This window comes from Dromiciops gliroides, chromosome 1, assembly GCF_019393635.1.
Source record: "Dromiciops gliroides isolate mDroGli1 chromosome 1, mDroGli1.pri, whole genome shotgun sequence".
Classification (NCBI taxonomy): Eukaryota; Metazoa; Chordata; class Mammalia; order Microbiotheria; family Microbiotheriidae; genus Dromiciops; species Dromiciops gliroides.
The window spans coordinates 725,467,891-725,539,979 of record NC_057861.1 but is presented as its reverse complement, the minus strand read 5'-3'; the positions used below and the strand labels follow the sequence as shown (position 1 = coordinate 725,539,979).

General features: G+C 41.9%; 1 non-coding gene across 1 annotated transcript; it reads left to right on the top strand.

The window, feature by feature from the left end:
* The first annotated feature begins 60,115 nt into the window (after positions 1 to 60,115).
* LOC122737456 lies at positions 60,116 to 60,222 on the top strand. Its single transcript, XR_006354290.1, has one exon. It is a non-coding gene; the product is annotated as a U6 spliceosomal RNA (small nuclear RNA).
* Positions 60,223 to 72,089: the final 11,867 nt, after the last annotated feature.

Genomic DNA, 72,089 nt, shown 5'->3' with positions numbered 1-72,089 from the left:
AACAAAAACAAAACTATATATATATATATATATATATATAAAAGCAATTTTGATCCTTTGTCAGGGTGAGTATTTTTCATTCATTTTATAGCAGAGGTGAATTGAGGCTCACAGAGGTGTATGGGACTTCAGAGGCCATTCTAGAACAAAACATTACATGATCCTCTTCAAGAATGAAGAACAGAAAAAAAAGGGGGGGGGGGAGAATGAAGAACAAACAATAGCAATATCTGGAGTGGGAATCTCCTTTACAACAGCTGGTCCAAATAACTGGCCCTCCAGCTGCTATGTGAAGACTTCTACTCCTGAGGAGCTTACTGCTTTCAGAGGTAAATTTACTCTGCTGTTGGATAATGATAATTGCTGGGAAGTTTTCCTTCATACGGAGTTTAAATCTGCTTTCTTTGCAACTTCCAGATATTTGTCCTTTGGAGCTAAGCAGGATCTCTAGGTTTAGGGAATAAAATGCCAGGCCTGGAGTTTGGAAGATTCTTCTTCCTGAGTTCAAATCTGGCCTCAGACATTTACTACCCTGTGTGACTCTGGGCAAGTCACTTAACCCTGTTTGCTTGTTTTCTGTAAAATGAGATGGAGAAGGAAATGGCAAACTACCCCAGTATTTTTGCCAAGAAAACCCCAAATGGGCTCATGAAGAGTCTGACATGACTGAAAAAAAAAATGACTGAAAGAGGGAGGCAACTAGGTGGTGCAGTGGATAAATCACTGGCCTTGGATTCAGAAGGACCTGAGTTCAAATCTGGCCTCAGATGCTTAACACTTGCTAGCTGTGTGACCCTGGGCAAGTCACTTAACCCCCATTGCCCCACACACACAAAAAAAAGACTTAAAGAAGCTGAAAGACGAAATCTAATACCTCTTTCACAGGACAGCCTTTCATATATTTGAAGGTATCACATCCTTGCTATCTCTTCATTTTAAATATCTAAATTTACAGGATCATAAGATTTAGAGGCAGAAGGTATCATAAACATCATCTCACCCAGAGATTCCTAACCCATTCTCTGTTCTAGACACCAGGGTGCTGGCAATGTTTAACAACCAGTTTCCCTTTAAAAAATGTATAAACAATAGACTTTTAAGTTTAATATGCATTAATAACACTTTCTCCAGCATTTTCTTGTGTCTAGGCAATTTACAAAACAATAGACCAAATCCTGATTTATAGTTTGACAGTTTCTGGTGTAAATATTGGCACTGAAAATTTAATCATTGGCTTTCCAGTTGGAATGGCTCTAGTTGCCTGTGTCTCTTTGGCAGTCTGGTAAATCTGGGGTGTGCCTAGAACCTCTTCCAGTGCCGTATGTGCCATTCTTGGGCTTCTGGTGATGCATTTGCCCCGGTCTTTCTCATGGGCTACATGTGTCCAGGTCTACTGATCAAGGAATTGGAATTTTGGGAGATGTGAGATGGAGGGCTGTGTGTGCAATATTGAATGGGCCAGTGTGGCTGGATTTTGAAGGATGAGGAGGGGAGTAATGTGTGAAATAACTGGAAAGGCAGAAACGTTCCAGGTTGTAAAGAGATTTAACATTCAGACAGAGGAGTTTATTATGTCTGATCCTGGAGGTAACAGAGAATCTTTTGTTAGGGGTAGTGACATAATGAGATCCACACTTTAGGAAAAATCATTTTGATGGCTGGGAGGAGGATGTATTAGAGGAGAGAAGGTTAACTCAGGGAGACCAATTAGGCTGTTGCAGTTATACAGGTGAGAGGTAATAAGGGCCTGACACAGGTGGCTGTGTGAGCAGAAAGGAGAGGGCTTATCAAAAAGACATTATAGACATAGAGCTGACAAGATGGAGATGGGAAGGATGGTGACACCCTTCACTGCTATAGGGAAGTAAAAAAGAAGGAGTGGTAATGAGTTCTCTTTGGGCTATATTGAGTTTTAAATAACTATACTGTTTTGAAATGTCCAGTAGGTAGCTGGTAAGACAGGAAAGTAAATCAGTTATGTGTGATCCTGGGTGAGTCACTTTCTCAGCCTCAGGCTCCTTATCTGTAAAATGGGGAAAATAATGGCACCTACCTTTTAGGGTTGAGGATCAAATATGGCAATATATGTAAAGTGCTTTACTAACCTTTAAGAGATACGTTGGGGCAGCTAGATGGGTCAGTGGATAAAGCACTGGCCCTGGATTCAGGAGAACCTGAGTTGAAATCTGGCCTCAGACACTTGACACTTAATTACTAGCTGTGTGACCCTGGGCAAGTCACTTAACCCTCATTGGCCTCCCCCCCCCCCAAAAAAAAAGAGCTATGTAAATGGACAAGGTGAAACTTTTCTTGACACATGGTATTGGTTGCAGGGAGGTATGATAACAGTTCATCTTTAGAATCTGGTGGCTCTCACAGTGGTTTTTTTTTGTTCTTTTTTTTTTTTAAGTGAGGCAATTGGGGTTAAGTGACTAGCCCAGGGCCACACAGCTAGTAAGTGTTAAGTGTCTGAGGCCAGATTTGAACTCAGGTACTCCCGACTCCAGGGCCGGTGCTCTATCCACTGCGCCACCTAGCTGCCCCTCCCGTGCCTGGCACAGTACTCTGTTGCAAGCATAGCAGGAGATGCTTCCTCTCTCCTCCTCCTCCCCCCCTACCCCCATCCTCAGAATCATCTTTCCTAAATCTGGCTGACCGGGTTTATGTTTTGGAGGGTCTGACTCTGACCACGTGTGCATCACCACGAAGGCGCTTGTTCTGTGAAGTGACCACAAGTCCACTTGCAACAGGAAGAGCTGAGAGTCAGGGTAGACACAAAGCACCAGCCTGGCTCTCTCCCTTCTCTCTTCCTTTGAAACTATGCATGACCGTTTCAAGATACCTCCAAGAAGGGCAGCTAGGTGGCTAAGTGGATAAAGCACCGGCCCTGGATTCAGGAGGACCTGAGTTCAAATCTGGCCTCAGACACTTGACACTAGCTGTGTGACCCTGGGCAAGTCACTTAACCCTCATTGCCCCACCAAAAACAAAAACAAAAAAACACAAAAAAAACCCCAAAACCAAAACAACCAAAACGAAATAAAACAAACAAACAAAAAAAGATGCCTCCAAGAGGGAGAGTCCCATGGGGGTGGGGTGGGGTGGCTGGCCCTCTTCCCTACCATGCCTTCTGCACGCAGAGAGGCTCTAGATATGAGCCAGGTAAAGTCATACCTGGGATGCTGGAATGAGGGACTTAATGAGATAAAGGGTGTGAGACCAGGGACCTAGACCCCTCTTATTAGAGGGAGGGTCCCCCAGGACAGATCTCAATCAGAGCTCCATGCCTGAGGATAGACTAGGGAGTGGGGGTAGTACCAGCCCCCCACCCCCACCCCCACCCCATCCCCCAGGGCCTGTGATGGGTGACCCAGCAGTGACTCCTCAAGGTTAGATAAAGAAACCCCAGTACACAAAAGGCAGTGGGCCTCCCAGTCCATTGGGCCGGCCTTGGAATTCCTCCGCTTCTCCCTCCCTTCCCCCACTGTCTCAGCCACTACTGGACTCAAGCAGGAAGAGTCTGCAGAGAGAGCAGCTATGGTGACCTTTCAGATGGCAAGCCAAGAGGAGCAGGTTGGGGCTTGGGAGCCTGAGGGCCTGGGGCAAAGCTCACAGCCCAGCCCCACAACCCACCCTCCAGAGCCACTGATATTACAATGTAAGCTTCCTAAAGCAGCTTTCCTTACAGTGACCCTGTGAGATAGGTGGGCCAAGCTGTACAAAACCCTTTTCAATGGGGAATATATACATGCCGGCTCCAGCTGCCAGACCCCAGTAGGCTGCCTAGCCTTCAAGGTGCCTGAGGATTGGGGTGGGGTGGGGTGGGGGAGACTCTTTTCTCTCTGACACTGGCTTGAACCTTCACTGCATGTATCCCTCTCCACTGCTGTTAGGGGCCTGTAACTGACCATCAGCTCAGTTCTATTTAACCCTGTAAGATCTGGATGTTGTTTTTGGTTTTGTTTTTGGATTTTGCAGGGCTATGGGGGTTAAGTGACTTGCCCAGGGTCACACAGCTAGTATGTATCAAGTGTCTGAGGCCGGATTTGAACTCAGGTACTCCTGAATCTAGGGCTGGTGCTCTATCCACTGCACCACCTAGCTGCCCCCAAGATCTGGATGTTTTTCCAAGCAACAGTCACTTCAAAGATGGAGCAAGAACGAAGGGGCATTTTCACCAACACTTCCAGGGTCTAGTCTTTCCTATACCATCTTGGTCTCTGGGGAAAGGGAAGGAAATAAACATTTTTATTAAGCACCCACTGACTTCCCTTTAAGTCTCAATTAAAATATCATCATTTATTCTCTATCCTTTTTTCTAGTGTCTTCCCCCTGTTATTTCTCATTTACCCAGTATATACTTTGTTTATATCACATATTATCTCTCCCATTAGACTACAAGCTTCTTGGGGGCAGGGGCTGTCTTTTGTCTCTTTTTATATCCCTGGTACTAAGCACAGTAACCTGACACAGAGTAGGTGCTTAATAAATGCTTATTGATTGATTACTATGTGCCAGGCACTGTGCTAAGTTCTGTAAGAAAATGATCTCATTTGGGGGCAGCTAGGTGGCACAGTGGATAAAGCACTGGTCCTGGAGTCAGGAGTACCTGAGTTCAAATCTGGCCTCGGACACTCAACACTTAATTACTAGCTTTGTGACCCTGGGCAAGTCACTTAACCCCCATTGCCCCGCAAAAAAAAAAAAAAAAAAAAAAAATCTCATTTGATCCTCACCACAGCCCTGAGAGGTAGATGCTATCCCCATTTTACAATTAAAGAAACCAAGGCAAGCAGAGGTTAAGTGACTTGCCCAGGTTCATCTAGCTAGATATCTGAGGTTGGATATGAGCTCAGATCTCCCAGACTCCAAGTCCAGTGCTCTACCCCAAAGCTTCTTAAACTGTGGGTCGAATAACTGAATGTGGGGGGTCACACAAAAAAAATGGCAACAGTAAAAGGTTATGCATATCTATTTTACATACGATGTCCCCGGGTGGTGTAAAAATGTCTCTGGTGGGGCAGCTAGGTGGCGCAGTGGATAGAGCACCAGCCCTGGAGTCAAGAGTACCTGAGTTCAAATTCGGCCTCAGACACTTAACACTTACTAGCTATGTGACCCTGGGCAAGTCACTTAACTCCAATTGCCTCACTAAAAAAACAAAAATGTCTCTGGTAAAAAAGAGTAGTGAATGGAAAAAGCTGAAGAAGCCCCGCTCTACCCAATGCATCACCTAGCTTGTCTCAAAAGGGAGGAGGCTCAAAATTTAGGTTAGTTCCTATGCAGTACTGTTCCAGATGCACAGTGACTACCCATGAGTCTTTCTGCTGGGCTGAGGGCCCAGAGGTCACCCCCAAAGATAGCTCTCCTTGGTCCTAGGCATATTAATGATGCTGTCTGTAAAACCCAGCCTGGACTCTGGTTCCTGGATTCCTGCGGCTCACTCTCCCCACCAAGGTCTGAGACTCTACTTCCTGAACCTAAAATAGGAAAGAATGAACAAAAAGCCATCGGACAGAGGCCAGTTCAAGGGCCATATGGCTTTAGAGAGAAAGAAGGCCCTGAGGCCTTTCTCTTTATAGCATATGTGTGCTAAGTGAAAGAGAGGCCCAGTTCCCTTGGTTGAATGGACAGCCAAAGCTGACTTGGGCCTTCTGGAGACTTGGACAGTTCTGGCTTCTCCCAGTCATGTGCCTGGCCAGAGTAGCCCAGTTACAGGAAAGCAACACATGGACCACACTCTCCCTAAGTCTTTGGACATCATCATGATTCTCCCAGAAGCCAGAATCTCCCCAGTATCTCCACCTGGTGAAATGCCAACTGAGCAAGCCAATGAGATCTCATTCATTAATAACTCAGATTACCATACAAGCCCAGTAAAAGCTGAATAGAATGAAAGAGAATTAGGGCAGCTGGGAGGCACAGTCGATAGAGTGCAGGGCCTGGAGTTAGGAAGACCTGAGTTCAAATTCAGACTCAGATACTTACTATAGCCATGTGACCCTGGGCAAGTCACTTAACTCTGTTTGCCTCAGTTTCCTCATCTATAAAATGAGCTGGAGAAGGAAATGACAAACCACTCCACTATCTTTGCCAAGGAAAACCCTAAACAGGGTCACAAGGAGTCAGGCTCGACTGAACAACAACAAAAAGAAACGTAAGAGGAAACTGAGACTCCGAAAAATTAAGTGAAGTAGGGTAGACTTCAGAGTCGGAGGCCCTGAATTCAAAGCTTTATTCTTATGTTTCTTACTCCATATGGCTGTGGGCAGGTCCATTAACCAGTTTCCTCCATTATAAAAGGAGAGGGTTGAACCAGGGGTATACTAGTAAAAGTTTAACAATGAGCTCTCTGGGGAAGAATTTTACCCCTGTGCATACTTTAAAGTTTAATCTGCAGGAACACTTTCTCCATCACTTTCTTAAGTCTCGACAATCAACAAAACAATTAATCAAGCCCTGATTGCAGCATTTGCTAGTTTCCCATAAATGCTGGCACTGAAATTTACCCAGTTCTCCCAAGCCAATTTGAGTTGGCTCCAACACAAGCTCACTGGGAACTAAATCATCTCCCAGGCTCCCTCTAGCTCTGAACCCACAATTCAAATACACTTAGCAAGGATCAGAGTTAAGATTCAAACCCAGATCTGCCTCTTCCCGTTTGTCGGGAAAAGGAGCAGTATTAGAGATGCCGGAGGCATGTTTGAATTTGCTTTTCACCATGAATAACAATCCATCTCCCACCTCCATGGTTTTGCACAAACTGTCTCTGATGCCCGGAAGGCCCTCTCTCTCTCTCTCTCTCTCTCTCTCTCTCTTTTTTTTTTTTTAGTGAGGCAATTGGGGTTAAGTGACTTGCCCAAGGTCACACAGCTAGTAAGTGTTAAGTGTCTGAGGTCGGATTTGAACTCAGGTACTCCTGATTCCAGGGCTGGTGCTCTATCCCCTTCGACACCTAGCTGCCCCAGGCCCTCTCTCTTAATCATTGCCTCTAGGAACTTGTAGCTTACTTCACTTGTTAGTGATTTCTCCTGTGTATTTATAGTTAATTATTGTATTTTAATTTAATATATTATATGTATTTATATTTAATATATAGTGTATTAGATATAGTATATTCTATATAAATACATACATATGTGTGTATATACATACATTTAATATATTTAAATGATTTTTATATATTGACTTTATTGTATATATACATATGTATACATATATAAGGACATTCTATATAAATACAGGTATGGAAATTCTCTCTCTATATATACATATACATATACATATACATATACATATACATATACATATACATATACATATACATATACATATACATATACATATACATATACATATACATACATACAGAGAATTTCCTTACATCTATCTACCTACCTATTATCTATCAATAGAGATAATATTTCATTACCTGTATATATGTTATTATTGCCCCCTTCCCCCCAATATAAGCTACTTAAAGGCAGGAACTGGGTTTTGTATGTTTTGGGGTTTTTTATCTTTTTGCACCTAGCACCTAATAGGTACTTGATAAATGTGTATAGTATGGAACAGAATAGAATAGGTCTCTTAGATCTGTCATTTACTATCTGTTTGACCTTGGGCAAGTCACAGCTGCATTTTCAGAGGCGCTCATTCTGGTTTTCCACACTGGGGTGTGTGTGTGTGTGTGTGTGTGTGTGTGTGAAGGGTTAGAGGGGAACCAGGGCTGCCCCCTTGATTCAGCACCATGAAGCTTTCCTCACACTCATAGGCTGTACTAATGAGAGCAGTGTCTCAGAGAACAGAGCCCCAAACTATATTACATGGGTGCCTTCTGCCGCTGTTGTTACCATGGCAAATTCTGCTCATCAAAGGAATCCAAAATAGGAAAATTCACATGAAGTGAATTCATAGAGACCTGATCTTGAAAGCAAATATTCCCGTTTCTGGAGACAGCTTCAGGTATTGGGGAGCAGGCAGGATCCAGCCTCCTGAGGGACCACTGCATTCCTCTAAGCGCTGGTTCTGACATTCGTTTGTGAGGTGACCTTGAGCTAGTTTCACCTTCCTGGGGATCCAGTCCCTTCATCTGCAAAATGGGGCAGTTGGACTAGAAGCATCCTTAACCCCCCTCTAGTTTAGGTCCCTTTTCCCATGGATATTATCAAGTCATTCTAATGTAAACCTCTCAGGTCAAATGACTGCTCAGTGAATATACAGCACACAGCCACTCTGCTGGGTCTAGTGATTAGCTCTCGGTGATTTCCCTGTTGAATTGCCCTTTTAATTTTTTTTTTTATGACCAAAAAAAAAAAAAAAGGTCTCTTGGCCTGAGAAAGGAGCATTCTGCAGCTCTGATGGGAATAACAGCACCGTGCCAAATTAGGAACTCAATATAAATCCAGGGTCTTTGTATTGTGCAGGGGGAAAAGCCCCAACTAGCCAAGCACTAGAATCTAGGCAAGAGTGAGGTGAACACAGGCCTTTGTTTCCCCACAATTCTTTGAAATGTGAAAGGTGGCATTCTAAGCCCCTCCGTACCTTGCTGGCAAGAACACAGATTAATTAATCCTGTTCTTTGGCTCTTTGGCCACCTCTAACCTATTTTCCCCACTCCCACTTTAAACAGAAGGAATGCATTCCATTGCAATCCATTAATTCAGCAGATCCTTGTGCAGAGAGCTCAGGACTAGGCTCCGTACAGGTTGCAAAACTAGGGGAAAACATGATTCTAGCCTTTGAGAAGCTTTCAATCTTACAAGAAAACAATGTATCATTTTGTAATGGGGGGGGCAAATCTCACCTTGCTGTGGAAACAGCAACCCAACATGCAATTAGTATTTCAAATTATAGGATATCAGAGCTAGAAGAGACCTTAAAGATCATCTAATTCTACTCCCCACCTTTTTTTTTTTTACAGGTAAAGAAACTGAGGCTCAGAAGAGTAAATAACCAACCCAAGATTGCAGAGCAAGTTCATAACACTTGGTTGTTCACAATTAGAATGTAAGTTACAGGAGGCAGTTAGGTGGCACAGTGGATTCAGTAGGACCTGAGTTCAAATCTGGCCTAAGATACTTAACACTTACTAGCTGTGTGACCCTGGGCAAGTCACTTAACCCCAACTGCCTCACTAAAAAAAAAAAATGTAAGTTACAATTAGAAATCATTTCTCTACAGTTATAATGTAAAAGGATTAATTCATTCTTTGTAGTTATGTCCTTATTTTTTATGGAGAACTCACAGAAGGCAAGCACTCCCATGATGATCAGAAGAAGAAACAGAAAGACACTCAAGGTCTCTCTGAAGAACTTTGGAATTGATTGCATGACATGGGAGAGGTTGGCAAAGGACAGCTCAGCACGGCCAACTGCATCAAAGAAGGTGCTGTGCTCTATAGGCAAAGCAGAATTGTAGTAGCTCAAAAAACCATGAGATGCGCAATTTCAGAGGATCTACCACAAATGTTCATGTGGAATGTTTGTGCCCTTCCTGTTGTAGGGCCTTCCAAGTTCATATTGGTCTGATCAGCCATAGTTAGACACACTTCACCTTGATCCCCAACATAGTGATATCATTTTGGTCCTCTTAAAAAACAAAGGACATGGGGGACAGCTAGGTGGCGCAGTGAATAAAGCACCGGCCCTGGATTCAGGAGTACCTGAGTTCAAATCCAGCCTCAGACACTTGACACTTACTAGCTGTGTGACCCTGGGCAAGTCGCTTAACCCCCATTGCCCCACAAAAAAACAAAAAACAAAACAAAGGACAACAACCAACCCCTGTGCCTAACAGTTCATAACACATAGAAGACACTTAATAAGTGCTTCTTGATTGGCTGAATGCTTGAGCTTAGGTCTCTAGACTGCCAATCCAGGGCTCTTTCTATTACATCATGCCCAAGATCAGCATTCAGTTAGCCAAGAAGGGACAACCCACCCAGAGCACAAAAGCTGAGCAGTTTCCCTAAGAGAAGAGGAGGCTTTCCTGACCAGTTCTCAGTGAAGTCACTTGACATGAATATTCCTGTTTCAGGTTACTCAATGAGTAGGATTTGCCATGGTAACAACAGCAGGAACCTGGGCCAGAATTTGGGGCTCCCCACCTCAGAGACACTGTTCTTATTATTGCTGCTGGGCTTTGTAAACAGAAGAGTGGCTAGCCAATGGGGCATCTTACCCTGAGCATTATGGGTCCCCTCCAAATTGCCACTGTTTGACTTCTGGCAACCAGACCACATGCTGCCTAAAATTGTGCCCCTCTATTACTCTGCCTGAGTGAAACCACTTTTTTTTTTATCACATTCATCAAATCTGTCTCAACTCCCACATAAACGCCCAAATGAATTATTTGAGTGCAATTCATTATTTAACCAAGGCAGCCATTGCTGCTCCTGGCTCGTCAGTGCAGTGTTTAATTTGAGCATCAAAATAGATGAATATTCAGTCACAGAGGATCTGTCAAGAAACAAAGATGGAGATGAATGTATGACTGTATGGTACCTACACTAAACATTTCAAGGTGCTCCATTCTGGCTGTTTTCTTTAGAGGAAAAAAGCAGACCATATATACAGCATGTATGTGTATATGTGTGTGTGCATGTGTGCACATGTGTGTGTGTGAATGACTATACTATACATTTACTCTAAGAAAATTCAATTCAACAAAATAGGCATTTCTTTTCTTTCTTTTTTTTTTTTGGTTGTCTCTTTTAACAGATGCAAACTGTAGCAGGTCCTACCAGTAAGAAAAAGCTCACTGTGGAAGGCTGGTGGTGACCTGTGTCTATCATCCAAGGACCAGCCATGATAAGTTTGGAAAGCCAGGTCCCCAGGGTTGACCAATGTGCAATGAAATTGTCCATCCCCCACTCTCAAATTTCAGTTCTTTTTTTTTTTTGCAAGACAATGGGGGTTAAGTGACTTGCCCAGGGTGACAAAGCTAGTGTCAAGTGTCTTAGGCCGGTTTAGAACTCAGGTCCTCCTGAATCCAGGGCCAGTGCTCTATCCACTGTGCCACCTGGCTGCCCCACCCCCACTCTCAAATAATGAAGGCTGACTTAAAGATCAGAAGGGCTTGGGGTTCCATCTGTGTTGAAAAAGAGAGAATGAAGGGAGGAAGTGTCTATGAGGCCATTTGTTGACTCTTAGTGACCCTATACTTTTGTAGTGAAGGACAGGAGGAAGGGAGAGATATGCTCTCAAATGACAAGGCAGCTTGGAAAATGCTTCTCCCACAATTCACTCTTTTTTTTTTTTTTTTTGCAGGGCAGTTGGGGTTAAGTGACTTGCTCAGGGTCACACAGCTAGCTTCTCCCACAACTGCATCTAGGAGCCAAAGGACCCAAACAAGATGTCATACACTCTCCCAAACTGTTAAGCCCTTCTCTGGAGATCCAGTCAGGTATAAGGACCATCTCTACATCCAGACTTACCAAGACAGACAAATGGATACCTATCAAACACATCCCCGAAGGGGCTGTGCAAATCCTGAGGGAAGGGAGACATAACTTTCTGATTTATTCCTTGGCTTTCTGAGAATCTGGGTTCCATTACAGAAATATTCCTGAATTAACCTCCCTGCACTCTCAAGAAGAGAACGTGAGAATTTTTTCTGTTGTTTTCTCCTGGTTAAAATGTCATGTGGGTCTGAAATGAGGTTACAGTTTCCACTTTAGAAAGAGAAGTGAAGTAGTTGTTCTCTCTCAACTGACTTTTCAGTTGGAGTTTCCATCTGTAAGCTATCACTGGCTTTGCTATCTAGAACTAAATATTAATAGGATCATAGAGTCAGAGCTGGATGCGACTACTTTGGAAATCATCTAATCCCACCCCTTAATTTAATTTTAAAGATATTTTATTAATGTCTTTGGTGTTTACATTACAGACATTTCTGGATATACTCCCCTCCCCTCAATCAGCCCTTTCTTGTAACAAAGAAAAACACTTAGCAAAACCAAGAGAAGAATGACTCAATCTGAAAGTACAGTATATTCAATATTTTGCACACAGAGTCAACCACTTCTCTACCAAAAGAAGGGAGCCATGCTTCATCATCTCTTCCCTGAGACCAGGATTGGACATTATGTGGCACTTGTCCAACTCCTCTCTTGCATGGGGATCCCTGTAAAAGCTACCACCACCCCACCCCCCAGCCCAGGTTCAAGGTATTCTGTGGGATTACATCCACTCACAAAGATAGTTCATGAAAACTCACCAGTGCATTTAATTTGGCTAGTCTGCCTGAGGATAAAATGATTTCAAAGCAAAGGTACTTAATGAAACATCATGGTTTTTAAAAGTAGCAATGGGGAAATTCCTCCATAAAATAGGGGCATACCATCCAACAAATGTACCTAGTCACAAAGAGGGATCATTTATGGGGTGAAACACAGAGGGACCACTGAGGGCACAAGTGGAAGAGGACCTACCTCCAATGCCACAGGGCCACCAAAGTCTTGTCACGTGGATCCTGCACCCTGGTGTCATTTTTTCATCTCTGCTTCTCTTTCAAGGTTAGTCAGTCAATTAACTACCATTTATTAAGTGCTTACTGCTTTCCAGGCTTTGTGCTAAGTGTTGAGGATACAAAAAAAGGCAAAGCCAGACCTTCCCCTCAGGGAGCTCACATTCTAATGGGGCAAATAGCATGTCAGTAATTAGGTACATGAAAGATAGATACAGAGGAGGGTACATGGAAAATAATCTCAGAAGGTACCAGCAGCCTGTGAAAGGTGGGATCTAAGCTGAGTCAAAGGAAAGCAAGGGAACTAAAAGGTAGAAGAAGGGGTATTTGGAGCATGGGAGACAACCATTGCAAAGGCATGGAATTGGAAGACAGGTCATCCAGTTTAGCTGAATCAGAGAGTGCATGGGGGATAGTCAAGTGAGAAGGGGCCAAGTTCTCTTTTTTTTTTTTTTAGTTAGAACAAGGTGATAGTTTATTTAGGAGCAAGGGAAGGGAAGGGTGGGGGGAGGGAAACCATGAAAGAAATCCTTGGACTTTTCATGGGGAGATTTGGCATAAAGCACATGGCTCAGAGGTACCAAATCTCCAGGGGCCAAGTTCTAATGCATTTTATTTTATTATTTTTTTTTAGTGAGGCAATTGGGGTTAAGTGACTTGCCCAGGGTCACACAGCTAGTAAGTGTTAAGTGTCTGAGGCCAAATTTGAACTCAGGTCCTCCTGACTTCAGGGCTGGTGCTCTATCCACTGCACCACCTAGCTGCCCCCGTTGTTTTAATGCATTTTAAATGCCAATCAGAGGACTTGTGGCTAGAGGGACACTGATTCCTCATTGTCTTGACTTGTTAAGATAAAGGTCCTACCTAGCTGAGGGCAATGATCATGTAGTATCTTCCAATATTCAGAAACTCTTCCTTCAGCCTCTGGCTCCAGAGCCATACCAGGAAGAACCTGTTATTGTGAAAGTTGAGGATTTAAAGTAACAAGTTAGAAAGGATGTAAGACTCGGGTCCATAGGAATGAACTAAAGCAACCACACAGACTTGAGTATCATTGGGGGACAAGCAAAGGATTTGGACAGTCAGAAAGAATCAGGCAAGAAAGAGCTGGTAAGAGACCCCTCCCAGGAGTCTTGTCTTCATTCTCATAGTGAATCAGATAACCAAGAGAATAGAGAGGAGTAGATTTTTTTTTTTTAAACTCAGGTCCTCCTGACTCAGGAGCCAATGTTCTATCCACTGTGCCAACTAGCTGCTCCAAGAGTAGATTATTGATGGGCAGCTAGTGGGCACAGTACATAGAGGACCGGGCCTAGAGTCAGAAGGACTCATCTACATGAGTTAAAATCCAGCCTCAGACACTTATTAGCTGTGTGACCCTGGGCTAGTCACTTAACCCTGTTTGCCTCAATTTCCTCATCTGTAAAATGAGCTGTAGAAGGAAATGGCAAACCACTCTAGTATCTTTGGCAAGAAAACCCCAAGTGGGACACAGGTGAACAACAAAGACTACTGAATTGATAGGGGTATAAATTTCTTTTTAATTGAACTTAATTACTAGACCCAGACATTTCATAGGCAAGAAGAAAGCCAGACAAATTAAACAAATGCTTGGTTATTGGTTGATTTGAATCTTATCTAAGGAGAATTTCTTGGTACAAAAGGGCAATGTCTTAAACTAATACACACCTTCTAAATAAATATACCTCATACCTATTTGTGCCTTTTTTTTTTTTGAGCGGGGCAATGAGGGTTAAGTGACTTGCCCAGGGTCACACAGCTAGTAAGTGTTAAGTGTCTGAGGCCAGATTTGAACTCAGGTACTCCTGAATCCAGGGCCGGTGCTCTATCCACTGCGCCATCTAGCTGCCCCACCTTATTTTTTTTTTAATGATGCATTTTGATTTGACAATTTCCCCATTTCTTGACAAGTTTTGGGGGTTTCCCAAGTTCCATCTTATTGTACTTAGAATTCTTAGAATCCTACCTACCTGCCTTCAGAAGGCTTTTATCTACCAGGTCAGTGATCCACCTCCTTCCCATCCCCTCCCCCATCTTCATCTCTAAGATCACCCACACCACTGTGAGGAAGTCTCTCCTATCTCAAATATCTGTGGGTGAACCTCTTTTAAGCACTTATATTACAAGGCTAGTGCCTTCCCTCTGACCTTCCATATTATCTATCTACATATAAACATAAATATGCATATGTATATGTGTACATATGTAAGCACACATCTTTTATGGACTTAGCTATGTGTCTCTCCTATTCAAATGTGGGGGTGGTTATGTGCTGTTTTTCCCATGTAGGTCCACATATATCTGTTCACATACGTTTGTCTAGATATGACTCAAAGGAAGACAAATAGATATCTTTAGAGTCACTCTTGTCCCTTCTCTAAGGGAGACTTTGATTTCTGCCCAGGAGGGAAGGTAGATTAGCACTAGATGCTATATCTAGTCTGCTCTCCTCTGGAAAAGGTCCTGGTCTGAAATTATTTCTATTTGCACCCCCCACCCCCCAATCAAAACTGTTAATCTGGAGGAGATAATTTTTAGATTCATACTGAGCTACTGATCCCTTAATGAAGAAGGAGTGTCCCAAGCTATATATCCAAGTCTTGACTCCCTTCCTATCAAATGCTAGTTCCCTAAATCCATTTATCCAACCAGATAATCAACAGATATCCAAGAAAGTATGCAGATAAGAACATGTCGGACAATAGGTAGAGTGAATTAGCTCTTCCATGAAGAGGCTGATATCTCAGTTCAACCAAAAGGGAGAATTCCAGATCTCACCCAAGAAGAAATTCCCAGAAGTCTCTAGTGTGGTAAGCTAGGTCGAGGGACAAGATCCAAGTGATAGCTGCTCTACATATTGGCTTCTTCCCAGAATTTTTCTCTCTTCCAGGATCTGAAGAGAATCTGGACATTTGTCTTCTTTCTTGAAACTGAGAGCCAGAAGACCATAGTTTTCCTTTCTTCTCCCAGATTCTTGCCATGCTACTCCTGATGTAGGACAGGATCAGAGTGATTAAAAAAAAAGAAAAAAAGTCACATGCAAATAGGCTTTGAGCCCTGAGGGCTCATTGGGGGCAAGGACAATGTTTTCACAATTCTTTGTATCCCTAGCACTTAGCATAGTGCCTGTCACATTCAAGGAGTATAATAAGTGCTTGGTGACTATTACTTGACTTACTCTCTTTCCTATCATAATTTTTGTCTTTGTCTTATAATTGTGGCAAGTAAAACTATATGTGGTCACCCTATTTCTGTCCCAAGTGTAGGGAAAATTAGCTAGGGTTTATCACATATTTTTATTATTATTATTTTTTTTTTTAAGTGAGGCAATTGGGGTTAAGTGACTTGCCCAGGGTCACACAGCTAGTGTCAAGTGTCTGAGGCCGGATTTGAACTCAGGTACTCCTGACTCCAGGGCCAGTGCTCTATCCACTGCGCCACCTAGCTGCCCCTATCATATATTTGTTACTTAGAAATTAGAGGCTACTAGGGGCAGCTAGGTGGTGCAGTGGATAGAGCACTGGCCCTGGAGTCAGGAGTACCTGAGTTCAAATCCGGCCTCAGACACTTGACACTAGCTGTGTGACCCTGTGTTAACCCCCATTGCCCCACCAAAAAAAAAAAAAAAAGAAATTAGAGGCTACTGTACCAGTTTGGGGGCATTAAGCATTTATTAAAGCATATTAAATATTAGCAAAGAGAGTGTGCATGGCTCTGAAAGATAGGAAATAAAAGAGATAGAAGAAAGAAAATGGGGAAGCCTAGAAGGCTACATCTGCTCTCACTAAGTTATGGGGCCAGGAAATAAAAGAGATAGAAGAAAGAAAATGGGGAAGCCTAGAAGGCTACATCTGCTCTCACTAAGTTATGGGGCCAGAAAGAGAGCGAGTATCTATACAAGCTTGCTGTGGGCAGGAGCAGAGCCCACCCATGCACATTGTTCAAAAGTCATTAGCTAACATCACTCAAATCTATTGGTTTACTGGATTTTGAGGGTGGTTCGGTGTAGTCGTGCTGAGGTCAGAACCCAGAGAACAGATCCTCTGGCAGGAACAAGGCTTTCAGGTAGGTGTGGTTTTGAATGAGGTAACTTCCTGACTCTGGGCTGACCTTAAGAAAGGTGAAGCCCGGCTCTCTCAGCAGGGGCCCCCAGGAGTCTCAAAACCCCTATTATTAATAATTTTCTCACATAGTAATAACCTTAACTCACACTTACATAGCACTTGAAGGTTTCCAGTGCTATTTATATGCTATCGCATTTGATCCTCACAACAACCCTGGGAGGTTGGTTCTATTTTTATCCTCATTTTGCAGGTGAGGAAACTGAGGCTGAGAGGTTCAGTGACTTTTCCAGGGTCATAGTTAGTTCAGGGCCAATCATGGTTCATTGCACATTGTAAGTATGGGTTGAATTAAATTAAACTGAATGCTAGAGTTGGAAGACTAGTCCATGGGGGCAGCTAGGTGGTGGAGTGGATAAAGCACTGGCCCTGGATTCAGGAAGACCTGAGTTCAAATCCAGCCTCAGACACTTGACACTTACTATCTGTGTGACCCCAGGCAAGTCACTTAACCCTCATTGCCCTGCCAAAAAAAAGACTAGTCCAAGCCCCTCACTTTACAGATTGTGGAAACTGAGGCCAAGGGAGGCAAAGTGCCTCTGTCAATGGCCATTTGCCTAATTGGTGGAAGAGCAGACTCCTTAGTCTTGTGACTCTCAACCTTGTTGACTAGTCAACAAGCCTTAACTATGTGGCAGTGAGAGAAAGAAAGATAAGGATAGTCCTTCAAGGAACTCACGTTCTAACAGGGGAACAACATGAAACTAAGAAAAGACATAAACAGAGAGAAGATGGAGGGTAGTCCTAGGGAATTCAAAAAGATGGTATTTGAAGGAAGTCAGGGAAGATGGGAGTCAAAGGGCAAGTGGGGAGAGAGCATTCCTGGCATGGGAGACAGCCAAACCAAAGCCAATACTCTTTCTACTACATAGTTCATCCTGTCTTTGTGTTAAAGTCTTATACTCTGGAAAATAGGGAAACCAAAGCACAGAGAAATTGGGTCATTTATGAAGACCTTCTCACACTGGTCACCCAACCACCCCTACAGCCTCCTAATTGGTGAGTTTCCTCCCAGAACCTCCATTTGGAGAAGTATCCATTTCCCCCATCCTCATTTCAAACCCAGTTCGGCCCATGACTAGATTTCCTTTCCCCAATTAGGATGTCAACTCCTGGATGGCAAGTCCTGTTATTCTTTTCACTTGTATCTGGATTCTTGACTCTTAGCACTTTCCCTGGAACAAAGTGCTTAATAAATATTTCTCTATTTTGTGAAGCTACTTAGGGAAGAAGTCAGAACTTGAATCTAGAATTTTCCATCAGATACCGGACAAGACAAAAGTCAAAGGTGAATGATTGAATTCCATCTTTTTCCCTGAAAAGCATCTTAATCTAATTTAAAAGGGGGAAGGGGGAATCAATCAGTTTATATGGTGACAGAAAAGGACAGTTCAGCATCTAGACCATCCCCCATCTGGATTTAAGGCTTTGTCTACATGCATGCAGAGGACAGAATATGCTCTAGGGGGGTTGGGTTGAGTTGTATTTCTTTTTTTTTCTCCTTGACCCTGGAAGTCTGATCTTTCACTTAACCTCTGATCTCTTCAATTCAAATAACAATCAGACCCAGTTGGCTGAAGGGGGTGAGTGGAAGGGAGGGGTGTTTCTGAACACATTCCCTGGTATGTGGGGCTGGTTCAGCCTCAGTGGAGAGAAAACAAAAGGATAGCTCTGACAGCCTTGGACAAACCACTCCAGAGCTGAGAGATCCACCCTCCAGCACCTCCCACTGACCAGCTCTAATTCACAATGTTAGGAGATCCCAACCCTCTCCATTGTTTTCTCTTTAAACTGCTTTTCTGCTTTGTAATTACATTCTGCTAATTCAATTTAGCATCCTGGTTTATGCTGCCATAAAAAAATTCAATATCAAGACCTTGCTATCACTCTGTTTTCAAAAACCAGCCTGAAATGGGCTCTCAGTGAAATTGTTCAACCTGGAGGTAGATTTCACCTTGGGTCTCATTGATGCTGTGCCCCAAGCTGGAGTTTCAACTCCCTAGCTACGAAGTCACATTTGAGCCACTTGTTTGAAATTGAATCTGCCGTTTTTATTAAACCATATATTTTCATTCTCAGAGAGGGAGCCTGGGTGAAAATATTCAAGCCAACCTATTGTACTTTTCAATGCATCTTCATTTTGAGGGGCCTGAGTTCCAACTCCACCCCCACCCATAGCCCTTCAGCTACATTCAACCCTCTCTAATTACTGGGCTCTAACAATACCTCCATACAAACCTCAGATGGCTGGCTCTAAAGAGGGTCTTGTAACCCTGAGACAATGCATTTCAGACCAAAATAATATATTTCCAAGCAGACCAGTCAAAATGAATGACCTAATTGATTCTCCCTCTCCTCTCTACCCCACCCCACACACACACACAATTTTTGGTGCTACTAGTGAGAGATTCATCTGTGTGGCCCTGCTGACAGTGGCTTTCTGGTGCTTTGCAGTTTAGCAAGTGACCATCTGCACTCACCGATATAGGGCTGGCCCCCTTGCCTGAGATTTTAGGTCTGGGCTGGCAGGAGGTTATCTTTAGACTGAGGCAACCAGAACTCTTAGCCAAACTTCTTATTAGATTGGTGGATTCTCTTCATTCAGGGTAGCAACTAGTACTGGTCAAAATTCACCTCGGAAGACGTGAAACAGACATTTTATTTAGCAAATTTGTGTTAGCCCCTGCTAGGTGGAGGGCATTGTAACAAGCCCTGGTTGAGATAGCAAGATGTGCTCTGAAGGGCCTTAGCAAGAGTGATGAAACAATTACAGTAATACCTATGGTGCAATAGAAGATGAGAAAAGTATGCTGACTTTGGAGTCAGGGATTTAGGCTCAAACCCTCCATTTTGTCACTGACTACCTGTCTCTAAATATACGCTCCTATGACACTAAGAAGCAGTTGTGCTAGTCACCAAGAGGTGTCAAACTCAAGGCCTGAAGCTGGGCAAACAGCCCATAAAACTCTGAAGTACATCCTGAGTCAGATTAAAATGTAATTAGGAAATGTTGAATATGATAAATAAATAATACATTACAAGTTAGATAATGTGGATTTGTGGTTTTCTAAGTCAACATGCAACTGGGATATGTTTCTATTTGAGTTTGACACCACTGTGCTAGTGGATAGAGCTGGCCTCAGAATCAGAAAGACCTGGGTCCATCTCCAACTCTATAAGTGACTTAACCTCTCTGTGTCCCAAGTAATTCTTTAACATCATAAATTACAAAACAGGTGCTTATCTACACTATTGGAAGGCACTGTCATAGGAAAATGCATAGGGAAATAAGGACACAGAGAGAAAAGGAGACTTTATGAGGGGGAATAGAATCTGGGAGGGAAAGTTACTTTCCTCTTGCATTATTCTCATTTCTTTCCCCACTTTTTCCTCCACCTTTCTTATTTGATTTTTTTTTAAGTGAGGCAATTGGGGTTAAGTGACTTGCCCAGGGTCACACAGCTAGTAAGTGTTAAGTGTCTGAGGCCGGATTTGAACTCAGGTACTCCTGACTCCAGGGCCAGTGCTCTATCCACTGCGCCACCTAGCTGCCCCTCTTATTTGATTTTTAAATTTTTTTTGAGCTCTTCTAGGAGTTCTTTTCCAGGGGTTACTGACACAAATTTACATTTTTCTTTGAGGTTTTGCATGTAGACATTTTGTCACTGTTTTCCTCTTCTGAGTTTGTGTTTTGATCTTCCTTACCTCTGTTAAGGGCTAAAATTCTAGCTAAACTGTCTAAAATATCTAATGAGTGGTCGCCAATAAATTATAAGCTTTAGCAAGAGTTAGACTTTTAAGCATTTATTAAGGAGAATAAGAATTTGGTAAAGAGAGAAGAAAAGGCCTAGATTCCTATCTATTAAAGGGAGAGCACATTTCTAGCTCCACTCTCCACTGGAGTCCTCAGGAAGAGTGCGAGTCAGAGCACCCAGCTCTTCCTTCTTCCTCCCACTAGCAAACGTCACTTCCTGACGCCAAAGAAAAGACTCCTGGTCTTGCCCTCAAAGACCTTCGCTTCATGGGCAGAACTCTTCTACAGTAAGTCTCCAGCAGGTGGCGTCATTCCAATCGTTACAGTTCCCACTTTGTTTCCTCAAGAAAGGGGACATTTCCTTGATGAAACACCACCATAGTAACCTTCTACTGTTAGGTTCTTTTGTCATTGTTTGCTCATTTTTCCAGCCTATTTCTTGACTTTTAATTTTATGTTAAAGTTGGGTTTTGCTCTCAGGATGGAAGGGGCATTGTCCCAAGCTGCAGGTTTTTTGTTCTGTTGTTTTCAGAACTAGTTTTGGGGGTCTTTAAGTTTTTGGTTCTGCCAAGGTGATGTGATCTAAGGAGAGGTGTGGTCACTGCCTTCCTGACCTGTGCTGTGTGAATGACCACAAACACATTTTTTTCTCCTTTGGCACTGTGACCAGGGTACCCCCTCTTTTGTGGCTAAGAGCTCTAATGTGTTAATGCTCCTCCTCTTCTTGGGACTGTGACCCAGAACCATGTATAGGCAATATAACAGAATCAACAAAAGCCGGCAAAGTATCTCTCATAATCTTCTCCTCAACAGTTGTCCACCCTCTTACCATTTGTGGACTGAGAGCTCCAGAAGTCAGAAGTTGCTGCCAAAGATTCAGTTGTCCCCAAGGCCTGCTTCTGGATTGCTCTGGGCCTATACTGCCTGCCTTGTGCAAGGGCCCGAGGCCTTACTACTGGCTTTCAGGGGCTCAGTACCTCAGTGCTGGCATGCATTGGACTGCATTTTCCTCTTATCCCAATGAGACAAACTTTTCCTACTGACCTTCTAAGTTGTCTAGTCATATCACCCTGTTCTTTTATGGGTTTTGCTGCTCCAGAATTCATTTTGAGGCATTATTTTAAAGTTGTTTGGAGGGAATTGGGGATAGGTCAGGGGAATGACTGCCTTTACTCCACCATCTTGGCTCCATCACCTGAGAGGGAATAATTACAAATAAAACCAACTTTCAGCTTGGGAGGATGGCTGATAAAGAGGAAATTACAAGGAGAGAAAAAAGTTGTGTGCCCTTCCCCATTCTTTGCTTTTAATTTGCTTATTTTTGTTTATGTAAGGGGCTGGATTAGAATATATGACAGAGTGTGAAGTCTATGTCCTGAGCAAGTGTGTGAGAGAAGAAGTTCTAATTAGAGGCCAGGCTCCCCTAAGACTCAGCTCAAATCCCAGCTTCTAAGGAGGCCTCCTCCTTTCCTCCCCCAACTTCTAATGCTTTCCCCTCTAAGATTACCTTCTATCTCCTCCGAATAGATAGATGATAGATAGATAATAGATAGATGATAGATAGATAGGCAATATATAGATAGATAGGTAATAGATGATAGATAGATGATAGATAGATAATAGATGATAGATAGGTGATAGATGATAGATAGATAGGTAATGATAGATAGATAGATAGATAGATAGATAGATAGATAGATAGATAGATAGATAGATGATAGATGATAGATAAATGATAGGTAATAGATGATAGATAGATAGGTGATAGATGATAGATAGATAAATGATAGATAGGTAATAAATGATACATAGATAGATGATAGATAGATAGGTAATAGATAGATGATAGATAATAGATAGATGATAGATAAGATAGGTCATAGATGACAGATAAATGATAGTTAGATAATAGATAGATGATAGATAGATAATAGATAATAAATGATAGACAGATGGATATACAGGTAGATAAATGGATGGATGGATAGATGGATAGATGGATGGATACATACATGTTTGGTTTTTAATTTATTTTATTTTCAATTCACAGAACAAAACAAGTATTGCCATAACACAGTACAATAAAAAAGAGACTTGCACATGAAATTGCAAATCTACCACGTACAACTTGCTATTCCCTCCAAATATACAATTATGTAAATCTTTTTTTCCTTTTTTTTTCTTCCCTCACCTCCCCACCCCCCCCCCATACTAGAGATAGCTACCATTACACACAAATAAGTACATATATGTAAAATTATTCTATACATATTTCTATATGTTTGGACCTTTTACATGTCTCTCCATTCAAATGTGAATTCCTCTTTGTTTCATTGCTTCTCTTTATTATCCCCAATTCTTAGCTGTAAAGAATTAATTGTTATTTGAGGTTTTTATGACCCCATCTTTTGGCTAGAATTATTTTTTTTGTGGGGCAATGGGGATTAAGTGACTTGCCCAGGGTCACACAGCTAGTAAGTGTCAAGTGTCTGAGGCCGGATTTGAACTCAGGTCCTCCTGAATCCAGCGCCAGTACTTTATCCACTGTACCACCTAGCTGCCCCTTTTGGCTAGAATTTTAAAAAACCCAGGTGCACTCACTGGCCTGGGGCTCAGATGTAGTGCCTCCACAAGCAGCATGGTGCTCCACCCACTGGTTGTAGCCATTGCCATGGCGCTAGCACCTCACATCGTCACCACTCACCAACACCTACATGGGTCTGGCAAAATTATAATGATTGGAAGCCCAGTGAGGGCAGTCATGTGACTGTCATTCAGGGCTGCCAGTCAATTGGCTTGGGGCTGTGTGTGGTCAGGCTGGGGTCTGCTGGGAAGAAGGGAGGAGTTTTGCCATTCTAGCTTGAAGCTGGAAAGCGACAGGACGTAGCTGTGTGTTCTCAGCTGATCCCTGGGCAGTGGTGTTATTCAGGTCATATTGTTTCCCTTCCCCCATTTTTTTTCCTTTCCCTTAATTCTACTGATCTTGTTTGTGTTTTTAAGTTTGTTCTTGTTAATAAACCCTGTTCTGTTTTTGAGAGAGACCGTTGGTTTTCCTTGCCCCAATATTTCAGGGAGCTGCCTAGCTAACACTCCCCAGTTAAAATTTGGTCCCTACATAGCACAGCCCCTGGCATCCAGAAAAGCTTTAAAATCCTTGTGGACTGATTATTGGTTGACTTTTTTCCACCCTGGTCATGCCCCTTTCAAGATCTGACTAGCGCCTTTTGGCAGAGGCATTCCCAAAACAAAGTGGACCCACAGGAGGGTAACCAAGTCAATGAGGGGACCCACTGCCGTGCCCTGGGAAGATCAGTGAAAAGAACTGCAAGGGCAGTGCTGTACAGGGGAAAGAGAGCCTTGAATTTGTAGACAGAGGAGCCGATTGCATGCCACCCTGTCTCTCCACCACTTCTGTAACCTAGGGCAAGTCACTTGGTTTTGCAGGATTTCAGTTTCCCCATCTATGAAGTGGGACTGTCAGACTTGGGGCCATTCTAGTTCTGAGTCCTCTCATCCTGCCAATGCACACTTCTTAGGCTGATCTGAGAAAAGGGCACACACAAGATATAGCTGGCTGGAGCGAGGGATCCCTCAAGATAAGGTCTATTTCATTGTTGCCTCAGTGTCTGCAGGGCCCAGCACAGGTCTTGACACACAAGCAGGCACTTAGTTGATGCTTGTTAATTGATTCAAGTCCTTGAAGGGCTGTCCTGTGGAGAAAGGATTAGCCTTCTTTTGCTTGGCCCCAGAGGGAAGGACTACTGCCAAAAGGCTAAAAGTTACCCCCAATCCCCTCTCCTCCCCACTCTCAGCACATTCAAACTTGATATGAAGAGAACCTTCCCAACAATCAGAGCTATTCAACAGTGGAATCAAGTTGTCTCAGGAACCAGTGATCCCCCATCACCTCAGGGGGTTCTGAGCAGAAGCAGTTCTGGCAGAGATTCTTGGAGCATGCAGTAGGCATTTAACCAATGCTCATTGATCTCACCAGGTCACCAGTTACAGAACCTTAGAATTGGGAGGGTCATCAGTGGCCATTTGACCTAACCCACACCCGATTGTGCTTTTCTTCTGGCTATCCCCCACCCCTGGAATGCTCTGAGCTTCTTAGCTCCCCTCAAGATTCAGGCCAAGCCCCACCTTCTGTAGGATGGTTTTCTGTCCCACCTCCTCCAGTGCTTTCCCTTGAAAATTACCTTCCATCTTCTCTTCCATCACCCTGTCTCACATATACATAGTCATTTTCAGGCTGTCTCCCCACTAACATTTGAGCTCTTTAAGGGTAGAGACAGTATTATTGCCTTTCTTTGTATTCCGAGAGCTTGGCACCATGCCTGGCACATAGTAAGAGCTTAATAAATGCTTGTTGTGTCTTGACTGGTACCAGAAAATGAATTCTTCTTTAATAATCGCCCACTATTGTTCCTGCTTCTATGGACGATCTACAGTTTCCCACATCTCTTTATGATAATTTGTACCTGTCTTTAGATTTCCCCTTCACAGGAACAGATCCTTCTTCATGCTTCCTTCAGGCGAATATGCCAACTTGCAGTACGAACATGGCAAATTGGATTTCATACATACCTTATGGCAATCTCGACCTTTATGTGACAAAGCTCTGTCACCAAGAGAAGGTGAACGGCCCGGATAGCAGCTATACACAGTCTTAGAGAGAGGCTGTGTGGAGTAGTAGATAGAGAGCTGACTACAAAGTCAGTAACATGGGGGTGAATCGGAGTCCTCACCTTCTACACAAGGAGGAAAGAGAGTGCGAGCTAGAAAGAGAGAGACAGAATGGCGAGTTTTAGAATGGCCGATCTAAGGAGGATACTCTTCCCTGTGGTAGGAGACACAGAGAGTTTCCACGTTAGGCAATCTGGGCATGCCCGAGAAAGCCAGCAAGCCACAAGGAAAACGCAGACGCAATCCATGTTTCTCACATTTTACATAGAAATCCATATAAGACATGCCCACAACAGGGAATCTTCCAGGAATCAAGTCCAACCAATGTATCCATGCCCAGTTCTAGAGACTTACCTGTTTGCTTGGCAAACAACCGACTATGCCAAAGAGCAATGAGGTTAGCACCAGGCAAATTATCCACTGATGGCCACCACCACCCTTACTCTTTAAATACACAAAGACTCCTGCTAGCTCCCCCCCCCCCCTTGCTAGCTGGGGAATACAATTCAGATTAGCTACTTCCTGTTCTGCTGCCTCCGTAGTCACACTGCTGACAGTTATTCAGATCTGAATGGAAATGTACCAAATGTCTTTTTATTTTGAAATTAACAAGTTCTAAATAAAAGGAGCACTTCTGTATAAACAGTGGAAGAGGGTGGAGCAGGGAAGGATTATGCCCCCAAACTGCAAATCTCCTTTATTGTCCAAAGTTTGCTTTTCTAAGTACTTTCATGTTGGGGGAAAGCACAATAAGTACAAGGGAGCCCTTTAAAGGACACATAGTACAATGGTTAAGAGCACTGGTTGAAGTCAGAGGACTTGGGTTCAAATCTTACCTCTGATGCTTGCTACATTTGTGACCTTGAGCTAAATATTAAACTTCTCTTGGCCTCAGCTTGCCCATGTGTAAAAATGCAGGGGGTGGGGTGAGGGAGAGGGTTGACCAGATGGCCTCAGAAGTCCCTTCTAATTCTAGAACAACAATTTTATGAACACCAGTATAGTATTGTGTGGAGGGGGGAATGAATATTTAGGCATTTGACCACAGGGGCACATGGAGGCATAGTTGAGCTTCTCACCATGCAAAATGGCAGTTCTGAATCATTAATATGCATGTAATCCAGCTCCCATTCAAGCAGGGTGGGGAAGGGGTAGCTTGGTGTTACATGGGGAAGGAGACATGTTTCCTAGTTAGTTGGGAGAACGTAGAGTCCCTTCTCTTGACTGTGAGGCTGATGACTGCCCAACTCTGCCTCACTTAAATCCAATTCACTCCCAAGTCAAGACACCACCCACATGATGTCATTGGTCCTCTTGGAGAAAGAAAGATGAACAACCACCACCCTAGAAGAAACAAGCTTGGGAGAAAGGTCAAGTAAAAGTGGGAGAAAATGTGAAAAATGAGAGAGATTCGAAGCTAGAAGAGAATCTCTGCATTCCCTTTCTTCCTGGGTCCTGGGGGCAGCTGCTGAGAAGGGGTCACCCCCTTCTTGAACCCTCCTCAGGTTTCAATCCCCATCCCTGGGACTGGGGATTTTTTTTTTTAAGAATCTTTTTAATGGAAGTATTTTAGCACATCCAAACTTTAAGATATACTGTCATAGAACAGAGACTTATAGGGAATATAATGTTAAAATATTTCAGATTCATAGACTGATCCAGAAGATATCTTTCAGGATCCCTTCTTTTTACACTCAAGAAAGAAGCTAAGTCCCAGCAAAAGGAAGAGACTTGCCCAAGGTCATATAACTAGGAACTAGAGTAGGAAGCAGAACCCGGGGCTCCTGACCTCTAGCCCATTGCCTCTTCTACACACACCCCTCACCTTTCATAGAGAAGGATTAGAGTGCGTGTGGCTCCAGAAGACAGAGCTGGGGCCAAGTAATGGAAATCACAGGGAGATTATTTAGCTGCCATCCCAATCACTCCACTGCAATAGCTCTCTCCAAGGTCGAAAATAACATCCTTATCATTAATTACCACGACCCTCTTTCTCCCTACTGCTTGCTGCCTCTGTGCCATTAAATAGTGTTAGGTCTCATTGATGCTCTTGTGTCTCTTGGTTTCTCTGCCACTGCACTCTCAAGGTTATTAAGGAACTACTGAGTACCAGGCACCATGTTAAATATTGGGGATACCAAGAGAAGCCACAAAGACCTTGCCCTCGGGAGTCTCCAGATTAATAGGGGGATCGACAAATACATGAGTAACTAGGATGTAGGGAAAAGAAAAAGTAATAAAGGAAAGGACTTGGAAAGTACTATGGGGAATTTGAGAAGGGAGAAATCTCCATCTGGTAGGGCAGGAGGGAGCTGATGGAGAAGACCTTGTAAAGGAGGGAAATTTATTCTGTGTATCCATACACATATTGTGTCCCTTTTAAAATGTAAGCTTTTTAGGGGTAGCAGTTTTTTAGTGTTCCTCTTTCTAATCCTAGCGCCTAGCAGAGTATCTGGTACCTAGTAGGCACTTAAATGTTTGTTGATTGGTTGATAGGGAAAGAGTACATTCTAAATATGAGGGATGGCATGAACAAAGGTAAAGAAATGGAAAAGAGGCAGCATAAGAACAGGAGACAGAAAATAGTTTAGTTTGCTAGTTTCACTTAACCCTTCTCTCTGCCTTAGTCTCCTGATCTGTAAAATGAGGAGAATTAATAACACCCACTTCCCAGGATAGGATCAAATGAGATAAAGTATATAAAGTGCTTTGCAAACTTTTTTTTTTTACATATAAGGTATTTTATTTTTTCTGTTACATGTAAAGATAGTTCTTGACTTTTGTTTATACAAGCTTTACAATTTCAGATTTTTCTCCCTCCCTCCCCTAGACAGCAGGTAATCTGATATAGGTTATATCTATATAGATATAGATATACACACACATATATATATATACACACAATAACATTAATCCTATTTCTGCATTAGTCCTGTTATAAGAGAAAAAATCAGAGCAATGATGAAAAACCTCAAAATAGAAAAAAAAAAACAGCACCCAAAACAAAAGAAATAGTATGGTTCATTCAGCATCTATACTCTACAATTCTTTCTTTCTTTTTTTTTTCCTTGGATTTGGAGATGCTCTTCTATCATGAGTTCCCTGGAACTCTTCTGTACCATTGCATTGGTGAGAAGAATATAGTCCATCACAGTAGGTCAACACTCAATGTTGATGATACTGTGTACAATGTTCTTCTGGTTCTGCTCATCTCACTCATCATCAGCTCACGTAAGACCCTCCAGGTTTCTCTGAACTCCTCCTGCTCATCATTTCTTACAGCACAATAGTATTCCATTGTATTCATATACCACAACTTGTCCAGCCATTCCCCAATTGATGGGCACCCCCTCAACTTCCAATTCCTTCTTTGCAAACTTTTGAGTCTAAATAAATACTAGCTAGTATCATTACAAGGGGGAGATGAGGAAGAAGAGTATTCTTTGTGCCACAGTTATTTGTGCTTCGGTCTCTTTTTCCCTTCAGGCAGGTGTTGAAGTAGCGAGAACACTAGCCTGGAGTCAGGAAAATATGAGTTCAAATCCAGCCTCAGACATTAAATAACCATGTGAACCTGGGTAAGTCACTTAACCCTGTTTGCCTCAGTTTTCTCACCTGTAAAATGAGCTGGAGAAGGAAATGGCAAACCACTTTAATATCTTTACCAAGAAAACCCCAAATGGGGTCACAAAGAGTTAGACAAGACTAGAAGGACTGAACAATATGATTTTTTTTGTCTATACATTTAAATTTTTTTTAAATCTTAATAACATTTTATTTTTCCAGTTACACGTAAAGATAGTTTTCAATATTTGTTTGTTTCGTTTGTTTGGTTTTGGTGAGGCAATTGGGGTTAAGTGACTTGCCCAGGGTCACACAGCTAGTACATTATCAAGTGTCTGAGGTCAGATTTGAACTCAGGTCCTCCTGACTCCAGGGCCAGTGCTCTATCTGCTGCACCACCTAGCTGCCCCTCAATATTTGTTTTTATAAGATTTTGAGTTCCAAATTTTTCTCCCTCCCCCGCTCCCAAGACAGAAATCAATCTGATATAGATTATATATGTACAATCAAATTAAACATATTTCTGCATTAGTCATGTTATAAAAAAAAGAATCAGAACAAAAGGGAAAAACCTCAAAAAAGAAAAATAAAACAACAAAATATTTGAAATAGTATGGTTCAATCTGCATTCAGATTCCACAGTTTTTTTTCTGGATGTGGAAAGCATTTTCTATCATGAGTCCTTTATAATTGTCTTGGAACATTGTATTGCTGAGAAGAACTACATCTATCACAGTTCATTGTGCAATGTTGCTGTGACTGTGTATAATGTTCTCCTGGTTCTGCTCACTTCATTCAGCATCAGTCCACTTTGTCTTTCCAGGTTTTTCTGAAATCTGCCTGCTCATCATTTCTCTTTCTTTCTTTCTTTCTTTCTTTCTTTCTTTCTTTCTTTCTTTCTTTCTTTCTTTCTTTCTTTCTTTCTTTCTTTTTTTGTGGGGAAAGGAGGGTTAAGTGACTTGCCCAGGGTCACACAGCTAGTAAATGTCAAGTGTCTGAGACCACATTTGAACTCAGATCCTCTTGAATCCAGGACCGGTGCTTTATCCACTGCACCACCTAGCTGCCCCGCCCCCATCATTTCTTATAGCACAATAGTATTCCATTACATTCATATATCACAACTTGTTGATGGGTATTCCCTCGATTTCTAATTCTTTGCCACCACAAAGAGAGCTCTATAAATATTTTTGTACGTGTGGGCCCTTTTCACTTTTCTATGATCTCTTTGAGATATAGACCTAGTAGTGGTTTTACTGGGTCAAAGGGTATGCACAGACCCATAGCCCTTTGGGCATGGTTCCAAATTGCTCTCCAGAATGGCCTGATCATGAACGATATCATCTTGAAAGGCTGGGTCAGGTGTCATAATCATATCTATTTTTGCATAGTCATTGTCTAGCACAGAAGGAAAAAGAACATGGTACGGTTGGATAGCTGGTTTGGGTCCAGATTGGGAAATTTATATTTTAGTCAATAAGTAATTGAAAGTCATGGAAAATTTTTTAGTAGGGGACTGAAATTAGTCCAGTGCTATATTAGGAAGATTAAATCAAAGATACTCTCTATACCTTTGTTTTAAATGTCCTCTTTTCTAGGAATTAACACCTCTCCATTTTGATTATGCTGAAGCCCTTCCCTTCCTTCAGCTGCCATTTCCTCCTTATATTTCTTGTGACACGGTGCTTGGATTTCTCCTTGGCGTTTAGTACATTCTGTGATAAGAACCACAGATCACAGAACCTACCTTACTGAATTGTTCTGAGGCAAATGAGATAATATATGGAAAGCCTTTTGAAAAAGTTAAATCGCTACATAAATGCTAGCTATTATTATTATTGCCTCCAATCAATCAATCAAGCTATTGATCTGTTCCTGTATCAAATCCTTTTAACCTCCCTCCCGCCTCCCCCTGCCAACATATCCTTAATTAGTTGCTGAGCTGGCAGAACTACTAACACATGGATTGCCATACCCATTAAAAAGACAAGCTCTCCTCAGTGCAGCCCTCCAGATAACAAGATGGGCTCACAGTGAGGACTAGAAGAAGATGGTACTTCTCTCCCCAGATGTAATGATGGCAGGGGCTGATGCACTAGGGGGACAAAGGACAGCCTGGCTGCCTTTCCTCTTCCTTCATGGTTCCTTCTCTCAGGAGATGACTGAGCAGCAACCTTGGGATGAATATGTCTAGGTGGTGACCTTGTGAATCTTTTTTTTTTTTTGTAGGGCAATGAGGGTTAAGTGACTTGCCCAGGATCACACAGCTAGTAAGTGTTAAGTGTCTGAGGTCGGATTTGAACTCAGGTCCTCCTGAATTCAGGGCTGGTGCTTTATCCACTGTGCCACCTAGCTGCCCCCTGACCTTGTGAATCTTAAAAGGTTGGAAGGTCTTAGAGGGCTTTTGAGCGCTGATAGCTGCAGTGTCCCCAAAGCTGTGGACTGACAGCTGGGTAAGCATCAGAGAAAAGAGGCTACTGGAAAGAAAATGAAGAAGGCTACTTAATCAGACAATATCAGGGAGATACAAACATAATATGGCTAATTAGCAGCCTTGTCCAAACTATTTTATGTCCCAGTAAACTTGAACATCAGCCTCCTAGATGACTATTTCAGGTGGCAATAGTATAACAATATAATAATAATTAGTCACAAGTTATTTACTTATTAATAATAGCAATAATTTGTAAGCTGGGTGACACAGTGGATGGAGTGCTGGGCCTGGACTCAGAAGATCTGAGTTCAAATCCAGCCTCAGACGCTCACTAGTTATGGGATCTCAGACCAGTCACTTAACCCTGTTTGCCTCAATTTCCTGATCCATAAAATGAGTTGGAGAAGGAAATGGCAAACCTCCCAGTATCTTTTTTTTAGAAAACCCCCAATGGAATCACACAGAGTTGGACATGACTGAGCAACAACAATAATTTGTAGTAATAAATGATACTATGGAATTCTGTTCTAATCATTCTGTTGTGCAAGCTAGGATTCTTTGAAGTTTAACATTCCTCTGTGTGTGTGTGTGTGTGTGTGTGTGTGTGTGTGTGTGTGTGTGAATAGGGATAAAACATCCTATATCCAATTCCTATTTGTACATTTAGTCATGTTTTATCTTTCCCCCTTTGGGGGATTTATACCTGTTACTATAATTAGAAAGGGTGGGAGTAATGGACCAATGAATGTGAGAATGGGAAGCCCAGTCTTCTAAGGAAAGGTCAACTGTCCCTTAGCATTGATCCTAGTCCAATGACATCCAGCTGTATACAGATAGGGGAGAGCAGATTGCCAGTCCCTGTGGTCTCAGCCAAGTGGTACCTCTATGCTGTCAGAATTCAACCAATCAACAAACACTCATTAAGTGTCTACTCTGTGCCAGTCACCGTGCCAGATCCTGGGAATGCAAAGACAAAAACACAATAGTGCCTGTCTTCAAGGAGTTACCATTCTCCTGGGAGAGATGATATGGACCCATATAAATATATGCCAAATTAGGCATAAAAAATACATAACCTGTGAGAGAACCTGAGCCCCAGGGTGCTGAATTTAGAGAATGCTAAAAGTCTATTGGGTCCTTCAGCAGTAGAGAAGTGGCAGAACCTAGGCTTTGGTTAGAATTGGTTAAAATAGAAAGCTACATACATATAGGCTGCTTCTTCCTTCTGGGCTCTGTGACCCATGGGAACCCTTCCCCATATTGGCCCAACACTGCTCTGTTCTCCCGGGAGGACTTAGTGATGTCCCAAGGTCCCAGCCAATGGGGCCGGTGTCTCAGCTTAAAAAATTGGTCTGACAAGATGGCGGAGAGGAAGCAGCAAGCTGCCTGAGCTCTCCTTCTGTTCCCTCAAAACGAACATTAAATCAAGCCTCTGGATGGATTCTGAAACTACAGAACCTGCAAAGAGACAGAGAGACACAGTCCTCCAACCAGAGATAATTTAGAAGACTTCAGGAAAAGGTCGGTTCTACCAGCGCCGAGGGGGTCGGGGCAAGTCAGCAGGAGCTGCAGGCCACAGCCGGACAACTGAGGCTCCCAGAACCTGGTTCAAAAATCTGGTGGCCAAGAAGGACAGTGGAAAAACCTACCTGCACTGGCTGGGAGGGAGACGGAACGGGTCAGGCGGCATCAGACGCCGGGGTCTGGCGCCTGGCTGGCCGAGCACAATCAGACAGGAAGTGCAGGGCCGGGGATCTCCACACACCATAAAGGCCTCAGAGTAAAAGCCCGGTCACACAGCACCTATACCCCTGCACAAGAAGCCCAAAACAGGGACCCTGGTGCCCCCAGAGCAGACCTCAACTTAAAGAATAAATAAATAAACTGCAAAAATGAGTAAGAAGCAAAAAAGAGCCCTCTCCATTGAGAGCTTCTGTATCAATAGGGAAGAAGCCAACACAAACTCAGATGAGGACAATAGCCTCAAATTGTCCACATCTGAAGCCTCACAAGGGAAGGTGAATTGGTCGCAAGAACAAAAAGCCTTCCTGGAAGAGCTCAAAAAGGATTTTAAAAATCAATTGCAAGAGGTAGAAGTAAAAATGGGGAGAGAAATGAAAGCAAAACAAGAAAACTATGAAAAAAGAATCAGCAGCTTGGAAAAGGAAGCTGAAGAAAACAAAGCCTTAAAAAATTCATTTGGCCAAATGGAAAAAAAGGTGCATAATCTCACTGAAGAAAACAATGCCTTAAAAATTAAAGTGGGACAGTTGGAAGATAAGGAATCCATGAGACACCAGGAATCAGTCAGGCAGAATAAAAAAAATGAAAAAATAGAAGAAAATGTGAAATACCTCATTGGAAAGACAACTGATCTAGAAAACAGATCGAGGAGAGACAATTTGAGAATCATTGGACTGCCTGAAAGCCATGACCAGAAAAAGAATCTAGACACCATATTCCAGGAAATTATTAAGGAGAACTGCCCTGATATCATAGAATCAGAGGATAAAATCATCATTGAAAGAATCCACCGATCACCTCCTGAAAGAGACCCCAAAAGGAAAACTCCAAGGAATATTGTAGCCAAATTCCAGAATTATCAGGTGAAGGAGAAAATACTCCAAGCAGCCAGAAAGAAGCAATTTAAATATCATGGAGCCACAGTCAGGATTGCTCAGGACCTGGCAGCTTCAACATTAAAGGACCACAAGGCTTGGAATATGATATTCCGGAAGGCAAAGGAGCTTGGATTGCAGCCGAGAATCTATTACTCAGCAAAAATGTGCATTTTCTTTCAGGGGAAAAGATGGACATTTAATGACATTGGGGACTTTCAATCGTTCCTGGTGAAAAGACCAGAACTGAATAGAAAATTTGATCTCAACATACAAGACTCAAGAGAAGTTTAAAAAGGTAAACAGAGGGGAAAAAAAAAAAGTTACCATATTAGGTAAAACTGTTTATATCCCTACACAGGAAGATAATACTCATAACTCTTAAGAATTGTAAATGTATTTGGGCAGAGAGAAGGACTTTATATAGAGGGTATAAATATAAATTGTCTTTGATGTGATGATACAAAAGAATTAAGGGGTTAAAAAGGGAGTCTATGGGGAGGAGAGGAAAGGGGAGGTGGAATGGGATGAATTATATCATATGAAGAGGTGGAAAAAAACCTATTACAATAGAGGGAAAGAAAGGAGGGGGGAACATTGTTTCAACCCTATTCTCATTAGATTTGACTCAAAGAGGGAATAACATATACGTTCATTGGGATAAAGAAACTTAACTCATTCTTTAGGGAAACAAAAGGGGAAGGGAAAGGGGAGGACTGATAGAAGGGAGAACAAAAGCAAGGGAGAAAAGGGTAAAGAAAAGAGAGGGGGTGATAAAAAGGGAGGGCAGATCGGGGGAGGCAGGGGTAAGAAGTAAAACGTCGGTGAGGAGGAATAGGGTGAAAGAAGGGGGGAAAAGTACAAAGGGGGAAAATAGAATGGAGGGGAATAGACAGTCAGTAATAATAACTGTGAATGTGAATGGGATGAACTCTGCTATAAAACGGAAGCGAATTGCAGAGTGGATTAAAAACCAGAACCCTACAATATGCTGTTTACAAGAAACACATTTGAAGCAGAGAGATACACACAGAGTAAAGGTAAAAGGCTGGAGCAGAATATATTATGCCTCAGCTAAAGTAAAAAAGGCAGGGGTAGCAATCCTTATCTCAGACAAAGTACAGGCAAAAATAGATCTTATTAAAAGAGATAAGGAAGGAAATTACATCTTACTTAAAGGTACTATAGATAATGAAGTAATATCAATATTAAATATGTATGCGCCAAGTGGTATAGCATCCAAGTTCTTAGAGGAGAAGTTAAATGAGTTACAAGAGGAATTAGACAGTAATACTATACTAGTGGGGGATCTGAATCTCCCCCTCTCAGAATTAGATAAATCTAGCCAAAAAATAAATAAGAAAGAAGTGAAAGAGGTGAATAGATTGCTAGAAAAGTTAGACATGATAGATGTCTGGAGAAAATTGAATGGGGATAGAAAGGAATATACCTTTTTCTCAGCAGTACATGGCACATTTTCAAAAATTGACCATGTATTAGGGCACAAAAACATCATAGTCAAATGTAGAAAGGCAAAAATAGTAAATGCATCCTTCTCAGACCATGATGCAATAAAAATTACATGTAAGAAAGAGCCAGGGAAAAGTAGAATGAAAATCAATTGGAAACTAAATAATTTCATTCTAAAGAATGAATGGGCCAAACAAGAAATCATAGAAACAATCAATAACTTTATCCAAGAGAATGACAATAATGAGACAACATACCAAAATTTATGGGATGCAGCCAAAGCAGTGCTTAGGGGAAAATTTATAGCTCTAAATGCTTACATGAATAAGAAAGAGAAAGAGGAGATTAATGAATTGGGCATGCAACTTATAAAGCTAGAAAAAGAACAAATTAGAAATCCCCAATTAGACACTAAATTAGAGATCCTGAAAATTAAAGGAGAAATTAATAAGATTGAAAGCAAAAAAACTATAGAATTAATCAATAAAACTAAGAGCTGGTTTTATGAAAAAACCAATAAAATAGATAAAATATTGGTTAATTTGATTAAAAAAAAGAAAGAAGAAAACCAAATTACCAGTATCAAAAATGAAAAGGGTGATGTTACCACCAACGAAGTGCAAATTAAAGCAATAATTAGGAAATATTTTGCCCAACTGTATGCCAATAAATTTGACAATCTAAATGAAATGGATGAATATTTACAAAAATACAAACTGCCCAGGTTAACTGAAGAGGAAATAAAATTCTTAAATAAACCCATATTAGAAAAAGAAATTGAACAAGCTATTAATGAACTCCCTAAGAAAAAATCCCCAGGGCCATATGGGTTTGCGGGTGAATTTTACCAAACATTTAAAGAACAATTAATTCCAATATTATACAAATTATTTGGAAAAATAGGTGAAGAAGGAGTTCTACCAAATTCGTTTTATGACACAAATATGGTGGTGATACCAAAACCAGGCAAAGCAAAAACAGAGAAAGAAAATTATAGACCAATTTCCCTAATGAATATTGATGCTAAAATCTTAAATAAGATATTAGCAAGGAGATTACAGCAAGTGATCACCAGGATAATACACTATGACCAGGTGGGATTTATACCAGGAATGCAGGGCTGGTTCAACATTAGGAAAACTATTAACATAATCAACCACATCAATAAGAAAACCAACCAAAATCATATGATTATCTCAATAGATGCAGAGAAAGCTTTTGACAAAGTACAGCACCCATTCCTAATAAAAACACTAGAGAGTTTAGGAATAGGGGGAGCCTTTCTTAGAATAATAAACAGTATCTACCTAAAGCCATCAGCAAGTATTATATGCAATGGAGATAAATTAGAGGCCTTCCCAATAAGATCAGGGGTGAAACAGGGATGTCCATTATCACCCCTATTATTTAATATTGTCTTAGAAATGTTAGCTTTAGCAATCAGAGAAGAGAAAGGAATTGAAGGAATTAGAATAGGCAAGGAGGAAACAAAACTATCACTCTTTGCAGATGATATGATGGTATACTTAAGGAATCCTCGAGAATCAAGTCAAAAATTACTTGAAACAATTAACAACTTCAGCAAAGTAGCAGGATATAAAATAAATCCACATAAATCATCAGCATTTCTATACATGACCAACAAAGTCCAGCAGCAAGAGATAGAAAGAGAAATTCCATTTAAAGTAACGGCAGATAATATAAAATACTTGGGAGTCTACTTGCCAAGACAAACCCAGGAACTCTATGAACACAACTACCAAACACTCTTCACACAAATCAAATCAGATCTAAATAATTGGAAAGATATCAATTGCTCATGGATAGGCAGAGCTAATATAGTAAAAATGACAATACTGCCTAAATTAATTTACTTATTCAGTGCCATACCAATCAGACTCCCTAAAAATTATTTTATACAGCTAGAAAAAATAATAACAAAATTCATCTGGAAAAACAAAAAATCAAGAATATCCAGGGAAATAATGAAAAAAAATTCACAGGAAGGTGGGTTAGCGGTACCAAACCTGGAGCTTTACTATAAAGCGGCAGTCATCAAAACTATCTGGTACTGGCTAAAAAATAGAGTGGTAGATCAATGGAATAGGCTAGGCTCAGGAAATGCAGTAGTAAATGACACTAGTAATGTAGTGTTTGATAAACCCAAAGACTCCAGCTTCTGGGATAGGAACTCAGTATTTGACAAAAACTGCTGGGAAAACTGGAAGATAGTATGGCAGAAATTAGGCATAGACCAACATCTTACACCTTATACTAAAATAAGGTCAAAATGGATACATGATTTAGACATACGAGGTGATACCATAGGTAAATTAGGAGAGAAAGGAATAGTGTACCTATCAGATCTTTGGAAAGGAGAACAGTTTTTGACCAAACAAGAGATAGAGTATATTATAAAATGCAAAACGGATGATTTTGATTATATTAAATTAAAAATTTTTTGTACAAACAGAAGCAATGCATCCAAAATTGGAAGGGAGGCAGACAACTGGGAAACAATTTTTGAGGCCAGTGCTTCTGATAAAGGCCTCATCTCTAAAATATATAGGGAATTAAATCAAATTTATAAGAACCCAAGTCATTCCCCAATTGAGAAATGGTCAAAGGATATGAACAGGCAGTTTTCTGATGAAGAAACCAAAGCTATCTATTCCCATATGAAAAAATGCTCTAAATCTCTAATGATTAGAGAGATGCAAATTAAAACAACTCTGAGGTACCACCTGACACCTATCAGATTGGCTAAAATGACAAAAAAGGAAGATAATAAATGTTGGAGAGGCTGTGGGAAAATTGGAACACTAATGCATTGTTGGTGGAGCTGTGAGCTGATCCAACCATTCTGGAGAGCAATTTGGAATTATGCCCAAAGGGCGATAAAGCTGTGCATACCCTTTGACCCAGCAATTCCACTTTTAGGTCTTTTGCCCAAAGAAATCATGGAAGGGGGAAAGGGACCCACATGTACAAAAATATTTATAGCTGCTCTTTACGTGGTAGCAAGGAATTGGAAGTTGAGGGGGTGCCCATCAATTGGGGAATGGCTGGACAAGTTGTGGTATATGAATACAATGGAATACTATTGTGCTGTAAGAAATGATGAGCAGGAAGAGTTCAGAGAAACCTGGAGGGTCTTACGTGAGCTGATGATGAGTGAGATGAGCAGAACCAGAAGAACATTGTACACAGTATCATCAACATTGAGTGTTGACCTACTGTGATGGACTATATTCTTCTCACCAATGCAATGGTACAGAAGAGTTCCAGGGAACTCATGATAGAAGAGGATCTCCAAATCCAAGAAAAAAAAAAGAAAGAAAGAACTGTGGAGTATAGATGCTGATTGAACCATATTATTTCTTTTGTTTTGGGTGCTGTTGTTATTTTTTTCTATTTTGAGGTTTTGCATCACTGCTCTGATTAATGCAGAAATAGGATTAATGTTATTATGCGTATATATATGTGTGTGTATATATCTATATCTATATGTATATGTATAGAGATATATAGATATAACCTATATCAGATTACCTGCTGTCTAGGGGAGGGGGGAGGGAGGGGAGGGAGGGAGAAAAATCTGAAATTGTAAAGCTTGTATAAACAAAAGTTGAGAACTATCTTTACATGTAACAGAAAAAATAAAATACCTTATACATTAAAAAAAAAAGAAAAAAAAAGAAACAATGAGCAGGAGTTCAGAGAAACCTGGAGGGTCTTGCATGGACTGATGATGAGTGAGATGAGCAGAACCAGGAGAACAGTGTGCACAGTATCATCACAGTATCATTGTGTGTTGATCAACTGTGATAGACTAGATTCTTCTCACCAATACAATGGTACAAGAAAGTTCCAAAGGACTCATGATGGAAAAGGCTCTCCAAATCCAGGGTAAAAAAAAAGGAACTGTGGAATATGGACGCTGATTGGACCATACTATTTCTTTTGTTTTTGGTGCTGTTTTTCTTTTATGAGGTTTTTCCTTCTTGTATAACATGACTAATGCAGAAATATGTTTAATGTTATATATCAGATTACCTGCTCTCTAGGGGAAGGAGGGGAGGGAGGGAGAAAAATTTGAAATTGGAAATCTTATCTAAACAAAGGTTGAAAACTTAAATAAATAAAAATAATAATAAAACAAAACAAAACAAAACAAAAAAATTGGTCTGAGAGCATGGCTGCTAGTTACTGCTCTGTTCTCCTTCCTGGGATTCTCTTTAGCCTTTCCCTCCCCTCCCCACATCGTGTTTGCTGCAGGGCAGAGTGGCCCCCACCGAGTCCCAGCAGTCCGGCCATGGCTATATCTTACAGAATGGCAAATGGGGCCGTGCTTCCGCTGCTGGCATGTTATGAATTGATCATCCTTGGCTGCTGGAGTGCCTGTGATTGAAGAGATGAACTCTGACGAGGGGCTCTGGTGACATCAAGGCGAACAGCAGCTGCTTGGTATCAGATCAGCTCCCGGGGCTCTTCTAAATCACTGCTTTGCATTCTGAAACACATCCCTCTCTCCCGGCTGCATTGTATACACCGCCTTCCTTAAGTGGGAAGATTATATTTACATTGACTGATGAGATGTTAGGCATTAAACCACAGGGTGGTCGCAAGTTCAATAGTTACCCTAGCATTGTCAATTTCCTTTCCTTTGTTAAAAGGGATTTTAATTAGAGAGAAAGATTGGGGTGGGGGGATGCTTGCATGGAGAATATACGATCTCCCTCCCCCTTTAAGGTCATTGATGGTCTCTGTCACATATTTTTTTAAACATTTTAAATACAAGTTTACTAATTAATTCTATTGTGCTAAGCTTCATGTGTAAAAAGATGCAGAGTCTGTCAGAACTCAGACAAATGCTGAATCATCCACAATCTTACACCCAGCCCAATAATAATAATTCGCATTTATATTGTGCTTTAAACTTTTCTTCATTGAGAAATAATTTAAAATTTAACTTTTAATTTTCCTCACTGTTAAATAATGCTGTGAAATAAGTCCTGTAGATAAAATGAATAGATTAGATATAGATATATGGTTTTAGCTCTAGATTTGTTGTTACCAATGAAATGTAGATCGCCAAATAGGATATAGATAGGTTTCTAGATATAGATACAGATGATGAAATGTAGCTAAATAGATTAGATATATAGGTTTCGATATATATGTGTGTGTATATATACATATCACATACACATGCACACAAATGTACATAGAGAGAGAGATCTAGGTATATTGATAGATATAGATATGGATCTCGATATGATGAGTTAGAGTAGACAAATGGATATGAGTGGCACCTGTGATTTCAATGTCAGCAAATGTTTATGAAGCACTTACAGTATGCGAGATATCTTGCTAAGATTTGGGGATGCAAAAAAAAAAAAAAAGGCCAAAACATGTCATTGGTATAGGGTACTTCTAGGGGAGGAAAGTACCTCTACCAGTGTAGGTCAACCCCTTCTCTGCAATTCATAGTCTTAGAATTGCCTAGAGCCTCAAGAGGTTAAGGGACTTGCCCAAGGTCACACAGCCAACATGAGTCAGAGGCCAGGTTTGAAATTAGGTTTTCCTGGCTTGGAGACCAGCTCTCCCCTTTGCTATGGCACACATTTTACAGCTGAAACTCTCACTCAGAAAGGTTCAGGACTCTAGAATTAGTGCAGAAAAGATTCTGAGAGGCCATTGAGTCCAACCCCACCCCCACCCCCACCATTTTAAAGATGAGTGAACTGAAGACCCAAGAAATTACCTACCCAAGGTCACACAAGTAGCAATTGTCTGAGCAGGACTTTGAACCCAAGCTTTCTGACTCAGGCCAGTTTCTCTGCACCACAAAATTGGTCAGCACACCCACAGTCACCCAGATGGAAAACAGAGGCTCATGCAAAAGCAGGTCTCTCCTAAACCTAAATTCTTTATTCTATCTGCCCCAGCACCTGCATCTCCAACAGCTTGCTTCTCCAGATTGCAGGCCAGGGCTCAAAGGAGCTGTATGCAACCACAAATCATCTCTGTCTGTCTCTCTCTCTCCCTCTCTCTCTGTCTCTGTCTCTCTCTCCCACCTCTGTCCCTTTCCTCTCTCTTTCTCTTTCCCTTGCTCTCTGTCTCTGTCTCTCCCTTGTTCTCTGTCTCTGTCTCTCTGTCTGTCTCTCTCCTCCTTTGGCCACATTATCACTTCGCTGTAACTCACTAAGCTAACAAACCCAGAAGCCAGTCATTCTAAACCCCGATCAAGATGACAGCCATTGAGGACAGCTAGGTGATGCAGTGAACAAAGCACTGGTCCTGGATTCAGGAGGACCTGAGTTCAAATATGGCCTCAGACACTTGACACTTACTAGCTGTGTGAGCCTGGGCAAGTCACTTAACCCCCATTGCCCTGCAGAGAGAGAGAGAGAGAGAGAGAGAGAGAGAGATGATTCCCTGGTAACGTTCTTTTAGAATCTTTTGTGCGTGGGGTGGGGGGGGACAATTGGGGTTAAGACATATGTGTGTATGGATGTGTATATGTGTGTATGTGTATACGTATGTGTGTGTATGCGTGTGTGTGTGTGTGTGTGTGTGTGTGTATACCCACCCAAGTGATCACAGGAGATGTGTAAGGATCTTCCCTTTCTTTCCTCTTTAAGTGTATGGGTAAATAGCTTCAGATATCTTCATAACTCCTCCCAGTTGCCCAGGGGAAAGTTTGGGGGATGGAAGGGTGGTCTGAGGACTGGTAAGCCAGCCCCAGTCACAGAGAAAAATGCTGATACAAACAGGAGAAAATGCTAGAGAAGCCCTAAAGAGAAGGTGCAGATGGTGATAGTCACCATCAGCTTACACAGAGTTGGGGAGAGAGAGCTGCTTCTGAGGCTCTAAGTGGAGCTGCTTTTCACCTCTTGGTTCAAGTCGCCCATTGCACTGGCCTCTAAAGGAAGGACTGCTTAGTGCTGGCTATTGTCCCTTTCTCTAGGTTCTGATCTATGGCCTGTTTCCTTTAGCTTGTAAACAAAACTGTTCTTGTCCAGTTTTGTGGGCACGTGTTCATAAGGGCAGCTGGTGACTACTCAAGGCATAGAGGAAGAGTAAGATTGTCTGAAGTGGACACCAAGTCAGAGAAATGGAAGAACCCAACTGTGTGGCCATATCCCAGCTGTCCCTCCAAAATTTGTTCTTTTAGGTTTTGATCATTTTTCCCAATCTGACCCCTACATTTTAAAGACAAAGGCCAGAAGATTTAATCACTGAACTTTGCTCAATACAACCACCAATTGTGATTCTAGAGGCTTGGTGAGGATGCATGCCACTTACCATCTGGAAGAGAAGTGATGGGCCAAATGCATGATAAATCATAAATGTACATTTTTGGACATCAACAATGCAAGACTTTGGGTGAGGGTTTTTTTTTTTTTACTATGCATATTGTTATAAGGGCTTTTGTTTTTCTTATTCCTCTTCAATTTGATGACGGAAAATAAATGCTTTGTTAACTGGAAAAAAAATTTTAATTATGGGGAAGAGCCCCAAACACAAAGGTTGTATATGTAAATGACTTTGTAAATTTTAAAGTGATAGCTCAATATCAACTGCAGGCCTGCTAGAGGATTCATTAGCACTCCATTAGTGGTCTTTGTTGCTAGGTGACACACAAAATTTAATATGCCAAGGAAAGAAGTTGGTCCCCCACAACTTTAAGAGGAATGTCCTTTGGGTCCCATTCATCTACTAGACAATCTATTGCTACAATTCAAGTCAGTCTCTGTGTCAATATACAGATAACCAGATGTCCTCACACAATAACCAGTAATGGATGGGATGTATCTCTTGGTTCATAGTTAGAAATTCAACCCGATAAACTTTTGTTAAGCCCATGGCACTATGTGAGGTGATAAGGATACAAAAACATAATGAAATAGTCCCACCCTAAAAGTGTTTATTCCCTATTAGAGAGATATAACACAACCTATACACAGAAAATTAGGTACCAGATAATTTGAAAAACCAACAACAACTAGGAAGGAGAAGCAGAAAAGGCTTTGAACAGAAGGTGGCTCCTGACCTGGGCTTTGAAGAAAGAGATTCTAACAGGTAGAGATGAAGTAAAACTTCATTCCAGGCATTTGGGATGGCTTATGAAAATGCTTAGGTGTCAGAGATGAGATGTCCAGTTTGGGGCACACTTTGTAGGACTGCCTAGAAAATAGCTTGAAATAAAGTAGGGAGAAAGAAGTCTGGAAAGGTATGGTAAAACCAGGTTGTGAAGAACTTCAAAATCAAGACTTAGGAATTTGTAATTTATCCTAAAGGCAACAGAAAAACATTGAAGATTTTTGAGCAAAAGAGTGACAAAATCAGACCTATGTGACTTAGGAAATGTAATGTAGCAACTGGGTGGGGTGGGGTGTATGAATTAGAGATAGGACAGAGTGGAAGCAAGAAGACCAGTTAGGAGGCTGTAAACAACAGCTGGGTGAGAGATGATGGGTGTCTGACACAGGGGAGAAGATGTGTGAGTCTACAGAAGGGGATGGATGGGAGAGATGGAGAGGACATAGAAAAAGCAAGGATTGGCAACTGATTTGTCACAGGAAGGTGGGAAAGACCAAAGAGTCAAGGATGACTGTAGGCTATAGAAGTGTATAACTGGGAGCTGACAGTGAAAATTCCTCTGCCAGCAGCCACCCTCCAGGGTGATTAACTGATAATCATTGTCAGCTGCAACAGGGTAGTGGTTAGCAGCCAGGTAAAGAGCTGTGAGAGTAAGTATGAACTTGCTTACCTGGGTAGAAAACTGATTGCACCATCCATGTGATAGTTACCTTTTCTGTGTCTCTCTCCTTCTGGGTCTTGATCTTTGAGGTGAGGATTAGCTAATCTGATAGATCAATCTGGCCTAAGGTGTGAAGACCTGATAAGGGTTCCTGTGTGAGTTAACTAAGAAACATGTTTGCCCTTCACCTTTGGGGCCCGACACTCAGGCAGTGGCTTTAATGATAGCAATTTCAAGTTAGATAGAAGGTTGATCCAAGATATTGGGGGTAGGGATGAGCTGGAAATATCTCTTAAATCACTGCACAAAGGTGACTGCTCAAAAACAGAGCCAGCTTTAAAGCCTTCCAGGCTCAAATTCTGCCCTTCTACAACAATGGAAAAAAAAAATTTGCGTTACATTAAATTATGCAAAACTTAAAGTCTCATGACCTTTGTTAAAGTGAACTCAGGGCTGGGTGTTTTAATTCAATTCATTAAGTGTTGTCAGAGATGTTAGGGATAGATTCATAAAAAGAAACATTGTCTACCCTCAGGAAGCTGATATTCTATCTAGAGACAGATACAATATGGATACAGATGAGTAAATACAAAAGGTCTACTAAGTGATACAATGTAATTTACAGAGGGAGAAGATCCTAATGACTGGGATAATCTTCATGTAGGATGTGTCACCAGAGCTGGGTTTTGAAGGAAAGTAGGTATTCTAAAAGACAGAGATAAGGGGAGAGTGCATTACAGACATGGGGACCACTATGTATAGACCCAGATGGGAAATGGGATGCTTGGAAGGGGAACAGCCGGCATTAAAATTTGGCTGAAATGAAAAGCATGTGAAAGGTAGTAATATGAAATTGGGTTGTTAAAGGAGGTGGGAGCCATATTGTGGAGGGTTTGAAAAACCAGTCTGAAGGGTTTTTATGTTATTCTACAATGGTGGTTCTTGATCTTTTCATATTATAGACCTTTTTGGCATTCTGCTGAAGCCTGTGGACCTGTGTTTGGAATCATGTTTCTAAATAATTGAAGGAAATGCAAAATTTCAGTTACAAGTTAGTGAAAATAAAGGTTCATTTTTCCCCCCATCCAAGTCACAGATTCCCCTCCTCAAAACAAATAATCTATCCACAGACCCCTTGGAGGTACATGGACCCCAGGTTAAGAATTATTACTGGCAACGATGGACTAATACAGTACACAAAGAGCTGGACTTGCAGTCAGGAAGACCAGACGCTTATTAGCTTTATGATCCCAGGCAAGTCACCTAACTGCTGTTTGCCTCAGTTTCCTCATCTATAAAATGGTGATAATAATAACACCTACTCCCAGGGGTGTTGTGAGCATCAAATGAGATAACATATGTAAAGTGCTTTGCAAACCTTAGAGTGGTATATAAATAATAGCTGTTATTACTACAGAGGTAATGGTAAATTACTAAAGATTTGAGTAGTGGGCCATCCACCAATCAACAAATTCTATTGGGGCAGCTAGGTGGTGCAGTGGATAAAGCACCAGTCCTGGATTCAGGAGGACCTGAGTTCAAATCCAACCTCAGACACTTGACACTAGCTGTGTGACCCTGGGTAAGTCATTTAACCCTCACTGCCCCACAACAAAAAAAAAAAAGACAAATTCTATTAAGCACCTACTGTATACCAGGCATTGTGTTAAGTAAAACAGTTTCTGCCTTCAAAGAGCTTATACTCTAATGAGGGAGACAAACAGGTACATATGTAAATATGTATGGAGCAGCACCTCTAGGGCTACATCACTAATTCCTCCAGAGGGAGGCTATACTTCTCCATAAAGTGCTGGACTCAGTAGGCACCATCGAATGGGCCACCATATATCAACCAGCTGACATATGTTTGCTTTTACAAAAGGAACATTTGCTGAAAAGATATAATGAGGAACATAGATACAACCTCCCCAAACTTCCCCACCTTGCACACACAAGCTTCTGGGGAGAACAGGCTCAAACTTAGAGACCACATGGTATCAAAGAGCAAATTCAAAACTTTTGTTCCCAGAAGTCCTCTTCACCCTTTTGTAGCTCTGTTGGGCTCTCTGTTGGCCTTGAAGGGACCTAAAGCTGTCTTTCCTTGGTGTGTCTGTCTAGTGTATTCTTGCTGTATCTCTCAACTCCCAATGCAGATGCTTCCATCAGTGACTGCTTGATTGCTGATGGGAAATTTTGACCTTTCAGAATTTGGTAGGTAAAGGTGGGAGGGAAGGAGGCATGAGAGAAATTTCATCTTATTTCCCCTCCCCATCCCCTTGACCACCACCAGGCTGATTTATCTATAGCTCCACAGGGGTATGGCTAATTCTTTTCAACTCATCACAAAATATTTTCTGTGCACAGCTTATCTGCTCCCATATAGCAATCAAAGCATTTCACTTCTGCCATATTGAATAAAGATGTGTTCACACCTAATTTACACCTTTGATTGACTTAATAAAGACTTCTAGGGCCAGCTACTTGGGCAGTGGATAGAGCACCGGCCCTGGATTCAGGAGAACCTGAATTCAAATCCGGCCTCAGACACTTAACACTTACTAGCTGTGTGACCCTGGGCAAGTCACTTAACCCCAATTGCCACACCAAAAAAAAAAAAAAGACTTCTAGGCTTTCTGTGTTTACATTAATGGGGGAGGATCATACAAAATGAATATAAAGGTAGTTTTTTATAACTAGCAGATGGGAGATCAGAAAAAGTAAACTTCATGGAGGTGGTGGCACCTGAGCTTACTCTTAAGGATGCCATGAATTCCAAGAGGTGGTGGTAAAGAGGGTCGACATCCCAGGCATGGGGGAAAGCTAGTTCAAAGGCATGGAGACTGGAAATAGAGTATTGTGACTAGACTAGTATGGCTGAGGGGAAATAATGTGTAAGAAGATTGAAAAGGGTGAGAAGGGGACAGGTTATGAAGGTATTTAAATGTTAAATGGAGTTTACATTTGACCCTAGAGGCAATAGGGAGACACTTAATTTATTGAGTAGGAATGAATATAGTCAGGAAAGTCACTTTGGTAACCATGTAGAAGATGGATTAGAATAGGAAGACATGGTTAAAATGGTGCTTCAGGAATATCACTTTGGCAGCTCTGTAAGGATAGATTGAAAAGGAGGAGACTGGAAGCAGGGAGTCTAATTAGGAGGTTGTTGGAATGGCCCAGGGAAGAGATGATGAAGGCCTGAACCAAGGGTCATGTGAATCAAGAGGAGGAGGGCAGAGGAGAGAGACATAGCAGAGGTAGATCCACAAATTGGTTTGACATCAGGGAGAAGTAGGGAACACGGAAGAACCAAGGATGACTCCTGGTTGTGGATGTGAATGACTAGAAGCTGATGGGTAAAGTTCTGCCAGCTCCAACTGGGCTTCATGAAAGCATCCAGCTGAAGACAGTTGAGTGAGTGTGAATCTCCCTGGCTGAGTACAGCCCAGGAACAAGCTCTTGTGACGACAGTTACCTGCCTTGCATCTCTTTTCCTCAGCCTTGATCCCTGAAATAAGCATTAGTTCATTCAACTATTCAATTTGGGCTGAAGTGTGAAGGGCTGATAAAAGGTTAGTATTTGTTGACCAGTCTAAGAAACATATCTTCACTTTACTGGGGGCCTAAGGCACAGAGGGTAGGTGGCTCTAATGATGAGAATTTCAAGCTCTGGGTGGTAGAATGGTAAGAAAATCCATTCCCTTCCTTCCCCCTTCCCCCTACAGAACCATTCACTTTCCCATATCCCTTAATTTAGTCTACATAGGGAGAGGGGCCTATGGGTAGAACCAACCCTACAGGTTATGATCTAAATCTCTCTAGATGCCAATTTTTTTCCCCCTCTATAATTCCACAATAGCTTTCTGAATTAGATTGCATTAAGACCTTATGGAATTTCAAGATCTTTTGATAAAGTGGACCTCTGATGAGCAGATGAAGGAAAGAGAGACAATCTAGATGTTTTCCAAGCCTCATTTCAAAGACAGTGTGGGGGCAACTAGATGGCACAGTGGATAGAGCACTGGCCCTGGATTCAGGAGGACCTGAGTTCAAATCTGGCCTCAGACACTTGACACTTGCTGGCTGTGTGACCTTGGGCAAGTCACTTGACCCTCATTGCCCTGCCAAAAAAGAAAAGAAAACATCGTGAGCAAGGAGAGTGTGGACCCTGAGGGTGTTTTCTCAAATACTTTGGGGGCAGTTTGGAAACCGAGAATCCCACAGAGAAGTAAATACCCTAAAGTTTAGAGAGGAGGGTCGGTTATAGGATGAGAAGTCTGGCTATAAGGAACCTCAAAGACCATGAAGTCCAACCCTCTCATTTTACACCTGAGGAAAAGGAGGCTTAAAGAAGTGACTTGCCCAGGTACACACAGCTCTTAAGTGTCTGAGAGACTGAGATTTGAACTCACATCTTCCTGACGGCAAATCAAGTGCTCTATTTACCACAGTAGTCTGCTATGCTCCAGATACCTGGAGCCATGATGCTGCTGGTAAGAGTGACATTAGAGAACACCTCTGACTTTACCTTTTCTCCTAATTCTTCTCTTCAAAGAGAACCTTTCTAAACAGCCCTGAATTCCCCTTCCCTATCTACCTTCTCCTCTTTTTTTCTCGGCCTCTATCTTTTCTACTTTTCTCTTTCTCCTCCTTTCTCTTCATGCTTTTCCCTCTCTGATCAATCAGCAAATATTTATTAAGCTCCTGCTATATGTCAGGCACAGTGCTGGGTACCAGAATTATTGGTACAAAGAATGAAATACTTCCCACTTGCAAGTGCACAAATAAATACACACAAAATAGTTAACTAGGAGGTGGTTTTGAAGGTGGGGCCTTAGCAGTTGACAGGAAGGGATCAGGAAAGGCTTCTTGTAGAAGAAGGTGCTTGATGTGTGTCTTAAAGTAAGTGAAGGACTCTGAGGCAGAAGCCAGGAGAGAATGAATTCCATGCATGGAAGACAGCCAGTGCAAAGGAATGGATGAGAGATGATATGTTGTGTGTGAGGAATAAAGGGAAGGCTGGTTTGGATGGATGATAGAATGCAAAGGGACAGTAATGCCAAAGAGGCTGAAAAGGTAGGTCAAAGTCAGCTCAGTCAGGGTTTATAAGCTAAACTGAGAAGTTTATATCCTAACCTAAAGGCAAGAGAAAGCCACTGGAGTGGACTGAGTGGTCCTATGGTCACCTTGGCAAATAAGGGGAAATTCCTTCTGCAATGGGTGTGGAAGATGGACTGGAATGGTAAGAGATGTGAGGCAGGGAGGCAAACTAGGAGGTGGTGGCAGTCATTAGGTGAGAGGTGAGGAGGGCCAGAGATAAGGTGGTAGCTATATGGTTGGAGAGAAGGGCTCAAGGATGAGATGTTATGAAGGTAGAAATAGCAAGATTTGGCAACTGATTAGATGAGCAAGATCTCTCTCTCTCTTTATCCCATCTCTCTCCTCTCTCTTCCCTCTCTCTTTCCATGTCTCTGTGTGTATTCTCTCTCTCTCTCTCTCTCTCTCTCTCTCTCTCTCTCTCTCTCTCTCTCTCTCTTTCTCTCTCTCTCTCCCTCCCTCCTCTCTCTTTCTGTATCTGTCTCTTTTCTCTTTCTTTTCTCTCTTCCTCTCTCTCTGTCTCTCTCCTCTCTCTTTCTTCTCTTTTTGTCTCTGTCTCTCTTCTCTCTTTTTCTCCTCTTCTCTCCTTTCCTCTTCCCCTCTCTGTCTGTCTCTCTCTCCTTCCCTCTCTCTTTCCTTCTCTCCCTCTCTCCCTCTCTCTCTTTCTCTCTCCTCTCTCTGTCGATTCCCTCTTCCTTCTCTCTCTTTCTTTCCCTGACTCTCTCTCTCTCTTCTCTCCTCTCTGTCTCTTCCCTCTCTCTTCTCAGAGAGAGGAAACCAACATAATGTCAAATCTCCTTTGATAGAAATGGGGAAGTTGTTAAGAAACAAAATGAGGCCAATTTTGGATTTGTTGAGTTTAAGCTGAACCTTGGACATCTAGTTTGCAATGACCCATGGGAAATCATTAATGCAGAACTCTTCTGTTGCTTTCTTGTCTTTTTCTTCCCAGGCCTCCTTCTAGAGCCACAGCTGGGCTCCCATTCCCACCTGAAAAACCTGAGGTGCAGGCAGAGAGAAGAGCTGAGGTCCCCTCCACAATCTTTCATTTGGAGAGGGAAGGACCACACCTGCAATTTCCCTGGTACAGAGAACGAACTCTACATGAGGAACCTTTCTGGAAGCAGCAGCTGTTCTGTAATTTATAGTCCCAGAGCATAGCCTGGGCCCCCTGGAGGTTCAGCCCTTTTGCTAAAGGTCACAAACCCATCTATGTCCATGGCAGGACGTGAACTAGATGATCTAGATTCCTAGTCTGCCATGCGCTGTCACCTTTAATAGGTGATGTTTCTATAGGCCAAGTACTTTGCAGACATCATCTCATCCCATCCTCATAGCCCTGAGACCTCCCTCTGTTCTTTACAGAAGTGGGGGACTATGGGTATGAAACCCTGCATGGTCAGGAACTATGCGTTATCATTCTCATTGATGTGTTTGTTGGTTAGTTGTGCTGAAATGCTTTTTTCCCTCTTTCTTTTTTATAAGAGATGGGGAGGGGAAAAGACTTGTACATATCTATCTATCAATCTATCATCTACCTACCCATATTTTTCAGAAATGAAGATAATGTAAAAACAAAAGATATAAATTAAAATGTAAAAAACCCCAAACAAACCCTAAAACCCTCTTCTTTATTTTATTTTATTTTTTTATTTTTGAAGCAATTGGGGTTAAGTGACTTGCCCAGGGTCATACAGCTAGTTAAGTGTTAAGTGTCTGAGGCTGGATTTGAACTCAGGTCCTCCTGAATCCAGGGCCGGTGCTCTAGTCACTGCACCACCTAGCTGCCCCCTAAAACCCTCTTCTAAGAACTATTATCCCCATTTTACAAGAAAGGAAGTAGAGGCTCAGAATGGTTAGGGGACTTAGCCACAGTCTCACAACCAGAGCAACCAAAGAAGTTTCTGAGACTCAAGGGAGTTGCTATTATCTCTTCTATAGAAATAAAAAAGGGGCAACTCCTGCCGGTGCCGGATTCTATAATAAGAGTGAGGAGATGAAAGAGATTTGTCTTTTGGAGATGATATCAGCCCATTCATCTCTCCCATGCCTGGCTGTGGTCGCCATCAGCAGCCCCCCATCTGACACTGCCTTTGAAATATGCTGCAGAATTTGCCAACTCAGGGCTCAGGCTGTGAGGAACATTTGAACAAGTGGACAGAAAAGAGCCTCCTCCTAACTTCAGTGACTCTTTGGAGTTGGCCGCAGCTAAGAGAGGCAAGTCATTTGCAAACAAAATGAGACTTCCCTTCATCTGCCAAGTCACCTGATCCTGCTTTGGGCCCTAAGTAATCAGAACTACCAGGGCTCAGTTCCATGCAAAGAGGCACAGTTTCTCAAGCTTCCTCCTGTACAATTCCACAGTACAGGCACAGGCTCGCTCAGGGTTGTCTCAGGGAGAGAAGAATTGACTGACTAGTTGATAATTGGTCTACCCAGGAACAAGAAGGACTGACAGATGGCAAGAAGGCTATGGACTGTGTGTCCATGTGGAGAGAGCGAGAGACACAGACACAGACAGAGATAGACTAAGAGAGACAGATGCAGAGACACTGAGAGAGAGAGATGGGCCCTGAGACACAGAGACAAAAAGATAAAGAGATAGAGGGAGAGACAGAGAGACTCATAGAGAGACACACAGAAAATGAAATGGAAGAGACAAGGACAGAGACAGAGATAGAGACACAGACACAGAAAGATAAAGAGATAGAGGGAGACCCAGAGAGACTCAGAGAGACACAAAGAAAATGAAATGATATACAGAGAGACAGGGACAAAGACAGAGACACTGATAGAGACAGATAAAGACAGAGGCAGATCTAGAGACATAGACACACATAGAGAGGCAGAGATAAAGAGATAGAGGGACAGACCAAGAGACACACAGAAAATGAAATGGGAGAGACAGAGACAGGGACAAAGACAGAGACAGAGACAAAGATGGAAGCAAGATGAAGAGGTAAACACAAACACAGACACCAGGAAAGAGGGGCTTCAGGTGAGAAGGGTCAATAGAAATCAAGATGAAGAAGTAAATATGTCTAGGTTTCCCAGGAGATGATAGACAACCCCCGCCTCCTCTCTCTCTCTCTCTCTCTCTCTCTCTCTCTCTCTCACACACACACACACACACACACACACACACACACCTGCACTCTGTGCTGCTCATATCCCATCTGCAGGACTGTGTTCTAGTCTCAGTGCCACATGTTTGGAAGGCCCTGGATCAGCTGTTCAGAGAAAAGCAACTATTTCCCTAAAGGATCAGAAACATATATTTGGAGCTGAAAGGGAGCTCAGATCTCATCAAGTTCAAACATTTCATTTGACGGGAATTGAGGCCCAAAGTAGTCACATAGGTGCAAGTCATGACATCACCCCAATGTCATGGTCCTCTTTGAGAATGAAGGACAGAATGGCAGCTAGGTGGTGCAGTGGATAGAGCACCGGCCCTGGAGTCAGGAGGACTTGAGTTCAAATCTGGATTCAGACACTTAACACTTACTAGCTGTGTGACCCTGGGCAAGTCACTTAACCCCAATTGCCTCACCAAAAAAAAAAAAAACCCAAAACGAAACAAAACAAAAAAACAAAAGAGAGAGAATGAAGGACAAACAACAACAAAGTGACATGGGTAATAAGTAATAGTGTCAGGATGTGAATACAAGTCCTCCCACTTCCAATTCAACACTTCTCCCACTGCCCACTGTTCCAGTTTATGTCCTATCAGGATTGTTTGAAAGAACTAGGGATATTTAACTTAAAGAAGAGAAGACCATGGGGTTGGGGATGGGAGGGTATGGTAACTGCCCTCCAGTATTGGAAGGTATAGACTTTTCTGTTTGGCCCATGAGGACAGAATTACAAGTGACAGGTGGGAGTTATTGGGAGGTGGACTTAGATTTGTCAGGAAGAGCTCCATAATATTTAGAACTTGCCCAAAATGGAATGGGCTGCCTTGTAAGGTAGTGAGTCCACCATTGTTAGAAGTCTTTTTTTTCCCCCTTTTTTTCTCTTAAAATTTTTTTTGTTTTTTCTTTCTTTTCTTCCTTCCTTCCTTCCTTCCTTCCTTCCTTCCTTTCTTTCTTTCTTTCTTTCTTTCTTTTTTTGTTGGAAGTTTTCAAAGGAAGACCATGTTTTAGAGGGGATAGTGTAGAGGTGTGCTTTGGGTGGAAGGCCTCTGACCTCCCTTCCAATGCTGAAGCACTGAGAGCTTATGACTCCTTCTAAAACAATTCTAATCACTTCTCTTCTCATCCAGTTGGTGCCCACTGATGCATTAGGTAAGGGCAGAGGGCAAAGGAAAATGGAGAGAAGAGAGGAGAAGGGGGAAGGGAAAATGGGACCAAAGGTATCCCAGAAAAATTCCTGGGGCCCTTCCTTGTCCTGAAGTATCTCTAGCCCCAAGAAGTGAAGGGCTATGGGGCTTTGAAGAGGTCTCTGACCTAGAGGAGTGTGGGAAACTGAAGATGAACCTCATATAGTCTAAATGGTCCCTTGCCAATTCACCCATTTATGGTTCTTCAGATCCTGAAAAAATATTTTCCTATCCTTCCCACTCTGGTCAATACCCTAATGAAAACATGTATGATAATAGTGACCACTTTGCCACCAAAGCTGGGAGTGGCACTTTTTTTTTTAACTGAAAGAGACAACATGACATAGGGAAAAGGAGAGTAGATTTTAAAGTCAGCAGGACTGGGGTCAAGCCTGCCTTTGATGAATACTGGCCACATGACTCTGAGGTAGTCATTTAACTTTGTAGTGGCTTAGGCCAATCTTTAATTTGCCAAGAAGATGCTGACTTGGTTTTGGGGAAGTTTGGTCCCCAGAGTTCCTGATATTGACGGGAAAAAAAGGGTGGGGGGGTGGAAGCTAGGTAGTACAGTGGCTAGAGCACCAGACATGGAGTAAGGAGGACCTGAGTTCAAATCTGGTCTCAGACATTTATTTACTAGCTATGTGACCCTGTGCAAATCACTTAACCCCAATTGCCTCAAAAGGAAGGAAGGAAGAAAGAAAGAAGGAAAGAAAGTAGGAAGGAAAGAAAGAAAGAAAGAAAGAAAGAAAGAAAGAAAGAAAGAAAGAAAGAAAGAAAGAAAGAAAGAAAGAAAGAAAGAAAGAAAGAAAGAAGGAAGGAAGGAAGGAAGGAAGGAAAGAAAGAAAGAAAGAAAGAGAAAGAAAAGAAATCTGGTATATTCATAATAATACCACACATTTCTATAGACCTTTTAGGATGTCAAAGCACCTTCCTCACAAAGACCCTGTAGTCTTAGCCATAAGTACTATTTTTAGTGTAGTACTATTAGTATATGGTACTACAAGTACTCTTATTCCCCATTTTGTAGATGAGAAAACTAAGTCTCAGGGATGGTCCTTGGCTTGTCCTCAGTGAAGCAGCCAACAAAGAATGCCAGAACTAGGATCCGATCCAAAGTTTTCCAACTCCAGATCCATTACACCAGCCTATCTCTTTCTGCCATCACAGCCCTGAAGATGAGGAAGATCCCACTCAGGTTATTAACTCGTTTTTTTTTTGTGCATTTTTCCATGTAAGGACTGAATGATGAACTCTGGATAAAACACTTTAGGGCTATAAAGGGTTCTGGTTGGGTCCTGACACATAGCAGTCATGAGGCAGTCTGCCATAGTAGAAAGTGATTTGGCTCTGTAGTTAGAGGACCTGGATTCAAATCTCACTTCTGATGATAACTACCAATATGAATTTGGGCAAGTCACAACCTCTGTGGGCTTCAGTTTCCTTGTTTGTAAAATGAAGGGTTTGGACTAAGTAGCATTTGTGTTTTCTTCTTGTACTAACTCTGAATGTGCTATGCATAAGTATTATTGAATGGAATCATAGTGTTGTAGTTGATTTTTTCAAAAGTCCTTATAACATTATCTCTTTCAGGAATGGCCTACTTTCTTTCAAAGGCAACTGGGTGACACAGTGGATACAGTGCTGGTCCTGGAGTCAGGAGGACCCGAGTTCAAATCCAACCTTAGATATTAGCTGTGAGACCCTGGGCAAGTCACCTTACCCTGTTTGCCCCAGTTCCTCATCTGTAAAATGAACTAGAGAAGAAAATGGCAAACTACTTCAGTATCTTTGCCAAGAAGATCCCAAATGGGATCACAGAGTCTGACACGGCAAACAACTCAAGAACAATGACACTTTCCTTCATCATGTATAGAGGAAGTCTAATTTGCAGAACTATTCCCACCTCAATTCAACAAACATCAGTTAGAGTTGGAAAAGCATTACATTAAGTACTGGGGACAAAAAAAAAGTTAAAACCACAGACCCCTAAGAGTTACAAAGGATCTAGCCTTTACAACATTCTCATCAAGTGGCCACTCAAGCCTTGCTTGAAGCCCTCCAATGATGGGGATCTCTCTAACTTGTGAAACGGCCAACACAACTTTGGTACGGCTAGAAATGTGTGGAGCTTTTCCTGATATCCAGCCTACATTTGCCTCTTCTGCTGTTTTTTGCTCCACCCTCTGGGCCCAGACAGAACAAACCCAGTCCCTCTTGCATGTGATGGTTCTTTAGCCACTTAATTTCAGCCATCCCATGCCCCCTCAGTCTTCTCTTCTTCAGGCTTAACACACGCCTCCAATTCCTTCAAATGGTACAATCTACAATAAGGGTTCTTAACCTTTTTGAGGAACGACCTTCTTTGACAGACTGGTAAAACCTATGCATACTTTATCAGAATGATGTCTGTTTGTTTGGGGGGTTGGTTTGTTGGGGTTGGTTTTTTGTTTGTTTGGGGTTTTTTTGCCACAGAATGATGTTTTCGAACCACTAAATATAATGTTAGATTTTAGTTAGAGGTTAGAGAAGATAAATGTCGTTTTTTTTTTTCCAGTTCTAAGAATCCAGGTTCACAGACTCCTTGAAATAGGCTAAGAACCTTTATTCAAGAGATCCTGGACCATCCTGGTTACCTTTTTCTGGACATGCTCTGGCTTATCAGTGACCTTGAAATGAGGCATCCAGAGCCAAATGTAACACTCCAGAGGGAATCTGGCCGTGAAAGAATAAGGGGGAGTGGGGGGCGGCTAGGTGGTGCAGTGGATAAAGCACCGGCCCTGTATTCAGGAGTACCTGAGTTCAAATCCAGCCTCAGACACTTGACACTTACTAGCTGTGTGACCCTGGGCAAGTCACTTAATCCCCATTGCCCCGCAAAAAAAAAATAAAAAGAATAAGGGGGAGAGAGATTATCATCTCTCTAGTACTATGCACTATAACTCTCAAAGCATTGGGGAAAATATCAAACACTGCAAGACAAAGCAGAGATCTTAGGGATGTTGCAATGCTATGGATAGCATGCAGAAGACTTGGGTTTGAATCCTGACTCTGCTATTTAATACTTGTTCAACCTTAGGCAATGTGCCTCAGTTTCCTCATGTGCAAAATGAGGGGGTTAAACTAGATGACTTCTGAGATGTTGTCTATTCCTAAATCTGTGATCCCCTGGAGATCTTGGTCTATTTCTTAGTCAATTTTTTTTTTTAATTTTTGTGGGGCAATGAGGGTTAAGTGAACTTGCCCAAGGTCACACAGCTGGTACGTGTCAAGTGTCTGAGGCCAGATTTGAACTCAGGTCCTCCTGAATCTAAGGCCAGTGCTTTATCCACTGTGCCACCTAGCTGCCCCTCTTGGTCTATTTCTTAATTGACATCACTTCATCTTTTCCACAAGAATAACATGGAGGCTTTGCTGTGCTCTCAAGAAGCTTTCATTCTGCTAGAGGATACCACATGTCTATAGATAAATGTATCAAATGAGATATCATATGAGATACATTTGTCATGATTCCTGAGCCCAAAGAGTGATCTGTTATTGGGAGAAATTTCCCAGGACTCCATTCCCCATAAGACTGAGTGACAGTGATGCAGGGGTATTGTATCTGGAGTGTGACAGAGGTGGCTAGAAGGAAGAAATATAAACTAGGTCACACAGTGGAAAGCTTTGGGTCCCTAGTCCTTACTCATTTTTCCAATTTAATCCAACAAGCATGCACTAAACTTCTACAATGTGCAAAACACTGTTCTAGGTACTGATGATATAGTACAAAGAAAAAATATTTTACATGGTCTCTATCCTCAGTGTGCTTATATTCTTTTTTTTTTTTTTTTTTTTGGTGAGGCAATTGGGGTTAAGTGATTTGCCCAGAGTCACACAGCTAGTAAGTGCCTGCGGCCGGATTTGAACTCAGGTCCTCCTGAATCCAGGGTCAGTGTTCTATCCACTGCGCCACCTAGCTGCCCCTCCAGCCCATTTTTACAAATGAAGCAACCAAGGCAAACAGGAGTAAGTGACTTGCCCAGGGCCATAGAGCTAATAAGTATTCAGATTTGAACTCATGAAGATGTCTTCCTGACTCCAGGTCCAGCACTGTGCCATCTAACTGTTCCTACTAACCTTAAGGTGCTATATAAATGCTCTTTCTTGTTTTCTTTTTCTTTCTTTCTTTCTTTCTTTCTTTCTTTCTTTCTTTCTTTCTTTCTTTCCTTCTTCCTTTCTTTCTTTCTTTCCTTCTTTCTTTCTTTCTTTCTTTCTTTCTTTCTTTTCTTCTTTCTTTCCTTCCTTCTTTCTTTCTATCTCTTTTTTCTTTCCTTTCTTTTTCTTTCCTTCTTACTTTCTCTCTTTCTCTTTCTTCTTCTCTTTCTCCTCCCTTCCTCCTCTTCCTTCTCCTTTTTCTCTTCCTTCTTCCTCTTCTTCCTATTACCATCATTAATGTAAGGGAGTCCAAGGAAAGAGAAATCTTTAACAACCAGGAGGCTCTTGGAAGGCTTCATGAAAGCCATGACCCCAGAGTTCAGCCTTGTGCCGTAGTTTGATTCTTAACCACGTCCAGGATAAGAATTCATGCGAAAAATTCAAGTTTTTTCAGGGAACATGAAGTGGATACCAAACACAAAAACAAAACCCCATGACTCACCCACGATCATAAAACAGGCACAGATAAAACCTGGAATGTCCGGAATCTCCATCTTTCCACCTTCTAGCTCTTCTTTTCAGTGGAGTGGGGAGAGTGAAGCCAATTTTCCGACTCTGGAGAAAGTGGAAAATGTGCCATGCATTTAGACCTGAAAGAAGTAGTTTTGACCCTTTTAAGGGTCTTCATGGAATGATAATTCTGGTCAGAAGTCATTGCCGTTTTACATTTTTATTTAAGAACGATAGATTTGGGCTCTAGATAAGAACTTGAACCTCAGTCCAACATCAGGCTTGCCAGGCCCTTCCAAGTCCTCACTGGGAGAGCTTAAAAAACACATCATCATTGTAAGTTCAGGCTGAATTTATGAGCTTTGTAGTTATAGCAACAAGCCCCTTCAGCTGATGCGCAGCAGTGCCATGAGACACTTACATAACAGTCAACTTGGTATGTAAGAATGCAGTGAGTACAGAGGCTGATCAACACTCATCTACCTCCTGCCTCCCCCCAGTCAACCAACAACCCACATGTGGTGGTGGGGAGGGGGTTGTGGGGGGAAGGAAAACTAAGGAATAGGAAAGCATCTGAATTTTTGTTTTTAAAGACACACAAAGTATATTCCTTTACTCCCGACTTAATTTTCCCGGCTCTGAGTCGGGCAGCTCATGCATGTCGGATGCAACTCATCCGGCTAAAGAAGAGGCAAAAATATGGACACAACAGCTCAGACCTCTGCCAAGAGGAAGATTAAGCCACAACAAAAAACACATGGCCTGGGGAAGAAGGATCCTCCTTCAAAGGATTCCTTGGACCCTGATGAAGCCAGAATGAAGCAAGGCCGGTGATCATTCCCAAAGGTTTTTTGTTTTGTTTTCCTTGAAGCGCTCCGTGAAGAAAACTTCCTGCTCCGGTTTGTGGTGCTCTCTCTGACCTGCAGCTCAGCCATTTCTTCCCCCTTCTCCAATTTCGAAGCTTGAGCGGCCTTCTCCCTTGGCTCCACTTCTCTCTGGGCCTGCCCCTGGCCACTCTTAGGGGAAGTCAGATGGGGATTCCAGAAAACGGCCAGCTGCCAACCGCTGTGGGCAGCCAGGAGAGGAAGAGATCCCCATCCCTGGAAAGCTCAAGAATTACAGTTCCCCTACAGATGCGGTCTCCTAACGAGGTGAAATATGAGTATCTTGCCAGTCGTTAATGCTAGGCTTGTGGGTCAGCTTGTGAGAGGCCAGGAGGAGGAAGATGAAAATTCAATGTGATGATGTGAGGTGCTTTCACAGAGACTGGACAGGGAAATCTAGCCAAAAAAAAAAAAATTAAACCCAGTCCAACCATTTGGTCTTTTGCTGGCTTTCAAAAGAGGCCTTATTCTCTTTTTTGTCTGGCTTTCCTATTTCCATGCTCTAAACAGGAACTAGATAGAGATCAGTCATTATTCTGCCACTGAGGTAGAAAGCAGAAAGGGCTTCTGGAAACCACACACGTTCCTCTTTCTTCAGTGAAGGGCATGTGCTGCCTCTTGAAAATGAGCTCTCCTGAGCCTTCCCCTTAGTTAGAGACTACAGTAGGACTAAAGAGCATCTCTCTCGTCTCCATCTCAGACCCCCTTTGAGAAAAATCAATAGCCATTTGGCAGGGCCCTGGCATCAGGCCAGCTGGGCTGCATCTTCTATGGAGAAGTCAATTCCATTTGCCATCTCCCAGATGTAAGTGGGGGTGTCAGTAAACTTTAGATGAAGTTTCACCTAAATTCCTTTTCTTTGATGGTCTCTGGATTGAGAGATTTTCAGCTTCCAGGGGCTGTTCCCTGGTTCGGACCTTGGATAGGCCAGAGATGACAAAAGGAGCAGTGAGGGGGAGAACCCAGCCATCAGTTATAACCAATGTAGGAGGACAATATTTCATAATTACTGGGCTTTGAGCTGATCCAACACCTTCCACTTTGGTACAGCCAAGGGTTGGCAGGGAGGGAGCCTCAGTAATTCCATACTGGAGAAGCTGAGAGAAAATCCATAAAACAACTTCTGGTTATTATCCGGAAATGGGTCTCTCAGCCTCAACTAACCACTCATTTGATAGGGAGGACTGTCTATTAGGCAACATTTAACTAAATAAGTTTCTATTTGAGGGAATTTTGTTTCTCTTTTTGTAAAAATTATGTTGGGTGCTTTCTTTGGCAGCACATATACTAAAATTGGAACGATACAGAGAAGATTAGCATGGCCCCTGTGCAAGGATGACACACAAATTCGTGAAGAATTCCATTTTTTAAAAAAATCTTGGAATCAAAATAATATCTTTCAGGCTAAAAATTCTGTGGAATTAATATTATGCCCATCTTTTTTTTTTTTTTTTAGTGAGGCAATTGGGGTTAAGTGACTTGCCCAGGGTCACACACAGCTAGTAAGTGTCAAGTGTCTGAGGTCGATTTGAACTCAGGCACTCCTGACTCCAGGGCCAGTGCTCTATCCACTGCGGCACCTAGCTGCCCCCTATGCCCATCTTTTGTTTCTTTTTGTATCCCAAGCAGTAAGCACAGTGTCTGGTACACAGTAGGCACATAATAAATGATTACTGAATTAAAATGAAGCTAACTCCAGGCCACCTTGGACAAAAATTCTCTGAGAAGTTTGACAATCAGTGTGTGAAGAGTGAACAGGGGCAGCATTCCAGATACTAAAGGAGCAAAAAGGGGGAAGGGGAAGCTTAGTTAACAGACTGCTTCACTCCTCATAAATCAATACCTATTTATTTAAAAAATAACTGACATTTACAGAGCACTTTAAGGTCTACAAAGATTTGCATATCATCTCATCTGAGCCTCAAAGCAAACCTGTGAGGGAGGTAGAGCAGATGCTATGATTAAGCTTAATAAATGCTTGTTGAATGATCGAATCCCCCAGATGAGAACATTGAGGCTCAGAAAGGGTAAGTAGCCAGCCCACGATTTCACAGCTAGCAGGTATCAGAGGCAGGATTCAGATTCAGGTCTTCCTGACTCCAAATCCAAAATGCCACCCACTATAACCCTTTACTCCTTTATGTGTTTCTCTTTTAACCAAAGATATCATCATTCTCCCTGACTCAAATCTTGGAGTCAAGTCTTCCATAATGTCTCTTCTACCCATCCTTCCCTTCCCCTTCCCCTTTCCCTTCCCCTTCCCTGGTTCATCCTTGTAATCTTCTAAAAATACTAATTTGCTTGTTACTGACCCCTTCTCAAAAAACTTCAATGGCCAAACCATTACCCGGGCACCTACAATTTAGTTTCTAGCTACCTCTCCAACTTTATCTCCCATACTTCCCTCTGATTTGCATCATAATTTTTTAGTACCAAAGTACCTTGGATTACATTTGCCATGACTCCTAAGCCAAAAGAGTGATCTCTTATTGGGAGAAATTTCCCAGGACTCCATTCCCCATGAGACTCAGTGCAAGTGATACAGGGGTATTGTGTCTAGAGTGTGACAGAGATGGCTAGTAGGAAATATAAACCATGTTTAGGGTGCTTTGGGTCCCTATTCCATACTCATTTTTCTAATTTAACCCAACAAGCATTTACTGAGCTCCTACTATGTGAAAAACACTGTTCTAGGTACCTGCAATACAGCACAAAGGTAAAATATTATAAATACTGTACTCCATGCCCTCAGTGTGCTTATTTTCTACTGAAAGAATACACTATGTAAGCAGATATATAGATATAGATATAAAATTGGCAGAGAGAGAAAAAACTAATGACTGAGGGTCCCATTGGTGACTGCCATAGGAATTGACTTCAAAGAGACCTAGCACTTCGATGAGGAGGAGGTAAGGGGCTATATATATATATAAGGGGTTGAGAGCCTATACAAAGGCATGGAGGCAGGAGATTGAATACCAACTTTAGTGTTGAGCAAGTAGGTCCATTTGTCTGAAACATGGAACAGGTGAATGGGAGTAGTCTGAAATCAATCTAGAAAGACGCCTAGCATCTCCAGTGCCTAACCTTGTACATCACAGGCATTCAATCCATCTTTGTTGCTGCAGGCAGTGTGGCAAAGTCACAACCAGCTCTCTAAAAAACCCAATACATAGAGTACACCTTTAAATTTATTCTGCATTCTTAATATTTCCTGCATTACTTTCCCAAGTCTAGGCAATCAATAAAACAATAAATCAACCTCTGATTTGTAGCATTTGTCAATTTCTGAGGTGTAAGTGTTCACACTGAAAATTTAACAATTGCCCTTGCTGGCTGGTATGACCTAGCTTTAGCACACCCCTGAGTACAATGGAAATAAAGCACTGGGTTTGGAATCAAAGGACCTGGGTTCGAATCCCAGTTCTTCCACTTACTACTTTGGGTACATGGGCAACTTCTCTGGTCTTCAGTTTTCTTTCTATAAAATGAGGGGGATGGATTTTTCTGGGGCTGTTTCTTCACCTATAAAATAAGGGGGCTGGACAAAAGGACTTCTAAGGTTCCTCCGAATTCTAAATCTATTACCTTGTGATTATCCGACCTCTAAGTTTCCTTCCAATTGTAGTGAGTCCATCCATCCCTCTGTAATGATGATAGGAATAACAGCTCAGGTGAATTTGTCTGATGATTGAGGCTGAAATGGAGCCCTCCCCAAACTGTTTTTTTAGCTTTCCAAAAGGGTTGAGCCAAAGCTTTCTTGCCTGTCACTACCTCCTTGGTCATCCCCTCCAATACCTTGGGTCTTTTCTCCATGAATCACTAGGCTTCACCATCATCCTTTCACAATAAAGGCCCTGCCCACCAAGATATCCTTGCCTTAAACGAGAAGGGAGTTACAAAATTGTAAGAAAAAAAAATGCAGGTGTAGGTGATTTTCCTTTGAAAGACTCCTGGTGAGATTTGGCCAAGAAAAATTACCCTTGACAAGGCACCCTTTGAGTGTGTTTTAAGGGTCCTGGGTAAAAAAAAAAAAAATAGAATGGCCACATGTGGGGAACTGCGCGTCAGTATGCAGGACACTGCCTCCCACATTCCCCGCTGCTCTTCTCTCCCAGGGCATTAATGCCGGAATCCATGCTGCTTCCCTCCGTTATGATCTGATCTGGAAATGAAATGCTAAAGGAGACTGGGAGGAGAAGGACATGATTCTATTCCCCTGGGGGTTGTCTGTGATAAGAGGAGAATTAAGACCTCTAATCTCTTTTTAAAGGGAAAGCTTCGGGAGGGCATTGAGGAAGCAATTGAAAGGTTAGTAAGGACATTTTGCCAGGAAATGTATGATGTCTCATTACCTTTTATCTTCCCAATACAGAAGGTCAGATCTCCAGACAGTTTGGAATAAGGCCTCGAAAGGACTCGCCAGCTCCTGTGTTCTTTTAACCCATAGCAAAGCGCGGGGCAACCTGAGCGCTAAGGAAACATCCCTGTGAATTCTGGGGAAATCGCTCTGGCTTTTCTTTACTAACACCCTCGATTCTACTTACCTGTTTCCTATGAATAGCAAAAATGACTTATTCATAAATAATAAATAACGCCTTGCATCTGAAGAGTTCTTTGTTCTTTTCAAAGTCTATTACAGAGGAAAGCATATTGGATCTGGAGTCGTGGGACCTGGGTTCTGCCCCCTTAGGACTTCAAGCAAGTCACTTTCAATTTTCTCATTTGTAAAAATTAGGGAGTTGGACTAGATGACATCAAGGCAGGGCTTCTTAACCTATTTTAGGTGTAATGGAACTCTGGCATTCTGGCTTAGTCTATGGACCCTTTCTCAGGAAAATTGAAGTAACTATTTGACAGAGTGGATAGAATGCTGCACCTAGAGTAAGGAAGACCCTGAGTTCAAATCCTGCCTCAGACACTTACTAGTTGTGTAAATCTGGCCAAGTCACATGACCTTTCTCAGCCTCAGTTTTCTCTTCTGTAAAATGGTGCTAATAATAGCACCTACCTCTCGGGATTGTAGTGCAGACCAATTGGCATATTTGTAAAGTCCTTTACAAACCTTAGACACCATGTAAATGCTAGCTATTGTTATTAATGTTTTAAATCATAATATAAAAATACACTGATTGCAAGGGAAACAATTACACTGAAGTATATTTATCAAAAACATACATATTAAAAAAAACAAAAACAAACCAAGTTCATGAATTGCAGGTTAAGGATCCCTACTCTAAGGTTTCTTTTTTTTTTTTTTAAACTCTAACACTATAATTTGGGCTTAATTACTGTTTCTGACACATACTAGGTATGTGACTATGAGCAAATCACTTAATCTCTCAGAATTTCAGGTTAAGACTGTAAATTATGATTAATTGTCTCATTGGCAGAAGGAGTTTCTACACAGGTGAAATCAGAGGTCTGGACCCCCCCCCCAAAAAAAAAATCTACTTTAGAATCCTAAGGCTGTTAGATGGCAGCAAGACATGAAAATCTAATCTTACCTCAAGGGCAATGATGGATGCAAGCAAACTGCAATATAGAACCAGTGAGAAACCACAAAGAAGAGCAGGAGCCAAGAACATCACCATGGAATTGTATAACAGGATGAAAAGATGGGCGGTCACATGGGATGAAGCCAGGGTGATCAACTGGCAAACTTTTGGGAGGTTGTAGACAAGAGTAGCCCAGGATTGGCAGGCATGGAAAGGTTTCAATCTCTATCCTTGGAGGGAACTCCCAAATCAATGAGCTCACATATCCATTTGAGTATTTAAGAGAGTCATAGACTGTGAGCTCTTTGAAGACCTTCCAATGGTCAGTGATCATCCAATCATAAAATTATAGATTTAGAGCTGGGAGAGATAGCAGAGTTCATATAACCCCAACCTCCTCAAACCATAGATGAGAAAGCTGAGGGCTGAAGGGGTTACATGAATTGGTCAAGACGACACAAGCAGTAGTGCCAGGCATTGAGCTCGTCTTTGGATTCCAAAACTGGTGTTCTTTCTATTGCACCAGTATCTCTGCCATACCAGCTCAACCCCTTCAATTTTTTTTTTCAGATTATGCAACTGAGTCCCAGAGCAATTGAGGCCTTTTCTCAAAATCCTCCACTCTAATCTCTTCTTGCATTGCCTAACAACTAGAGCTATCCAAGGGTTAAATGGGACTTTTCATATTAAGCAACTGAGTCCCAGAGAGATTAAATCCTTTACCCAAGGTCTAAGTGGGCGAGTTAGGGGACTGTGAGGTGACTCCTTCTCTTTTATGATGCCCACTTCCCACTTACCTTACCCAGTCACCAAATCCATCCTACTTTTCTTTCTCAATGTCCTTTGCATCCATTCTATCCTTCTCATTTCCATTTCCACCACTTTATTATTGTTCATTTGGTCTATGTCCTCCTAACTGCTCTCTCTGTCCCAATTTCTCCACTCTAATCCATTCTACTGTTAAGGGCTAAAATTCTAGCTAAACTGTCTAAAATATCTAATGAGTGGTCGCCAATAAATTATAAGCTTTAGCAAGAGTTAGACTTTTAAGCATTTATTAAGGAGAATAAGAATTTGGTAAAGAGAGAGAGAAAGGCCTAGATTCCTATCTATTAAAGGGAGAGCACATTTCTAGCTCCGCTCTTCTCCAGAGTCCAGAGGAAAGAGCCTGAGACTGAGCGCCAGTCTCTTCCTTCTTCCTCCCACTAGCCCGCGTCACTTCCTGACGCCAAAGAAAAGACTCCTGGTCTTGCCCTCAAAGACCTTCGCTTCATGGGCGGAACTCTTCTACAGTAAGTCTCCAGCAGGTGGCGTCATTCCAATCGTTACACTACATTACCTAACAATTAGATTTATTCAATAAATGGGTTGACTCACTGAAGGTCTTCAACTGGAAAGTTCTCCCTCACTGGAGGTCTTCAAACCAAATGCCAGATGGCCACTTATATGTAGAATACTCACATGTACTCAAACTGAGTTACTTGCCATTTTACAAAGGAAGCAGTGCTTGACTCATCTTATGCTTTGCTTACATCATTCTTTGCCTAGAATGCCTTTCCCCAATTTCTATAGCTATTGAAATATTACTCATCTGTCAAAGCTCAAGCTGAAATGCTGTAGATATTCTGATAGTCTGAAAGAAAAGAAGAAGGGGGGCAGCTAGATGGCGCAGTGGATAGAGCACCGGCTCTGGAATCAGGAGTACCTGAGTTCAAATCCGGCCTCAGACACTTAACACTTGCTAGCTGTGTGACCCTGGGCAAGTCACTTAACCCCAATTGCCTCACTAAAAAAAAAAAAGAAAAGAAAAAAAAAGAAAAGAAGAAGGAGTGGGGTCACCTAGAGCTGAGCCAGAAAGAAAGGGCAGTCCCAGGACAACCAATGAATAGAGGAAGAGAAGGGAGTGCTGAACCATGGCTGAGAAAGGAAATAGCAAGGAGGACCATTGGCCCTACAGGTAAAGCAGAAGGCTTGGACCAATGTCTCCAATTGTATTCACCTACTGGGGACAGCTATGTGGCACAGTGGATAGAGTGCTGACTCTGGAGTCAAGAGGACCTGAGTTCAAATCTCACCTTTTCATGAGAACAAATGACAAACAACAACAATTCGCCTACTCAAGGACTAAGGAAAGTTCCAAGAAAAATGTCGACTCTTTTCCCAACTTCCCACTCTAGTGTCTGTGCTATAATCTGCTGTTCTGTTATTCAGACACTGCCAACAACCCGAATTTTGCCTTCCTTCACAGAGGTCAAGGGCTGACCAGAGATACATATAATTGTAATTTAAGGCAGAGAGCCAGATCCCTACCTAAATGTTAAGAACTTTCCTAACTGGAAGTTCAAAACAAACAATTGTGATTATACTCCTCATTTTTCACATAAAATAAATTCCCTGAAGGCATAGAAGAAAGATCTATAAGGACCTTAGGGACCATTATATTGCCCATAGGATTAAAATGAGCTAGGATAGAGCACTGGACTTGGAATCAGGAGGATTTGAGTTCAAATCCTGTTCCAGACACTTTACTAAATGTATGACCCTGAGCAAGTCACTGAACCTCTGTGAGACTGAGCTTACTCATCTATAAAATGAGGATAATAATAGCACTTATCTCACATAATTGTTATAAGAATCAAAAGAGGTAGTAGATATAAAATATTTGGCAAACTTTAAAGCCCTACATGAATGTTACCTATCATTATTGTTGTTGTTATTTATTATTACTTCTTGCTTGAAGCTTCCCCTGATTGTCCTCATTAGAAGGTATCTTTTCTGGGCCTTCTAGAACACTTTGTATCTTTCAAATATATAATATCTGTGACCATGTCTTACCTCCTCTACTAAGTAAACTTTTTCAGGTCAAGGCTATATCGTATTAGGTTGCTAGGGGGTATCATGAAGAAACTGCTGAATTTGGAGTCAGGAAAACCTGAGTTGGATTTCTGCCACATATACTTTACTAGCTGTGTGACCCTGGCCAAGTCTCTTAACCTCTATCTGTCTCCATTTTCTTATCTGTTAAATGTGAATAATAATAATAATAATAAAATCATCTACCTCTCAGGGTTGTTGTGAGCATAAAACAAGATAACATTTGTAAAGTGCTTTGCAAACCTTAAAATGCTGCATAAATGTTAGCTGCTATTATTGGGGGTTTTCTGGTTTTAGTTTTATGTATTTTATTTTTTATTTATGAAATAAAACGAGCATCATTATTATGTTAGTAAAGGGATGAAGGTCCTTCTCAAAAGCAGCTGTGGCTGGAATGTCCCTAAGATCTGTCTTCTGACCTGTCCTCGTCAACATTTTCATCAGTGACTTGGATGAAGGCCTAGCTGTCATGCTTATCAAATTTCTGGATGATGCAAGGCTGAGAAGGATAGTTTATACCTAGGATGACAGAATCAGGGGCCAAAAAGACCTTGGCAGATTAGAACCATGAGCCAAAAGTAACAAGATGAAATTTCAGAGGGAGGAAAGTCTTATGTTTTGGGGTTTTTTTTTGTGTTGTTGGTTTTTTATTAATCAACTGTACAAATACAGGTTAGGAGAGCTAAGGCTAGAAAAGAGTCCATGTGACAAAGGAACTGGGTGCTTTATTGGGTCCAAGCCCATGAGTGAGGCAAGGGTGTGGAGTCTCTGGTCTGCAGCCAGGCTTGTAGGTGAATGAGGGTAGGATGAGGGGAGATTAGTGAAGACTAAGTAATAGCCACCAGAAGAAGATGAAAGCTATGGGGAGATGAGTTGTGTTAGGCAAATGATCAGTCCTTCTAACCTTCCCTTCCCTCCTGGGCAGGCACTGACCTTCTGGCCAGAATCTGGCTCTTAGATCCAATTTTCCCATTCATCTCAGCCCTTAAAATTCCTTTAAAAAAATTATCTTATTTTTAATAATAAAAATTTTAAAACATCAATAATTTCCTTTTTTTTTTGCAGGCAATGGGGGTTAAGTGACTTGCCCAGGGTCACACAGCTAGTAAGTGTCAAGTGTCTGAACTCAGTTACTCCTGAATCCAGGGCTGGTGCTTAACTACTGTGCCATCTAGCTGCCCCAATAATTTCCTAACATAAGCCTCTCCCCTTTTCTTTCCTAACAAGCCATCTCTTATAGATTTCCTAACAAGCCATCTCTTAAGATTTCAAAAGAAATAGGAAAAAAAAATCAGTTTAGGCAGGCATTTCTTACTTTATGCTAGACCCTTTGGTACTTTGAAAGTCTGTTACAAATATGTGTGTGTGTGTGTGTGTGTGTGTGTGTGTGTATAACAAAACAGAACCCTGGACTTGAAGGAATTTATAATCTAATGGGACAAGACAACATGGCACCAGGGCATGGTAGCTAAGTCAGAAGCACAGCTGGAAGGGGAATGAAGCATAGCCAGCCTGTGCTTGCTCCCAGAATGAAGGGCCCTGGAAAGAACTCACCAATGGGAGAAAGAATCATGGAAGAAGAAGGAGGAGGAGGAGGAGGAGGAGGAGGAGGAGGAGGAGGAGGAGGAGAAGAAGAAGAAGAAGAAGAAGAAGGAGAAGGAGAAGGAGAAGAAGAAAGAGAAGAAGAAGGAGGAGGAAGAGAAGAAGGAGGAGGAGGAAAGAAAGAAAGAATACAAAAAAAGAAAAGAAAAGAAAAAGGAAAAAAACAACAAAGAAGTATGGCAGAGGGAAGCTCTAGGGCAAGAAGACCCCAGGTGCTCAGGGTCAGAAAACAGTTTGGTTATATAGTCAAAGTTTGTTGAAGAACACTAGCAAAACTAACCAACGTGTCAACCTTGTCTGACAGCATACATGATATTCTTTTTTTTTTTTTAGTGAGGCAATTGGGGTTAAGTGACTTGCCCAGGGTCACACAGCTAGTAAGTGTTAAGTGTCTGAGGCCGGATTTGAACTCAGGTCCTCCTGACTCCAGGGCCAGTGCTCTATCCACTGCACCCACCTAGCTGCCCCCATACATGATATTCTACATCCCAAGCCTCTCACCCCGAATGTAATCAAGAGAGGGCAGGGACTGTTTTATTTTTGTCTTCATACCCTTAGAGCCTAGTACAGTGTCTGGTATGCAGCAGGTGGCTAATAAATGCTTGCTGGTTGACTGATAGTCATCATTTTCATCAATTGTTTGTTACTCATCTGGTGCCAATATTATTGTGGGATAATGATAATGATAATGATAATATCAGTATGTATGTTTGAGTATATTCTGAATACCTGTTCCCAGACTATAATTTACAGAACAGGTGTCAGCCTGCATTGGTAGAGATAGTTTCCTCACTGGAAGCGCTGCTAAACTGATGAAATCACAGGTTCATGGGAAATGTGTCAACAATTAAAAGTATGTGAATCAAATTGGATTTTCCACAAAAAACCCCAAACAAAACAAAACACAAACCAATGCTCTGCTGGGAGGTGATGTTCTTTGGCAAGCCATGGAGACCTGAGGAGCCTTCCCACCATCTGATAGCTTTTGGAGATACTGATCCTACAATTATACCCTCCCTGGAGGTTGATACTTAAAACATGAACCACTTAGGGAGGCTATTGAATAGGTATTTCACATCCCCCTTGGCTATGCACTATCTAAACAGCTTTCTCAAAGTTGATGTCTTCTGGGAAGCCAGTCCAAGAGATGTATTCATCTTTCTGTTTGCAGTTGTCTTCTTCCCCAAGAAGCACTGAGACCAGGGGCATCTTTTACAATTCCGCTAGTACTCCCAAAGGTTTTCAGGAGCTCCTGATCTCCCAAACTCAGAAAGTTGCCTCCAAGGCTGGAAAATGACAATTTCAAGATCACTGTTTGGTCATCTTTGCTCAGGCAAAGAAACACCAAGCAGAAGAAGCCCCCAAGACAATGAGATTCTGATTCAAGGTCAACCAGATAGCCCCTATGCTAAGCAGCCATGTGAGATCAGTCCCCATTTTTTTTTGGTGGGGCAATAAGTGACTTGCCCAGGGCCACACAGCTAATAAGTGTCAAGTGTCTGAGGCTGGATTTGAACTCAGGTCCTCCCGAATCCAGGGCTGTTGCTTTATCCACTGTACCACCTAGCTGCCCTTCCCTCCCCCTCCCATTTTTCAAGGAGAGTGGGATGGACAGCAGAATTTGTCTCTTTTTTAAGCAGACATAGACATTACCCACCCTTCCCCTTACTACTGTCAGGAGTGGATTGGGACCATCTAGGGCTTTCTGCATCATCCCAACACACTAAATTCTTCAGCACTGAGCCAGAATACACAGCTCACCCAAAGCAGCCCAGGATCCCACAAATCAGGGAGAACTCATCTATCTGATTCCTTACACAACTATTGTTTACATATGCCTGTTTAATATTTAGTATTGGTGTATTTAATCTCACTAAATATCTACATTTGTTGGTAATTTGATTTGGTAGAGAAAAACATGGTGCATATGCCCAAATTATACAAGAGAATCTCCTTTGTTGATATTAATATCAAGCAAGGTAAAAAACAGGGAGATATATGCTCATCAAAAGGGGATACCACTGTCACGGAGGGCAGAGTTCAAGTCAGATAACAATTTCTAAAGGTAATGAGGTCCGCCAGATACTCCCTTTCATGGGTGAAATGCTGATTGTATCAAGCTCTTACACATTACAGCACCTCCCAGATGAGATCTATAAGCACCAAAATAGAGTTTGGTTTTACTATTCACATGGGAAAAACTAAGTGGATGAAAATTGCCAGACTATGTTCAGACTATGACAAGCAATTGAAAATAAAACATATAGAGGTCTCCCAAATACATATATACACTTGTATGTGTGTGTATGTGTGTGTGTTTGTGTATGACACTGCACATGGGCAATAAATTGAGCCTAGACTTGAACAAGAGGAAGATGGTAAGTTTGGTTGCCTTTGAAAAATTATAGTTATTTTAATGTGTCTCTGAAAAGAAAGCCTGTTTTTAACATCTATATGTTATTAAATATGCCAGTTTATTAATTTTTTAAGTCATCCAAAATCATTAAACTCATTAAGAATCATTACAGTAATTAAACTCAGAAAAAGATTATCAAAAGGACAATGGAGAGGCCCATGATGGGAGTGACCAAGTTCCAACGTGTAGTCTTAGAGAGGCAGTTTAAAGGATTTCATCAAAGCTAGTTCTGAGGGGGGGGGCGGGGCGGGGAAGAAAGAAAGAAGATGGGATGATCAGGTTGAAACAGTGAGACATAATTGAGGCACCAGTGGTAAGCTTGGTAAGGTCCCCAGCATGGTGAACTTGAGGAAGGACATAAATGCAAACCTCCTATGATGGGCAGGAATGGACAGGATGTAATATGCCTCACTGGAGGGACTATCCATTTCAGCAAGACCCCAGATTCAATGGAGGATTGACACACTGGTGTGCTTCCTGACATCTTTTAGTCAGACACGTTGCATTTTGCTGCAGGGGAAAAAAAAAAAAAAGCAGGGCTGGGGAAGGCCATTTATGTGGGCAAATTGCTCCTCTCTGCTGCTCCTGACAGGTAATCTGGGATTGATGCAGCCAGGAGCATAATATCCTTCTAGAGCATAATTCCCTCTGTGAAGGCTTGGGGAGAGGGGTTGAAGAGAGGTGAACAATGCTTAAGGCTTCTTTTTTACTTTCCGCATCCAGGATCATTCACCTCTCCAGCATCTTTTCTTACTCAGTCTTGGGAGCAGCTCCTGCTCCAGCTGCCAGTGACAAGTATAAAGAGAGAGGGGTGTTTCTGGCGAGCTTCCCCAGCCCTTTTCTCCAG